Source organism: Eurosta solidaginis, chromosome 4 (genome assembly GCF_040869045.1).
Source record: "Eurosta solidaginis isolate ZX-2024a chromosome 4, ASM4086904v1, whole genome shotgun sequence".
Lineage (NCBI taxonomy): Eukaryota > Metazoa > Arthropoda > Insecta > Diptera > Tephritidae > Eurosta > Eurosta solidaginis.
Window position 1 is genome coordinate 189,493,842 of NC_090322.1, and position 72,089 is coordinate 189,565,930.

A 72,089-nucleotide genomic window follows, 5' to 3' on the forward strand; every position below is an offset into this window, starting at 1 on the left:
GTAGCCCAGGGTTATTTTTTATAAGCGTGGCCGTAGGCCACCTACGCAGAAATGTTTTTTAATACGGAAATACTGGGGATCGCGTAGCCGGAGTTGGATCGGCGAAGGGTTATTTTTATGAAGCATGGCCGTGGGCCACCTCCTCAAAAGGGGGCTCTGCACAGAAATACTGGGGATTGCAAAGCCGGTGTTTCAAAATTTCTTTCTGAACTTGCTGTTTAGGAAATAGAAAGATCATAGTCAACTTTGAACATATGCATGAATGTGTGCATACATATTTAAAAAAAAAATAGTTACATTTGAAGTATTATACGAGTATCATTCGCTTGTGCTTGTGTTAACAATTAGTGCTTGAAAAAACTTTTTAATTAATAAATAAAATGGAAATCAAAATACAAAAGTCCAACAAAGGGAAAGATTTGTTATATGTTGATGAATATACTTTCCATCTCATTCCAGAAATAAAGAGCAATATCGTTGGTCGTGTGCGGAAAGGAAGTCTCTATTGTGTAAAAGTGTGGTAGTGACAACATCATCGAATAATCAAGAGTATGCAATTAAAAAAATCCCCACCGAATACTCTCACGATCCCCGAAGCTTTCATTTGGCCACGACAAATGCCAACGCTAAATTAAAAGAATTGGCCAATTCGTCAGGACTTCAACCTTCCCAAATAATTAGGGAAACTGTAGTAAATTGTGAGCCAGAGTGTAGGGTATACCTTCCTTCAAAACGAGCACAAAAGCTTAAAGTACGAACTATTCGAAAATTACATGACGTATGTAGCGAGCCAATTAGTTTGCAAGACATAAATATACCCGAAAAATTAAGAAATTTAGAAGGTGAACCATTTTTTTTAAGTGAATGCTGTTTCGGTGATGAGAAAAACATAATATTGGGTACAACGTACTCATTAAAAGCTTTGGGTAGTTCGCAGTGCTGAAAGTACTAATTGATGCCAGTAGATGAATGATGTATCACAGATTTTAGCTACATTTGCTTGAAAATCCGCCAGAGTTAGAATGCGTGCCATGAGCAATTGAAAACGTTCACACTGATCTTGTGGCAATGTAGGATTATTGAGATTTGTCGCATTTACCGCTAATTTAGTGATGAGTGTACGTAATTTTGTTGGTGGTACAGTCATACATTTTTCAGCAATACGTAACGCAGCTAGAGCATCAACATTGCGATTATGCATTTTAGCAGCAGCTATGCGTTTCTAAAAAAGAAAAATTTGGTGAATATCAGCAAACAACGTCCTATTACATAAAAGGTTTCAAAGGATCGTAGACATTATAATAAGTTAACTTAATTTCAATGCTAACTACGTATTTTAATTCAAAAGTGCATTTAAAACAATAAAATGAGTGAATAAAAAATGTTTGGGAATGAGCGCGGCACCGCCTCTTTTTAAACGGTTTTATTTAGCTTGACTCTCGTGTAGCGAGCGTTACGAATTTTGTAATTGAAATTTAAGTAACTTCCCGATAAGCTACAAGCTTGAAACTTGACATATAGTTCAGAATCCGGTGACAATGCAATAATAAGAAAAAAATCGCCGCCAGGTGGCGCAAGGATCGAGATAGTCAAAAACCCTTATTTGGGGATCGAATATGGCTCATATTTTGAACACATATATGACATACAGAAATAGAAACCGCTTTAGTAAAAAAAAATTCAAGCTATGTGCCGCAAGAATTTAGATATTCAAAAAACTCGTACTTGTCTGTCCGATTTGGCTCATTGAACACACAGTCCGGTGACATCAAAATACTTTGGAGCACATAAGTTCAAATTTTGTTAGTTAAATTTCAGTAAAAAAATTTGATTTCCCGGTAGAAGTGAGGTCAAAACACTTTGGGGCACATAAATTAAAATGTTGGTAGTGAAATTCAAATAAAACTCCTTTTTGTAAGTGAAAGTCAAGGAGACAACATGGTTCCGAATAATAAGAAAACGCCCTAGATTGATGAGGAGTATGATGACTACCTAATTATTTTCTAGCTTTTAGTATTATTATTATTCATGTAAGTATTGTTTTCAATAAAACCGTTTAACTTAAAAAATTTGTTTATAATTATTTTATTTTCAAGTTTTTAGTCTTTATTTAATTGCGTATTATTTCTCATTCTATTTAGTTCATTTAGTGACTCATTGTTATAAGGGCTCTTTCCTGAGAATTTGCTACAATCTAAGTCCTAATACATAATCCTTCCAAAGGCTTTACTCGACTCTGCGCCACGTATGCTTGTCCCTCCTCGAACTCCAAAATATTTTGATGTCACGTCTACCAGCCTGTATGTAATATTTGTTCCAAATATGAACCAAATCGGACCACAAATACGATTTTTTGAAATATTTCGATCGATACGCCACCTATCGGAGTTTTTTTTTTCTTATTATTGCATTGTCATCGGGTTCTGAACTATATTCGAAGTTTCAAGTTTGTAGCTTATGGGGAAGTTACTTAAATTTCAATTACAAAATTCGTGCCAGCCAGCCAACCAACCAGCCTGTCAAGTCAAGCTAAATACAACCGTTTAAAAAATAATTAGGATGGTCCTAGGTACTAGTCATCACACTCCTCATCAATCTATGGCGTTGATCAGACAAATAAATAAAAGCGTGGGTCGCGTCAAATTTCTATTGATAGTCAACCGCTCCTATCTTTACAAGTCATATTTTCATATATGTATATGTAAGATCAACTGAACCAAAATCAGGTTATTTTGATAAAATTTAGTAGCCTTGAATGTTGCAATAAATTATCGACAGTCGATCATGCATGTCCATATGTTCCTAATGATGACTTCAGATTGAAGTCGAAATATCGACGAAAATTAAAATTTATGAATATAAAACATACCAAAAGGAAGTTTTATTCATTAACCGCGGCCTTTCAGCTCAACTAATCTAATTAATAATCAGGTTATGCTACGCCTCATGTTTTTGAAAATTTCAAGCGTCCAACGCTTTTATTTAATTGTCTGATCAACGCCCTAGATTGATGAAGAGTGTGATGACTAGTACCTTGGACCTACCTAATTTTTATACTCAGTTGAGCAGAGCTCACAGAGTATATTAACTTTGATTGGATAACGGTTGGTTGTACAGGTATAAAGGAATCGAGATAGATATAGACTTCTATATATCAAAATCATCAGTATCGAAAAAAAATTCGATTGATCCATGTTCGTATGTCCGTCCGTCCGTCTGTCCGTTAACACAATAACTTGAGTAAATTTTGAGGTATCTTGATGAAATTAGGTATGTAGGATCGAGCTTTAATGAAATATATATCCCATACAACCGATTGTGCAGATATGAGGTTTAACGTAATTCCTGCTCATTTAAAATGCTACAAGCTTAGGTTTTCAGAAGATGCTTACGCATATGTTTAACGTTATTGTCTGAAAAACCGTCAAGATTGGTCATATATATAAAAGATATCCCATAAAGCCGATTGTTCAGATAAAAGATTTACCTTAATTTCTTCCTCATTTTAACTGCTACAAGCTTGAATTATCTCAGAATGTGTACATTTAAGGCATACCTGTGTTAAAAAATCATTAAGATCAATCGAATATATAATTTATATCCCATATATAGTGTTAACTACTTTGTACTCTTTACATTAATTTTTAAAATAATTTTAATTGAGTTTTCGTGTTAACTTAAAATTTTGAATAACTTCAAAAAAAGAAAATTCTAATTAGTTGGAAAATATCTAAACTCAAAAATAAATAAAAATAAATTTTTATACTTAAAATCAAAATAAAAGATTTTTTAAATATCAACTTGAATGTTGATATATTGGCGATCCTGCCAGGAGACCTAAATGTTTATATAAGTCTATATGTGATACAATCACTGAGTGTGACGCTTTACGTATCACAACCTATTGACCAATAAAATACCGCAAATAAAAGTGCAACTAAGTGACGTGCTACCAAAGAAAATTTGTTTAAAGTTACCTGGACCAATTACAAGCTATCTACCGGTTTCAGCAAATGTGCACACGGTCCTGCTCCGAATCATCACATCCTTGAATGCTGTTTAATATAAATTTTAAAAGTATATTCAGTGCATTTTCATACAACAAGAACAACCATTAAAATTTAAATAAAAAATCAATAACCGAAATTAACAGGATGAAATACGCATCCATCTACCCTCAACATTTGTGCGGTACATCTGTTAACACTAGTGAGAAGAAATCAACAATTAAAACAAATATCGAACAGGATGAGACCGTTATGTGATATAGAAGAAAGAAACAAAAAAAAAAAAAAAGCTAAAACACCAGCCGCTGGAACTAAACAAAAATAACTTTGATAGATATAATAAAATAATTAAAAATGCAACAAAAAATTGTGAAATAATTAAAAAAATTTAATTTTTGAGTGATTTTTCGCAACACATTGCAACATATTTTTAAGTTACGTAATATAAAACGCTTAAAACGAGAAGTGTAAATACGCTAAAACTCATTTTTAAAAATAAATGCCAGATCAAAACAATACTGCCACTGTTTTAAATACAACCACAGCTGTAGAAAATTGATCCAGCATTACTCAGGAAGTTTCATCTACAAAATAGTGCCACTAACCTCTCCCTACATTTCATTCGTATATCCAAGTATTTTAACATTCAACAAGCAACATCGTCATATAGTGTACCGTTTATTGGAACCTTTCATGATCTTTAACGTCCTCTACACAAATAAGAGCATCATTATATTTTAAAGCCATTGCATATTTAAATTTATCAATCAACTCTTCCATAGTAATAAATCGTAAATATAAATTTTAAATAATTTTAACTTTTTCTAAATACAATTTTTATTTTAATATTAAATTAAAATTTCAAATTTATTTTAAGATTATTTTTATATCTTAAAAATTTTAATATAAGTTATTTAAATTTATTTATTTTTTATATAAAATTAAATATTGTATTTAAATTGTTAACTCCCTTTCCAAAAAATTCTTAAATATTTTCTTATTTTCAAATTTTTCATTAAAATTTCTTTTCATTTACGTTCACCAATACGAACTCGTAATTTTACAAATTCAGAAAATCAAAATAACAACTATACAAATAACACAATGACTCACACTACAACTCAAAATTCTAACATTAATACAACACAAAACAACATCTCTAAAACAACACAAAATACTTCAACACAAGATAACTTTACAAATTTTCCTTCTACTAAATCTATTAAATTACCACAATTTTGGCAAGATTGTCCTGATGCCTGGTTTTTGCTTGTTGAAGGACAATTTGAAATTAACAATATCAATGATGATAATTTAAAATTTCAAAATGTTCTAATTACTCTTCAACGAGATACTATATCTAAAATTTTAGATGTTATTAACCCTCCTCCTCTTTTTAATAAATATGATACAATCAAAAAAATTCTATGTGAAAGATTTTCTCTTAACGAAGAAAAACGATTAGAACAATTATTTTCAAAAACTGAACTTGGTGATCGTTCACCATCTGAATTATTCAGATTTATGAAATCACTTATAGGTTCTGACTCCATAGTTAGCCAAGAATTACTCTTTAAATTGTGGATTCGTAAATTACCACAAGAAATACAAATTCATTTGACTTCCAATAATAATCAAAACAGAGATGAAATTATTATTTTAGCTGACAAACTTTTTGATTTAATCAATAAACCTCATTCTTCCAAATCTCCTGTAGTCTCAAGTATAAATAATAATATTTTAGAACAATGCGTTAAAAATTTAACTGAATTAACCACGGCTATTTTTCAAAATTTAAATAAAATTTCTAATGATATTAATCAATTACAAATCCGTTCAAGATCTAAAGATAGAAATAGATCTAAATCTCGAAATTTTTCAGGATCAAGAAATTTTTCAAACAAACGTAAATTTAATTCACAAAAAAATATTTGTTGGTATCACAAAAAATTTAAGAATAACGCTCTTAAATGTATACCCCCATGCAATTTTAATCAAAATCATAATTCAAATTGCGAACAAAATTTAAACTGAAACGATCCATTATGACGGTGACGGATAATGGAACTATTATTAAACCTACTCGTCGCCTATTCATATTTGATAAATTCAATAAACTTAATTTTCTTATCGATACCGGCGCAGTTGTATCAGTTATTCCCTTTTCTAAATTTAAAATTTATAAAAGAAATTCGGATCTTACTTTGACTGCAGCAAACGGTTCTTCAATTGAATCTTTCGGTACAAAACTACCTAAAATTGATTTAGGTTTAAGAAGAGATTTTGAATTTCCATTCATTATTGCGAATATTGATACACCAATTTTAGGAGCAAACTTTTTAGAAAAATTCGGAATTATTGTCAATATTAAAAATAAAGAAATAATGGATTCTACCACAAAAATTAAAGTTGCTGGATCTTCTGGATTTTCTGATATTTTCTCACTCAAAATTCCTATTGTCGAAAATAAGTTTTCAAAATTACTTAATGAATTTCCATCTATTACCTGTGAACCAGATTATACTAAAAAGTTAAACACCATACGGTTCACAGGATAGAAACAAAAGGTATTTTACCATTTTCGAAACCCAGACGTCTTGATCCAATCAAACTTAAAATTGCTAAAACTGAATTTGAATTTTTAGTTAAAACTGGTATATGCAGACCCTCAAATTCTCCTATTGCATCTCCACTTCATCTCGTTCCTAAAAAAGAACCAAATGATTGGAGACCTTGCGGAGACTATCGAAGACTTAATTTTATTACTACACCAGATCGGTATCCTTTACCACATATTCACGATTTAACAATTGATTTAAAAAACAAACAATTTTTTTCCAAAATTGATCTTGTGCGTGCCTACCACCAAATTCCAATGGCAGAAGAAGACATTCATAAAACTGCAATAACTACCCCTTTTGGAATGTTTGAATTTGTAAGAATGCCTTTCGGTTTACGAAACAGTGCTCAAACTTTCCAACGCTTTATTAATGAAGTATTTTCTGATTTCGATTTTGTATTTACATACATTGATGACATTCTTATTGCCAGTGATAATGAAGATCAACATATAAATCATTTAAAATCAGTTTTCAAAAGACTTGAAGAATATAATTTAAATATCAAACCTTCAAAATGTACTCTCGGTGTAAATAAATTAAATTTTTTAAGTTACGAAATTTCAGGCGAAGGTATTAAACCATCTTTAGATAGAATTGAAATCATAACAAATTTTGAAAAACCAATTTCTATAAATAAATTACAAAAATTTTTAGGTATGATAAATTACTATCACAGATATATTAAAATGTTAGCAACAGAACTTAGTCCTCTGCATGAAATGTTAACACATGCAATTAAAAACAAACTCAAACAATTAAATTGGACAAATGAAACCACAACAGCTTTCGAAAATGTTAAAAAACTTTTTGCTAAAAATACTTTACTTACACATTTCGACAAAAATGGTATTTTATCATTAGCAGTAGATGCATCAAATGTTGCTATTGGAGCAGTTGTTCAACAAACTAGCAATAATATACTAGAACCCTTAGCTTATTTTTCAAGAAAATTAACTACAACAGAAACTAAATATTCAACATTTGATCGTGAACTTTTGGCTATTTATAATTCAATTAAACATTTTAAACATTTTCTTGAAGGTAGAACTTTTACTATTTATACTGATCATAAACCTTTAATTCATGTTCTAAATTCTAAAGTAGATAGATCTCCTCGTCAACTACGTCATCTTGAATATATTGCTCAATTTACAAATGGTATTCAATATATACGTGGAAAAGACAACATAGTTGCCGACACACTTTCCCGTATTCCAGAAATAAATGCAATTTCAACTCAAGATATAAATTTAGAAACTTTATATAAAGAACAACAAACTGATACATTTTTACAAAAAACCATTTCTGATCAAAATTCTAAAAATAATTTAAAGGAAATTCATATTCCAGTTATTAATTTAAATATATGGTGTGATGTTTCTCTACAACCTTCTCGACCTTATGTTCCACATTCTATGAGAAGAATTATATTTGACAAAATTCACTCATTATCTCATGCAAGTATAAGAACAACTAGAAAATTAATTCAAAATAAATATTATTGGCCTAACATGCGTAAAGAGATTAACGATTGGACTTCATCTTGCATCAATTGTCAAAAATCCAAAATTTCAAAACATACTAAATCTCCTATCCAAAAAATTCAAATACCATCAGGCCGTTTTGAACATATTCATATGGATATTGTTGGACCTCTTCCAGTTTCAAATGGAAATTGTTCTTTTTTAACAATTATTGACAGATTTTCACGTTGGCCTGAAGCTTATCCACTTAAAGATATTTCAACAAATACTATAGTAAAAACTTTTATTCAAAATTATATACCACGATTTGGTATACCATTAAATATTACAGTAGATCAAGGTTCACAATTCACTTCAAAATTTTTTACGGAATTAACTAAACTTTTAGGTTCTCATAAAATTCATACATCTCCTTACCATCCCCAAGCAAATGGCATGATAGAGAGATTTCATCGAACTTTAAAAGCAGCAATTATAGCATCAAACGACTCGGTTCATTGGTCTGACATTTTACCATTCATTCTACTTGGTTTACGAACTTCTATTAAAGAAGATTTAAAATGTTCATCTGCTGAACTTGTTTATGGCCAAACACTTAGAATACCTGGTGAATTAATTATTTCAGATAGTAATAAAGAACATGATTTTTCTAATGACGCTCTTCATAAAATAAGAGAATATTTTTCGCTTGTTCGTTCTAAAGTTTTTCATCATAACAAAGAAAATTTTTTCGTTCCTAAACAATTAGAAAATTGTAAGTATGCTTTTGTTAAAGTTCTTCGTAAATCTAATTTAGAATCACCTTATGAAGGACCTTTTAAAGTTATCTCTAAGAAACAAAAAACATTTACAATTCAATACAATAATACTATTAAAAATATTTCAATCGATTTACTTAAACCAGCAAACATACTTATTAACACTAATTTAAATACAAATACATTAAACAACAAAAAACAAAAAAAGGTTACATTTAATATTAATTAATAATTTGTTTGTTTCAAATTTTCTTGGAGGGGGAGTAAATATAGTGTTAACTACTTTGTACTCTTTACATTAATTTTTAAAATAATTTTAATTGAGTTTTCGTGTTAACTTAAAATTTTGAATAACTTCAAAAAAAGAAAATTCTAATTAGTTGGAAAATATCTAAACTCAAAAATAAATAAAAATAAATTTTTATACTTAAAATCAAAATAAAAGATTTTTTAAATATCAACTTGAATGTTGATATACCATACAACTGGTTGTTCAGATTTTATGAAATTTTGAAATTTCAACACATTATTGTTCAGCTTCATTCATGAAAGATATGAGATCTTCAACACAGTCCTTTCTTACTTCTTTTTTTTACCTTTATATAGTTACTGTCTTACATTTTTCACTATTAAAGTCCAGATAATCCTCTTATCCTACATTAAACAGTTTCATTTAACCAAAAAAGTATAAATAAATGCAAGACACTATATACTTCCCAAGAGATCAAGACCGAGCTTGTCTTCCAATTTGCGGCGTGCTCCTTTTAAATTTTTTTTTTTCAAATTTGCATGGTGGGACCTGAGTATTTTACGCTGACTGCGAATGGCATCTAAAAGGCAGATGAGTTTTCACTGAGAAGATTTTCATCGCAGAAATACATTCGGAGTATTTGCCAAATCTCTGCCGAGGGCGACACCGCTTAGAAAAACTTGTTTCTTTATGAAAAAACTTGTTTCTAAATTTTTGATTTTGCTTTGCTCTGGAATTTAGCCCATGATCTTCGGTGTATTACGTGAAGCAAACTACCACCACACCACAGCGGACGCAAGAAGGATAATTGATTTGAACAAAACTACAATCACTGAACAACATGCGGAATAATGATTCCAGGCCGCTGCCATGAAACCAAGGAGACACTTAATATTTGGACAGTTCCCCTCTTAATCTGAAAATAATTCCTTTTAGCGCATTACATAGATAAACAAATCGTATAAAATTATAACTTGTAAGCTTTTCTTGAGCACGTTTTCCAAGATTTTCTTTACTTTGCAGCAACCGCATGCACGTGTAAATAGAAATTGGATATTTCTTGCAACCTGCTTGATTTGAAAAATATATTTGACCACAACATACGAAGACATAAATTTTAATTGAAAATTGTCAAAATGCCACAGCTTTTTTGAAAAAATACAATAAAGTTTAAATAAATATTAGACATATGGAAAAAGTTGGGCTGATGTGAAAAGTATTTTATTTAGATACCACAACTAGGCATTTTTCACTGCTACTAAAACTGTACAAAAAGATATGCATTTAAATATACATTTGCGTTAAACAAAATCAAGTTAAATTTGAATTAGATGTCTGAACTTAAGTTTAGCTAAAGTATTGGTACATTCGTATGAGTTAATCGGGGATTACCCGCATTGCTTTAAATGTATGGAAACATTTATTTCAAGCAATTTTTAATTTTATAATTTATTTAATAATTTGGGAAAAATTTACAACAACTAAGGCATGACGTAGCTGAATGCGTTTACAACCATTTCAACTATCGTAGGAGTGCGGGTTCGACTCCCACTCCCGGGAGAAAAAGCTTTGAAGAGATTTACAAGGTATAATCGAAACAGCTGTCGCCTTGTCCGTCCTGATGTCACGTTGTTTAAATTTTTCCCAAATTATTAAATAAATTATAAAATTAAAAATTGCTTGAAATAAATGTCTCCACACATTTAAAGCAATGCGGGCAATCCCCGATTAACTCATACGAACAGACAACATGTGGTTAATTCGTTGTAGTTCTATAAATAGAACAAAAATAGCAACAATACCTAGTTTCTCTGAAACCGCCTTACAAACATGCATAACTTCAACACATAATTTACATACGAAGTATGTGATGTGTAGAAGAATATATGCAAAAGAAGGCAATTAGGAAAAACTTTACAACAACTAAGGCATGACGAAACTGAATGCGTTTATAACCATTTCAACTATCGTAGGAGTGCGGGTTCGACTCCCACGCTCTGGAGAAAAGGCTTTGAAGAGATGTACAAGGTATTGGTACATTGCTGTTGTCTTAACACATTTAACCTGCATTCTTACTTGTAATGCAAACTGCCTCTCTATGGTACAGTCATGATTGCGGTAAAACTTTATGGCTCAATCGTTATACGTTTTATTACCTTTAGGCAAATTGATAGTCATTAAAATTCATTTAGAGCTTGTTTGATTGATGTGTTAAATGCTTAAAATATTTTGATAAGAATACACACATATTCACATTTGTGAGCCATCAGCAAGTGTTAGTATAAATTAAATAAAACCGCAACTTTTTGCACCAAGAGGCTTTAGGCTGTTACAATATTGCCTATCATAGTACAGGATAAATATCTGTACATTTGTACATTTTTTGCATGTTACTAGCAGCTTCGGATTTCTCATGGAATAAACAATTTTTGTTGAAACTTAGCCGCAAAGCGACATGAACCAATAAATAGATCCCGCATTAAAAAATGAGAGAGCAAAAAAAAAATCGTAGTTAGCTGAGAACATTGTGAATTCATACAAGTGAAAATTTTTTCTATTCCTCCATTGCCATACCCATGATGGAATTATAGAAGGTGACGGATGTAAGCAATTTCTCGCTCTAACGCCGCCATCTTGAACGCCCTTAGAAATAAGAATGTTGTCGCCTTATAACACTACATTTTTATTCAGAGGAAAATATATATGTAAAACTATACAAATAGTTTTTTTCTGAATAAAATATGCAACGCCATCACTTTTTTTTTTATACGATTCAAACGTATGACAATTCTCATTTAATAAATTTGTTTATTTTAACAAAATTATTAAAACTCGCATATTTTCTGCATTACATGATGGTAAGATTCGGAATATTAATATAAAATCGATAATAATTGTTTAAAAAATATTTTTACAGCTTTCCTTGCAGGTTTTGTGACGACAGAAGGACGGATATTTCATGTTCAAATGTGATTCCCAATTCATTACGCGAGGCTTCGTTTTACAAGCTGAAAATTGCAACAACGGAGCCAAATGCACCTTATCGTCGCGTTCACGCCAAGGACGACCTACATATATCAAGGCGTGGTCAAAACTTGTGGATTCCAGACGCCCCTGAGCCCTTTCTCTCATCCGTATTTGGTGGTGACGTATCTCATTCACCATATATCTGAGACCAACTCTGCGCTTTTCTTTGCTTCATCTAGCGGGCCTATTGGATGGCTATATTGTCAGCATTTTCCGTGACGAAGACAATAACCAGCCTGGCGGTGGCATCATTTTCGTCAATGAACCGGAACTTTTAAATGCATGACCTCAAATCATAGATATTCAAACATTTTCCGTAGTCAGCACCAAAAGTGGCAATATCCGAGGCTTTTATGGTTGTTTGATATAACCTGTTAGTGTTTAACTCAAAACCATTTGGTTAGGTCAATATACCTCCTGATATCCTTTATTGAGCATTTTGATACCGCCCTTAAATCAGAGAGCACAAAACTGGCTTATGTTCGGGACGTAATGCTCGCTGGGCTAAGCTCTCGCAGGGAATATGGGTGACTGTTTCCTATCAACCGTCCTCACTACAGCTGTTACACATTGCGTTGAAGGGGATTTCCATACTTTCTGTGTATAGGCTAAACACCCTGTGCCCTGTGATTGTGGATGTGATCCTTAATATCTCTTTTCTAGATATAATCAGTAGAAACTGTTATTTTCTGATCGTATTTTAATAGTTGATTGTCGGCTTTATAAGAGTCCGTAGTAACCAATTGCGGGTTTCTTGAAATTGGTAAGTATGTCACATTGATGAATAAAGCTGATGGATCGTCAGCCTCAGAGATGTCTACATATACACCGGTCTTTGAGAGGTGGGCCATTATATTACACTTATGTATAGTAACCCGATTGATCTACAAGTCATCCACCCATGATGGTCATTCCTGGTGAATGGCTATCAGAAGCTTGTGTGGAAAGGATGGTATAACCTAGAAGGCTGAACTTGGTCACATAAATTTGTTTCCGAGATACTCCTGCTATTACCTTAAGGGCACTAGCCGGATCTATATCCGGAAAAGGACTAGCAACACCGATAACGTTACCCAAAACGTTTGGCAAATATCTTTAATGTTGTTTAAAACAACGCTCTTCTTCTGAAGGCTTGGATAGATGTGTAGTCTGGTGACCGATGATCCCTTTGGCTCCGAACCCCTGCGTACAGTTGACCTGAACGTCGAATTGTAATGGTGGGTGACCAACATTGAATCTTCTCATAGCGGAAACTTCTCAGGTTTACAGGATAAAGACTCACATTAAGAACTTCAACTTACCATATCCAACGTAATTTTTATACCTGTGGTCTTGTTCGTTCTACTATTATATATTTTTAAATTTTTCCACCACTCCGCTGGAAGGAACAGGTTGAAAACGATTTAAACTTCCTTGGTGTGACCAGTTGGCAGAGAAAAGAAGCGGCTGGCGCACCTTCTTGGATGGCCATAACCGTTTAAACGGGTAAGCGCCAATAAAGTGAGTTATACTATAGGACAGGGGTAGACTGCTAATACCCGTTCAAAACTGTCAGGACCGTGTTCAAAAGACACGTTGTGGTCTTGGAATTTAAATCCGAACAATGACCCTCAACCGCTCCAAGACGATCTTTTTCATAGCCTTTTGTCGCAGAACCCTTTCAGAATAAATTTGACATTAGTAAAGTCTTTACTTTCAGGTTATTGATATCGAGGTCAAAACACGTCTTTTGAAACCCTTTCCCAACATTTTTGGCAGTGTATAAGCAATCGACATCTGTCCTAGAGTATTACCAGCAAAATCGATAAGCTGTAAACGTTTCTAAGATCAATAAAGCAAACTTAATTTCATAGAATATATATGTAGCTTGGTTTTAATGCAATTTTATGATAAAAACTATCATTATTTAAAAAGTATTAAGTACTATTTGAAAAAGGGTCCTCTTTTATGGCCACATTCTCTTGTGCTTCCAAAATACAACCTGGAGCTAAGGGCGTTCGATATGACAGCTGTCAAACCTTCCGCCACCTTCTATCATTACATTATGGCCATACCTACCTGTCAAATAATAGCAGACAGGGTGAATGGCTGTCGCTAATGGCCAGAGAATGGAAGTAGGTTTGTTTTTTGCTCGCGGTTATTAAATTGAACTGCCACGAATTGCCCATTTGTGTCTCAAATCAGCTTTTCTTTTAAATGTGTATACTGGAAATCAGACTACATATTTCTATTCATTTCTAAAATCTAGTTAACAGATAAAATCTGCGCAGCCAGTTAAGCACACATTTTAAAATGTGTAAATAATGCAATAAACCAGTCGTCTACAAAAATTTTTGAAAAACACGATTGAGCAAATAATTTAAGTAATCGAACAGGAATTGAACAGGTGATCGAGGGCTGTTTACTATTGTGAACGTTTTTGTCAAACATTCGCCACTTGTATGAATTCACAATGGCTGTGAAATAAATTTTATCGGCGTAACGTGACGCTTTTGATAACATCTTTCGTTTGCTCACGTAATGTTCAGACTTTATTTCAATGGGAGTATTTTGCTCAGCTCCTACCTCCTACTACATTTTTTATCTGAAAGGTTTATTTGGGTCGAGTTAAAAACTAAATAGTATTACTACCCACCAATATGTTTTGTTTGAAGTTTTCATTGCATACGTTTGAAAAGCTGTTTGGTTAAATCACGTGAATTCATTGTTCGCGTCTTAAGACATGTTTGTTCACACTTTACTTACAGTTTTTGTACTTTTTTCGTACGGAATGAGAATAGAAGGGGTAACATGTAAGCAAAAAATATGTCCGGACGCGATCTCTTAATCCCGCCTTAATTCAACATAAAGCACTTCTTGAAGTTTTATTTAAAAATGAAGTACGTTGAGTCAGTGAGGTCAGCTAACCCTCTATTGTGAAAACAATCGCCAATTGGGAACACAAAGCGAGGTTAAATCTTCCTCCAAATATCTCTCACAACTCAGTGAAGGTCTTCCCATTCCTCTGCTTACAAACTGCGGTTACTTACTTTCTTGGCCCGAGTGTATTCGTCCATCCGCATAACATGACCTAGCTGGCGAAGCTTTCTGTTTTTATTCGCTGCACAATCGTCATATCTGCGAAAAGTTCATATAGCTAACCATTGTACTTCCTGCGATACTAGCTATAGACTTCTATAAATCTTCCGGAAAATTTTCCTCTCAAGTACTCCAAGAGCCATCTCATCTTCTCTCGGCACCTTCCATTATTCCGAGAACTTTACTTTTCAATTGCCTAAAGAAGCACTTGTTGGCAGGAGTTATTTTCCGTTTGATTTCTAGGCCGACATTGCTTTTGGTTTTAGTGCTGCTTCCCAAATAGGTAAAATCCTTCACAGTCTCGAAATTATATCCGTCAACAGTGACGTGGCTACAAAGGCCACGATGACAGCACGTACTTCGCCTTTTCCTCATTTACCACAAGACCCACTTTTTTTGCTTCTTTATCTTATACCAACTCTTCGCCTCCATGTTTGAACAACCCGGCGGGTATCACGTCATTACTTGGCACCTTGTGGTTTTTTAGCAGGGATATTGCCATTTCACTTCGCTATAGTTGAAGGCCGGAGCGTGTTTTTCATTATCAGCGATCGGGGTATCGGGTTCGTTTTCGTTCCTACAGGAATCCTCCCCGGTCTTGAAATCTTCTGCCATTAAAAGAGCATGAAACATGTATGGTAAACCGGAAATAATAATAATACTATTTCTTCGCGATAAATATCCGGAAAGATAGGGCCCACTTTTTTTCTTTGGAGTGCTTATGGGAACATTAGTTGGTCATCCTGCACCTTTAAGGAGGACTCCATGTGCATCTCATAAGGCAGATAACTTTTTGCTCATGGCAGAAACGCAATCGAATGGTTTGCCAAGCCACCAATTCATTTTGATGTTAGTTGTTCGCCCGCTTTCAGAAAAGGAAGGAAAAATATACTCCGAAAATTTATTTTTTACCGGCGTAGGCCTTTCCTCAGGTAACAGTTTTAAATACCCTGAACACTGGTAGGGAAATATGACAGACATATAATAAATCAAAAACTTTCAAAATCGTTACATCATCAAACTTTTTTTTTCAAATTCGATTACAAATACAACAATTCCGGAATGCGGGATCTTGGCTCATTTGTTTATGGCAAAGTAAAGGCTAAAAAAAAAAAACAATAAAATAATTTACGCTATTAAATAAATAAATAAATGTAAGGCGCGATAACCTCCGAAGAGATCTAAGGCCGAGCTTCGCTTCCAATTTGCGTCGTGCTCCTCTTGATTTTCCCTACAAATTGGCCGGACGGGACCTACATGTTTTATGCCGACTCCGAACGGCATCTGCAAGGCAGACGAGTTTTCACTGAGAGCTTTTCATGGCAGAAATACACCCGTAGCGCTTGCCAAACACTGCCGAGGGGCGACTCCACTTAGAAAAATTGTCTTCTAATTGAAAAATCTTATTTCTAAAATTTTGATGATGCTTTGCCCGGGGTTTGAACCCAGGGCATACGGTTTGGTAGGCGGAGCACGCTACCATCACACCACGGTGGTCGCCATTACAAATGCCAATTTTGGCGTATCGTAGCCCCTTTACAAGTGATCAGATGTGGAAATTTTCATTCTCTCACTGTCCTGATTAGTTTATATTGAGCGTAAATTTGTACGGAATCTCATTTAAAACGAGGGTAAACTGGCATACCTCAATTATTCCTTTCTTCTCCAACCATTTCATTTCCTTTCCTATTTTTTTTTTCTTTATTCTACTTTTCACCCATTCCTTTCCCTCCGTTTACGTTTGTTTTATTTTATTTTACTTTATTCGTAGTGTTGTAATTTTTAAATATTGTGACGGATTTCAGCATCACCAAGCTGTTAGTAAATAAAGGCACAACAACAAAAAGATTAAAGCAAGCTACACTTGTGTACATGAACACATAAATCATCATTTATACACATACATAGAAGGCAACGAAAACATATCTTATACACACACATGTAGTCATCAGTCGAAGTAGTTACTCACACATACACACTCATATAACTAAATTACCAAGCAGGAGATACAACAGTTCTAAAAGGTGAAACGTCTAGACCTTTGGAGAAATATGCGGACGAGGCAACATAGAGTATAAAAGCAGCGCAAGCTGAGTAATAGCGAATCAGTTTTGATTTAAACACGCTATTGGTTGTGAAGTACTACTCCCAAAGTAATCTATATAAAGAGCAATTTTCAATACGGAATATTTGAGTGATTTGTTCAACAGCTTAGCGATTCAAACGTTAGCAAAAGGTGCATAAATATCAGGAATTCCCAGAGCTCGTTACAATGTGATATCAATACATATAGGATTGTTTATGCCTTAGAACTATTGTTTGGTCGTAAAGTGAAGTGATATTTTCAAATTGCCTATTTATATGTATACATATATCATAAATTTCTTCAACTTAATAAGTTTTGTATAACTTCTGTTTGACTCCTAGTACAATAAAAATGCGTTTTTAAAATGTACTATGAAAGGTTGCAACTCACTGAAGATACCATTTTTAAACGAGAGAAAAATCAAGGTCTTATATTTTTATGCCCACCCTGCAAGAAACTGTGGATATAGTAAAATTTTGACTTGAATAATTCTTAAGAATATCTCTGCCAGTTCCCTCTCACAAGAGGTGTTTTTTTTTGGCTCGTTTTTCAAACGTTTACATATGGATGCTCTCCGAGAAAATCTTTGTTCAAAGAAAATGGAAGACTAAGGAGAAAAACGAAAATATTCCCTTTCAATTATGCTAGTTTAGTGCGTATATTAGACTGGGTCGATTTCGCGCCATCAATTTTTCGATAGGATTTGGACTCAGGAAAAAAAGTTCCACTACGCATACCCAAAAAAATTATTTTCGAGCCTGCGAAAAAAAATGGCGATAGGGTCAATTTTTCGACCAAAATACTCCCCAAAACCCAAAAAATATTTTTTTTTTTTTTCAAAAAACTGTTATCGTTCTTACAACAGCTTTATGAAAAAAAAAATATCTTTTGTGTATTGGGGAGTGTTTTGGTCGAAAAATTTACGCCTTCGCCATTTTTTTTTCGCAGGCTCGAAATTTATTTTTTTTTTGGGTATGCGTAGTCAAATTTTTTTTCCTCAGCCCAAATCCTATCAAAAATCGATGGCGCGATATCGGTTAACTTTCATCCATACAAATCGACACAGGTTAGTGTATGTTATCATAAATACACCGCTTTACGAAAGAAAACGTCAATTCGAAGATGATAACAAAATATGTTGCATAATACTTTTTTGCTGCCTAACTTTTCACGTTTTTTGAACAAGAAATTGGTTCAAACACATTCTCGCTGGAACTTTCCTATGAGTATACATTTAAAACGCTACAAAATTGCGTTACAGAAAAACTTAGAAATATCAAAAGGGATTGATTTCAAAAAAAACTTCATTACTTTTATGAAAAGCGATAATCAAATTTTGCGATTTTTATAGATGAACAGACAAATAAATCCAAATATCATAACCAACACAGAGTACATATGATAGTTGTTTCTTAACCAATAGCAACAACAGCTCATCCCCATGCACAGAGCAACACACAGAACCAGAGCCCTAGTATCTAGCAGCAATTTATGGTTGTTATTGTTGGCATAATTTCTTAAAAGCATTTTGTTGTAGCTACTCAGTCGCTGTAGGAATTTGTGCGTTTCACTGGGATACCAAGGCAGTCAATTCATTTTACACATTGGCATGCTTGTTATTGTTGTACTATTTGTGATGATATTTTGTTGCCTGAATTAATAAATTACTGTGTGAACATGGTTTCGTATGAACTAAAAGTGATATGTTGTCGGATTTGGTATACTTTATAAAAAAAGAGCCTGCAAAAGTTCAGTTCGCTATTATTTTTGAGAAAATTCAAGAAGTCATAAAAATTTGAAATAAAAGTTCGGGGATCAATTTTTTTCTAAACAAATAAAATAAATGTAAGGCGCAATAGCCTCCGAAGAGATTTTAGACCGAGCTCCTCTTTCGTTTCGCGTCGTGCTCCTTTTATTTTTTTTTTTTAGTTCAGAAAAAGCTAAGGGCCTTGTTTCGAGAATCGTTTTATCTTCGAATGTGGTCGATATGGTTTGATTTGGTGATATGGCCCAAGTAAATATTAAAACATTTTTATATGTAGCAAAAGAGCCCTTGCTTTAATTAATCAAACATACATAACAATATGCCTATCGTAAGAGACCACTAAAATCTGCATAACTGCAAGCTTTGGATTGGTCATTTTAGATCTTTCCCGAGATAGACTGGCTTTTACCCTAATTATGCTAATTTCCGGACCGTACCGCATCAATATTCGACCCAAAACTTTCGGGGTGTTTCATTATCGCTACAAGAGGAAGAGGAATAAGACAATTGCTCAAGCTCTATTCCATTTGCTTTATTCTTGCCAGCTGACAGAATTGCAATTATCGCATGCTGCGAATATTTTTAAGATTATGCGTCGCCCATTCACTTAAAATAGTTAATAATAGTTCCCATATGAGCGCACATCTTCTTCCTTTGTTGCAGACCATTTTTCGAAGGCTAGCTTGAGTTAAGAAAACTTACTTTGCATCTCACGACATTACTTTTGTAGAGAGTTTTGAAAAAATCCTTAAGAAATTTGTGTCATCTCTGATCTCGGTTATGTAAACACAGGTTACAATGGTTCTGCTCGAAATATTAATTTATCTCGAACGTGGAATTGCATTTCAACTAATGCAACACCATGATCCATAGATTGGAAGAAGTGTTAGATAGGCCTCCACAACATGAATTTGTACCTAAGTAAGTGAGTCTTGCACACGGGCCAAACGTTTCTTTGATCAGTTCGCATTGGCACATAGTAAGACTGGGCCGACGACGGCATGTACTTGGGGATAAGCGCAATTCATAGCTTTCGCAACCCAATTGTCAACCTCACCTACGCGAGGCGAATGCTTTTATAAATATGCATGTATCGTACACATATTTAAAAGGCGAGGCTGTTGCGTCCCCAAATTCCTCATGGAAGTAAGTTATGGGGGGCGTTATGGCCTAGAAAGTTCAATGTGGTCATATTAAATCGTTTCCAAGATGGTCGAGCTAGTATCGCAATGGTGTTTGTTAACGGACTGTACCGAATTTATTTCCTACAATGGACCATTAACATCGACAACACTCCCCAAAGCCATCGAGGGGGGGCTCTCACCTCTACAACAACATCAGCGAAAACGGCATGTGCATACGTCAAATCAATCATTTTCATTCTTAAGGAAGAAACATTGTTTTGAATTGGTTTCATTCCTTTGTTTTTATGAGCCTATTTAAAGTAGATCTTAAAGCCATTGAAACAGCATTTAATTGTTAAAACAAGCCGAACTAGATACACAATAAGTACTTATCGATGTTCGCCACACTTGAGATTTACTAAAGTAACACTTTACGGCCCCTGCTGGAATAAAAGCTATTATTGGCACTTGTACATTTATCGTTGCACTGCATATATTTAGGCGCTTAGCAGCCACAACAGCAAGCATTAAAAGCGTTTTTATAAACAAAACAATTTACTTGAAATAACAATGTTGAATGGAGGAGAAGTAAATATATATTTAACACTCCTCAGTTTGCTGGCGCACAGGCTAAATTTGGCAAAAACAAATATTTATTATTAGGTATAAAAGTAGGCGTGCATGTGTGTGTGTGCGTTAACTACAAATATTTGCATACTTATGTATGTTTGGATTGGCTAAGCACCGCCGCAGCTTGCTACAATTGCTAATTCTATTGAGTGTAAATAAGGATTTTTACAATCTTCAAAATAGCATACAACCAAAGAAAGAAGGAAAGCAATAAAACTCTCCCAATTGGGAGGGGCAGAATATTAAAAAAATAAAAGCGTCGTGGAGGGGTAATGACTCCATTAAATTTTATGTCAAGGAATTCTCTTGATTTTTATACCCAACTTTTCGGTGCAACAAGCCGGCGTGATATTTACTGCCTATCCCGGTTAGACCTATATATAGCAAAAATTATTTATCTGATTCATTTGGACAGATATTTAACTCTTCACCGGTCCAATGACAAATAACTACTGCTTCAGCCGATAATAAATGTATCCTCATCATTCGTATTCGGTTCAATATAACCGTTGATCCGGTTTTGACATACGTCTTAGTTTTTTTTTTCCACTTTCTCGAGTCAATGTTAAAACAGCCTGTCAACGGCGAGAGGGCTGATCTGATCTCCATAGCGCTCTATTTTGCACCTGAATCTGGAACTAAACAGAGCCTTCCCCCCGTCGCGACGCGTCGCCCTTCGAAGTAGCGATAGCTATACCGTTGCTAGGGGCGCTGCTTCCAAGAATTGATTAATAAGCCCAGAATATAAATAGCAAATCAGAGGCGGATCTAGGGAGCCAATTTAGGGAGAACTACATAGAAAAAATATGGAGACCCTACCGATTGGCAATCGAAAATATCGAGCGGGCCAACCGCCAGCCTATCCTTCCGATGAGCATTCTCATATGTTTTTTGCATTAAATATTCTTTAAACAAATCTATTGTTATGAAATTCAATGCACAGCGTCCTTCACGCGGAAATTATACCGGTAAAGAAAGCAGCTGAAATTCTGGAGGAAACGTGCTTAAGCTGCAGTCGCGTCAATATATATATTAAAAGGAGACGGGAGTTGCATATGGTCTATCAAGCAGAAAAGTCGTGGACAAAAGCGCAGGGCTGCAAAATTTCAAAGATCAAATGCAAATATGGATCGGTTGCATGTTAAATTGCAGGAAGATTACATCACAATGCCAACCCCCTAATCCAGGGTGTTATGCGGACCGTGCCTATTGGACGATTTGCAGCCAGGGGATAAATTCAGCTGTATTCGAACGGAGCCTTCCCGATACCAGGCCACCGCGGGAAGTATTAATGGCCTTACCACAGTAAGGGGCGTTGCTGTGGCGGACGGTTCTTTCCCCGTATATAATACTGGACCGCTGAGCCCGCCTTGTCGGGCAGGTGGTCGTACGACCAAGATGAACGACTCGTTACCTGATTGTAATAAGGACGATGTAAAGAGGAGGACTGAGTCACAATCCAAGGACGACAAATAGGAATGAAATGCGTCGGACCCGGGGAGCGAGAGTAGTGCTGATTCAATGAACTTCGTGATGGAGAAGCACACAAATGAAAACGGAGTAGAAGATTAGAAAAGGGTACGGAGCAGATGAATTAAAAGAGCTCTCTCGCAGTACCGTGCAGCACTAAGAATTGTACAACGCTTGGGAGCAGTGGTCGACCCAGCAGAAGTGGAGATCGAGCGCTTGGAATCGGTCCAAGAAGCGGCAGAAGTAGGTCGAAGGCAGTTCAAAAGGTTTGCTGCGAGAAACCCTCGGTTCTGCAACCGGTACGAGGAGGAAGAAGCGTTGAATGGCAGAATGAAGAGGCAACGTTCGGCGGAAGGCGACAAGCCTGCTTTCAAAAGGCAGAAAGGACCCAGTCCTAGAGCCGCGAGGCAGAGCAGTCGCATAGACAAGACAAGTAGGCCCAAAGCTGTAAGACAGATGGGCTCCAATAGCGAGGTAGCAACTACCTCGAAAGCTGCGAGTCAGAGGGAAGTTCCAATTACGAAAGTAGGAGATACGCCAAAAGGAGATAACGCTAAGACTCCGGCTTTCTCGGAGGCGCTAAAGGGAATTAACGCTAAGACTCCGGCTTTCTCGGAGGTGCCAAAGGGAGATAACACTAAGACTCCTGCTTTTCCCGAGAAGATGAGTGATGTGGCAAAGCAGTCACTTACTGTGGCGCTGGTTGATCGTAGCAGTCCTTTCGGACAAATGACTACTGAAAGGTGGAGATCTGTGGAAAGGGAGCTTATTAGCTTAATGCTTAAGATGATGCGGGAACAACCAAGTAAGCCCCTTCCAACCTTTGATTCGGGGGGATAGTATAATGGTGTGAAGATGATAGCGTGCGACAACATCGCGAGCTTGCGGTGGCTGGAGGAAGTGGTTCCAAACCTCCAAAGGCAAGGCACGAACGCACGGTTGGGGGTGGTGGATAAAGCGCAAATCCCCACGGTACAAAGAGTTAAGGTATGGATACCATGCTTGATGAAGTCGGAGGATACACTGCGACTTCTGCAGAATCAGAATCCGAACATACCGACACAAGATTGGAAGGTACTTACTGTATCTCGACCTACCGAGGATGGTCAGTTCTACATCTTCCAAATAAACAAGCAGGCGGAGGATATTTTGTATACGTAGCTTGGTAAAATGTCTTTTGGCACTGGCAAAATTTACATGCGACTCAGGAAAAGAAGTCCCGAGGATAAAAACCCTAACACGTTAGAGGTGGGCGAAGTCGAAAAGGACCTCAAAAGCCTAAGGGAAAAAAGACAGGTGGAGGTCCCCGACGTCACCACGAACGTGCTAGAAGAGGACCAACCGCTAAATGGTGCTGTGACTCGCACAGAGGAACACCCGGCACAACAGTCACGAGAGGCTGAAGTGGGCCTCGAATATTCTAAACCAAAAGGGCAAGAGGTGGACGACGACGTCAAAACGAAGGTACTGGAGGGGGACAAACAGCCCAATGGTGCTGCGAGTCCTACAGATAAACCTCCAACACAGTAAAGTGGCGTCGAGCGAACTCCTCCTAACCCTTGAGGAAGGTTCGTTTAACGTGGCGCTGATCCAGGAGCAGTGGCTCTCATCGGAGGAAAGGTTTCTGGACTTAGTGCGAGCGGGTTTGGCATTTACTCGGCGCAAACGGAAGGACGGGTGCGAGCTGTAGTAATGGTAAGGAAAAAGCTGCATTCATATATGCTGCCTAATTACACCACTGAGGATCTCGTAGCGGTGGCCGTTCAGCAAAAGAATAAGCAGGCATTTATCCTGGTATCCTGCTACATGGCCCATGCTGCGGAGGTTCCACCGATGGAGTACAAAAGGCTAGTACAGGGGGAAGGGCGCAAAGGGCGGTTGGTCATAGGCGCAGATGCAAATGCGCTACACAATGCGTGGGGAGGAGCAGATACGAAGGAGAGAGGCGAATCTCGGTTTTGTTACATCCTGCAAACCAATTTGCAGATAGCCAACATGCCAAATGTCCCTACATACATTGCTTCAACATCCAGCAATGTTCTGGATTTTACATTGAGCTCCGAGCGTGATATATCAAGGTATGATTGGATGGTTCTTGATAGACCATCCTTCTCCGACCATGCGTATATCAGCTTCAGCATCCCCTAAAGAGGGTAGAGAAGGGAGGAACCTTTAGAAACCCTAGGTCGACGAACTGGACTAAATTCCAGAAACATGTAGAAACAAAACTGGGACAACCCATAGAGGTTGCTAATATAGGGGAACTGGAGGAGTCGAATGAATTCCTAACAAGGACGCTTATGACTGCGTATAACAAAGCTTGCACTCTGAGAAGATTCAGAGGAAAAGCAAAGCCGCCATGTTGGAGCAATGAGCTGAGTCTTCTAAGAAGACATGTAAAAGAAATGTTTAAGCTCGCAAAGACCGCGGAAAGCGAAGCGTGTCGGGACGAGTACAGGTATCTACTGAGGATCTACAAGCGTGAAATTACCAGGGCGAAGAGAAACTCATGGAAAAGTTTCTGTACGGACATAGAGTGCTCCAGCGAAACAGCACGGTTGAAAAAAGTCCTAGCAAAGGGAAACATAGTCCAGGGACTAATAAAGAAAGAGAATGGGGAATGGTCAAGTAATAGTGAGGAATCCCTTCGGGTGCTTCTCGATACACATTTTCCATCGGGCGACGGTTTAGAAGAGCCAGCAGATCAAGGAGCTAGTAGTGCCGGGCTTGGTGACCGATACCAAGATCGAGTGGGCAGTGAAGACGGTTTCTAAGTTTAAATCGCCGGGCCCAGATGGTATATTCCCGGCCATGCTACAAGTCTCAAGTAGGGCGGTCGTGGAATGGCTTAAAATAATATTCGATCGGTGCATAATACTGAATCATTTACCGCACTCTTGGAGAACTGCTCGTGTAGCTTTTCTACCTAAAGCGGGGAAGATCGGTCACGTGTCTCCCAAAGGCTATAGACCCATTGGCTTAACATCATTTCTGCTCAACACCTTTGAGAGGCTGATAGATGTGTACATAAAGTCCAGCGTGGATGAAAAGCTGCTCTCCACAACACAGCATGCGTAAACCAAAGGCAAGTCGGTAGACACCGCATTGCATAGGGTGGTAATAAGCATAGAGAAATCCCTGAAATATAAGGAGTATGCTCTAGGAGTCTTCTTAGACATTGCCGGGGCTTTCAATAATGTTGCAAAATGGGCGATTATGGATGGTCTTAATTACATTAAAGTACATCCTACCCTAATCAGATGGATCGGCTGCATGTTAAATTGCAGAAAGATTACATCACAATGGGAATTGTACGAGGCCACGAAACCAGTGGACAGGGGCACGCCGCAGGGAGGGGTGCTATCTCCTCTGCTGTGGACGCTGGTCATCAACCAACTGCTCAGGCAATTCGATGAGGGACCGGTAAAACTTACGGCTTACGCAGATGACGTTGCAATTGTCATAAGTGGAAAGTGCCTTCCAACGATTAGTTATTTGATGGATCGGGCGCTTCGGGATATTCATACATGGGCATCTAATGTCGGGTTGAAAGTCAATGCGGAGAAGACGGATATGGTCTTGTCTACAAAGAGGTACAAGATCCCAAATTGGACCAGGCCTAAGTTAGGAGGGGTGACCTCACAGGAGAAACCTTGCACAAAATATCTAGGAATCTTCCTAGACAATAAGCTGTCATGGAAGCTCAACGTGGAGGAGGGGATCAAGAAGGCCTCAACGGCACTCTATGCATGTGAAAGAATGCTGGGGTGTACGTGGGGCCTATCGCCCTCTCTTTCTCATTGGGTTTTTATAGCGATTGTCCTATTCTATACTATGAAGTTCTTGTTTGGTGGAAAGCCACACAAAAAACAACATACCTCAAAAAATTAGAGGGGGTATGCAGGCTGTCGATGCTTAGCATTACGGGAGCCCTGAAAACAACCCCGACGGCTGCACTGTATGCCATTCTGCACATCCCATCTGTAGATCTGGTAGCAAAGAACAAAGCGTTAACGACCGCAACCAGGCTCGGTGCTTCAGGGCAGCTTGAGCGCCGATCATATGGCCATAGTAGTATAGCGTCATGAATCACAAGACGAACATACTACATGATTCCCTATCTGCGCTTCGAGGGAGATCTTAAGGCCACAATAGAGGTGGACGGTTGGCGCAAGGGTGCGTAAATGGCGGACGAGGCGATACATGTGTACACCGATGGTTCCAAAGTAGTGGAAGGAGTAGGGTCTGCGGTATACTGCGCTGATCTGGAAATAAGCAGATCTTACAGGCTGCCAGATTACTGTAGCGTTTTCCAAGCGGAAATATTAGCCGTAACCAAATCAGTAGAAACCCTGGAAGAGAAAAGCTTAAGCTGCAGCCATGTTAACTTTTATGTTGACAATCAAGCAGCAATTAAGGCAATAATATCGCATAGCACAGCATCTGAATACATGTTAGAGTGTAAACAGTCTCTGGAGAGAATCGGGACAGGGAGGAGCAACATCTTATTGGGTCCCAGGGCATATGTGAATAGATGGGAATGAAAAAGCGGACGAACTAGCTAAAAAGGGCGCATCCCTTGAAGCTTGCTCCGTAGAAGTCCCAATTAGATTGGGCGAGATTAAGCGAAGGCGAGAGGTGCACATGATCGACCAAGCGGGAAAGGCGTGGTTATTCTGACTGGACACAGCCTTCTGGCGTCAAAAGCCTTTAAATTAGGCTTGGTTAGTGATAGCAGATATAGGAAGTGCGGGTTGGAGGAGGAAACGATCGAGCACGTTCTGTGCTCGTGCCGTGCACTTGCCAGGCTAAGACTCCAGCTATTAGGGATGATACAGCTGTCAGATCTAGAAGCAGCAAGTTGCTTAAATCATAGGAAGCTTCTAGTATTTGCCAAGAGGGCGGAGTTATTTTATAACATAGGTCCTAGTTTTTTGATAGGGTTTTTCAGTTTGTTCGTTAAAACCAACTTCTGGTAACACTACGGACTCAATCAGTCTATGTGAGGTCCTCATGGACCGGCCAGTTCAACCTACAAACCTACATCACAATGGGGTTTGTACGACACCACGAAATCAAAGGACAGGGGCACACCGCAGGGAGAGATGCTATAACATCTGCTGTGGACGCTGATCATCAACCAACTTCTGAGCCGATTCGATGTGTGACCTGTAAAACATACGGTTTCCGCAGATGACGTTGCAATTGTCATAAGTGGAAAGTGCCTTCCAGCGATTAGCTATTTGATGGATCGGGCGCTAAGGTATGAACATCCCGGGCATCTAATGTCGGGTTGACAGCCAATGCGGATACAAGGTCCCGTATTGGACCAAGCCTAAGTTAGGAGCGGTGATCCTATAGGAGAACCCTTGCACAAAATATCTTGGAATCATCCTAGACAGTAAGCTCCCATAGAAGCTCAACATGGAGGAAAGGGTGAAGAAGGCCTCAATGGAGCTTTATGCATGTAAAAGAATGCTGATACATTCCAGAAATTCCATACAATATGTAAAGGTACTATATTCCAGTTTTGACATCATTTAATTCAGCACCTTGAACAATCTAGAATTTCCAGAAATTCCATACAATATGTAAAGGTACTATATTCCAGTTTTGACATCATTTAATTTTCACAATATTTCTTCATAAATGTTTCAATACAACGTTATTACGAACTTGGTTATTAAGTTATCAAAGTATTATATAACGGAAAGTCTTTACCATTTCATGTAACCGCGATTCTGGCCTGCACGGTTATACTGTTAAAAGACAGAGATGCGGAATTGAGAATAAAATGAAAATTTGAATTAATTTTGTGTTAAAAAATATTAATATTGGTGAGAAATTCTTGCGTTTTTTTTTTTTTTGTTAGTTCATGGTAGTTCATAAATATTTAGAAAACGCGGGCGATTTTTCGCGCGCAGTCAAAAAGCATTTTCGTAATCGGGTAAGAGAATGTTGTTACCAGCTAAGAATATGGGTGTTATTAATATATAAGAGCTCATGCTGGGTATATAATATTCGGTTCCCGAACTTTGCATTTCTTACTTGTTTTACTTGTTTTTTTTTTACAAAATGTTTCTTTTTATTTCGGACAATTACATATCAGCGCTTCTTACGGCGCCCTGATGTACATAAAAGCACAAGGGTTTTTGCGCCAATCAAATATTCCCAAAGGCAATGTAGTGTGACAGTTGATGGTGTTATTGAAGGCGCCGTTGCTGATAACATCGGACAAGCAACTTAGCCCTACCATAATATTTAAATATCGAAACAAGTTTTTGTAATTAAAATTAAGCTGAGCTGAAAAGAGTAATTTAAACGATGCCAAAACAAATGAACCAGCGCTTAAAATTATTGAAATAAAAATTGTACGCATTTGATGACTATTTTCCATTGCAACATTAATTTCCATGCCCAATTAATTCAATGTTGTTCTAAGTTTTGTCACGCACAATATACCGTATCAATGTTGTTGCTGTTGATTTCTTTCATTATTCACAAGTCTTGAAACTTGACGATGTTTCATTAATTTAATTGTTTCTTTATTTTTATATTAAGGGTCACACTGAAAAGCCATTTGAAAATTTTTTTTTTTTTTTTTTGTTTACTGTACAGCTTGCTAATGGCCTTCCACCGAACCCTGGCTTGTTAAATTTTCAATTGTTTAGATTAAGTTACACTTTACACTTGTTCTTATAACCTGGCTTAAAAAATTTAATAGTTCAGTAATATCTTACTGGTTCAAACATTTTTTTAAGGAAACTTATTTTTATATTTGTGAGCCACTATATTTTGAAAAGGCACCTCTGAGTATCACAACAAAGTAATGCCTGTCATTCTTCTAGTTTAGCAAAGATCTTGTAATAAACAAGTAAGGAAGGCCAAGTTCGGGTGTAACCGAACATTACATACTCAGCTGCCAAATTAAAGCTTGTAACTCTTTTAAATTACCTTCTTTTAAAAGTGGGCGGTGCCACGCCTATTGCCCAAAAATTTACTAATTTTCTATTCTGCGTCATAAGGTCAACCCTCATACCAAGTTTCATCGCTTTATCCGTCTTTTGTAATGAATTATCGCACTTTTTCGGTTTTTCGAAATTTTCGGTATCGAAAAAGTGGGCGTGGTTATATTCCGATTTCGTCCATATTAAACAGCGATCAGAGATGAGTGCCGAGGAATTTACACACCAAATTTAATTAAGACACCTCAAAATTTACTCATGTTATAATGTTTACGGATAGACGGACAGACAGACAGACATGGCTAAATGAATTTCTTTTTTCGCCCAGTTCATTTTGATATATAGAAGTCTATATCTATCTCGATTATCTTATGCCGTTTCGGGGTACCGTTATGCAATTAATATACTCTGTGAGCTCTGCTCAGCTGAGTATAAAAATATTTGCCCAATCTGGAATGCATATATGTAGATTTGGATATGACCGGAAGTGTTGTAAGATTTCCGCTGCATATGCAAAGACCATTTCGAATCTGTCGGTAAAAACAAAAAATGCTTAAAAAACAGACCTTATCTCAAAACCGCTATATGGTATCACCACTAAATAAGTTCATGGAACCACTGTCTAACCTTTTAAACGAGCAGTGTTACTACCTAAACTTCGGTAATATAGATCAGTCCTTTGATTCGACGATGCATCGGCGGTCCACCAACGACTTTAAAAAGGAGTCGATTACTTTTTGTAAACTCCTTTTTATGAAGGGATGCTGTTACCATGCTCGAAAGAGCACTTTCTTACAACGAAATGTATGTCATGTATGAATCCCCTACGAAATGATCTTCCACCATCAATTTCCCAGGGTTCAGACTTTTTGAAATGTCATTTTTACTAAAACTTATTTCAATTTTATCAAATTAAGACTCTGAAGTGGAGTGGTTACAGAACTAATTAAAAAACTCTTCTTTATATTTCCATAAATAAAGCTCATAGATAGTCAATTCAGCTGAGGAATTTCGACTATTCAAATAAGTTACGGTCTAAAGTTTTTGTAAAGAGGCCTGCAATTTGTAAACTGTACTCGATGATGGTGACATTTTTGGCACCCCTTGCTTAAACAGACTTAATATGGCACCTTGCAAAGCGTTGCGTATACATCATCTGTTGTAGTGCCAATTTTAGCTTGCGAATCTCTGCAGTGACTGGGCAGCCATACAACTCGGTAAGTGAAATATCATTGCTACAAAACTAGTTTTCGCTAAGATATTGCTTATTATTCTAGTCTACGACCCTTTTAAACATCCTTTACATATAAAAGTGGGTGTGGTATTCAACCGATTCCGTCTATTTTTACTAAAAATATTTCCTGCTATAAGGAAAATATTATCACCCAATTTTATAACGATCCGTTAATTTTTCTTCGAGTTATGGCACACAAAACATAGAAAATTGCTTGATCAAAAAAGGGCCACGCTCATTTTCAAAAATCTGAATTTTTAGCTTCCTTTGTCATAATTCCACTTGGGAGATGAAACATCATTGATATAAAGCCCTCTTTAGCTTAGTTTATTCATATTCGAATAGTTGAGCTTAGTTTATTCATATTTTTATTCGAAGCAATCCTTATAGTAAAGGCGAAATTTGTTATGATAATTTTAACAGTTTTTTTTTTTATTTATGATTAATAATATTTGTCAAATTGATTTTATCACAAGTTTGCAGTGCTACGCCACTTAATGCAAAACAATATATATTTAATTATTTAATTTTTATACTCAGCTGAGCAGAGCTCACAGAGTATATTAATTTTGTTCGCATAACGGTACCCTGTAACGGCATAAACTAATGGAGATAGATATAGACTTCTATACATCAAAATGATCTGGGCAAAAAAAGAAATTCATTTAGCCATGTCCGTTCGTCCATCCGTCCGATAACTTCAGTAAATTTTGAGGTATCTTGATGAAATCTGGTACGTACGTTCCTGGGCATTCATCTCAGATCTCTATTTAAAATGAACGAAATCGGATTATAACCACGCCCACTTTTTCGATATCGAATATTTCGAAAAACAGAAAAAGAGCGATAATTCATTACCAAAGACAGATAAAGCGATGGAACTTGGTAGGTGGGTTGAACTTATGACGCAGAATAGAAAATTAGTAAAATTTTGGACAATGGGCGTGGCACCGCCCACTTTTAATAGAAGGTAATTTAAAAGTTTTGCAAGCTGTGATTTGGCAGTCATTGAAGATATCATGCTGAAATTTGGCAGGAACGTTACTCCTATTACTATTATATATTCACACCCCGGGCAAAGCAACATCAAAAATTTTAGAAATAAGATTTTTCAATTAGAAGAAAATTTTTCTAAGCGGGGTCGCCCCTCGGCAGTGTTTGGAATGCGCTCCTGGTGTATTTCTGCCATGAAAAGCTCTCAGTGAAAACTCATCTGCCTTGCAGATGCCGTTCGGAGTCGGCATAAAATCATGTAGGTCCCGTCCGGCCAATTTGTAGGGAAAATCAAGAGGAGCACGACGCAAATTGGAAGAAAAGCTCGGCCTTAGATCTCTTCGGAAGTTATCGTGCCTTACATTTATTTTTTTTATCAATAAAAATTTGCAAAATCGGATAACGAACACGCCCACTTTTTAAAAAAAAATAATTTCAAAAGTCAAATTTTAACAAAAAATTTAATTTAATATCTTTTACAGTATATAAGTAAATTATGTTAACATTCAACTCCACTAATGATATGGTACAACAAAATACAAAAATAAAAGAAAATAGCAAAATGGGTGTGGCTCCGCCCTTTTTCATTTTATTTGTCTAGAATACTTTTAATGCCATAAGTCGAACAAAAATTTACCAATCCTTCTGAAATTTGGTAAGGGCATAGCTTCTATGACGATAACTATTTTCTGTGAAAATGGGCGAAATCGGTTGAAGCCACGCCCAGTTTTTATACACAGTCCACCGTCTGTCCTTCGGCTCGGCCGTTAACACGATAACTCGCGCAAAAAACGATTTATCTTTACTAAACTTAGTCCACGTACTTATCTGAACTCACTTTACCTTGGTATTAAAAAAGGGCGAAATCAGACTATGACCACGCCCACTTTTTCGATATCCAAAATTTCGAAAAATGAAAAAAGTGCCAAAATTGTTTACCAAATACGAAAAAAGGGATGAAACATGGTGATTAGATTAGTTTTTTGACGCAAAATATAACTCTAGAAAAAACTTTGTAAAATGGGTGTGACACCTACTATATTAAGTAGAAGAAAATGAAAAAGTTCTGCAGGACGAAATCAAAAGCCCTTGGAATTATGGCAGGAATACTGTTCGTTGAATTACATGTTGGCACCCGACAAATGATGTTCTGGGTCACCATGGTCCACATATATCTCGAAAACTCCTCCACATATATAAATAAGGGCCATTCCCTTTTAAAATACCCATTAACACCTTTCATTTGATACCCATATCGTAGAAACGCATTCTGAAGTCACCCCTGGTCCACCTTTATTACGATATCTCGAAAAGGCGTCCACCTGTAGAACTAAAGCCCACTCCCTTTTAAAATACTCATTAGCACCTTTCATTTGATACCCATATCGTACAAACGCATTCTAGAATTATGGCCCACACCCTTTTCGAATACTCTTTAATACCTTCCATTTGATAATCATGTCATAGAAACACACTCCAGGGTTATCCTAGGTTCATTTTCCACATGTTGATTTTCCCCTATTTTGTCTCCAAAGCTCTCAGCTGAGTATGTAATGTTCGATTACACCCGCACTTAGCCTTCCTTACTTGTTTTCTTTATTTGTATTTTAAAACACTATCAACCCATTCTGTCAGTTAAACCTTTTATTTGTATTTTTAATTCTGCAAAAAAGACAGGTACTGTGTGTCTGTTTATTGTTTTATTAAATACTTTTAAATAAAGTCGTTAAATAACTGTCTCCTTGAATGTGCAGTTGATTCCAAAACTACGCTACTAAATAATGAGTGTTTTAAAATTTGCTCGCAAACTTCCGCTTGCCTTCTCTGCTGCACATATGCATTTTACTGGAACCTTTGCTTTATTTTATCACCAATACCAAGTGTAGTAAAACAGGTATACAATGTGAACGAAAATTTTGCAATCTTAAAAAAAGATTATTTTTGTTAATAAGAAAACATAAGAGTATGTCGCTCCAGTTGCTTACCGATAAGTTGGTTGTCAAATCAATTTTGAACAACTTGAATGCGGTGAAAGTAATTCCTTCCTGAGCACGTTGCATAAAATAAGGAATAAGCTTGCGAGTGTGTTTATCCAAAGCTAACCAGTTGCAGTGAAAAATCGCTATAGGCAATTTTTCACAATCAGCTTCCAACATTGATGCTTGATAACAGGTCGGTACGGTTTGCATCATAACGCATAAGTAATATGTAACGGTAACCAGTTGATAGCCACTATTGGCAAATACCAAAATGTTCAACATGCAAATGCACAAAATAATAGCAGCGACTGTAAATTGTGCGAACATAGTCAACGAAACAATAGCACGTACACGCTGCGCCACACTGGAGTTTTAAATTTGAATCGTGAATAATTGAATTTATATTATAAACTAATAGATCTAATTTACTTACTCTAATAATTCCTTATGAGAAATAACAATATCAAGCAACTCCTTGCGAGTTTCTTCTTCGCTGCTTTCAGGATTCGTTCCTAATCTTAGCACACGATCCGATAATAAATTTATATGTGTGCGTATGGCTCTCATATAAATTGCTGAATATGAATCATTATTAACTTGGTTTTGAGTTAATATCATTGTGTAAAAAATTTGAAAGAGAAAACTTAAAATATATCGTAGATTCGTATATGGTATCAAATCTAAAAATGGCAACCATAGATTTAAAGGCAGCTTATTACTTAAAAGCGCCAAAATATACGTTAAAATGGCATACATCCAATACATGACATAATAAATACTGAAAAAACGTCTGCAAGTCACAACACAGTCTCGTATTTTTGCGTATTCCCCCGGAAGTTGATATCGTTGATCTAAACGCATAAAAATTTCATCGACACTTCTTAAACGCTCTGCATTAATTGCAATAACAAATGCTTTGATCGGCAGAGTTACCGTATTAAACGATGCTTGCAAATTTGAGAGCACTTCCATAAAAGGCAAATACGACAGGCCTTCCAAAGTCCCCACCATAAAAGCAACGGGAGAAATGAGTACACACAGCCGAAATAGGAGCACATGATATATTAATGATAGTCCAGTTTGTTTATCGGATATCGTAGCTATTATTTTCCATGCTTTAAATAAAAGCTTAAATGAATCAGTGGTTGAATAATTGGCTTTATCACGTCCAGCAAAGAAATTTCCAAAATTTTTCATTTTATTTTTTGTTTGTGGAGAAAGCTTGAATTGAAAGGAAGATAAAAATTGTAAACACAATTACTTTTAGATGAAGGGGCAAACTATGTAGAAAAACAACTAAGGCATTCACAATGTCTCTTATTTAGCGAATAAGCTATGTTTTTTTTTTTTTTCAAATTTTATATTGAAAACCATGAATACTGTTTACATGGTTTTCAATATGAACTTTACATAGAATACAACACTCTCAGAAACTGCCTACACATCTTCGCTGCTAATCGTCCACCTTAAGACAAATGGGAAAAAACACAAAACCCCTTTAAGGCAATAATTGATGAGAAGGCATTGATGAGGACTTTTCAGGTTTTATTTATAGGTAGCGCAACTGGTAGATGTCGTCCTGCTCTAAAATTGATTTGCCTACATTTAAAAAAAGATCCTCCCTTCTCCCTACTACTATTTATAAAATCCTTGTCTACTTTTTCTACCCTTGCAGGTTTACACATATTTCCTCCTTCCCTTTCTCTCTTCACTTCTCCCTCAAACTCTCAATGCTATTAAAATTGCAACTCTTGCTCTCACTAGCAATTGCACTACTTCTCCCAAATAAATTTCCGCTTAATGGTATCTTTTTAGCAAATATTGAATATCAGCTTACTTTCTTACTTTATTTAAATTTTTCCATTCCCTTCTCTCCCCAATTTCCACACCCACATTCACTGCTATTAGCACTCGCAATTCCACTCCTACTGCTACTCTTATTCCTACTACTACAGCTACTTCCACTCCCACTACCCCTGCCACTCCCACTCCCACACACAACCATTCCCATTGCCACTCCTACTGCCACTGCCGCTCCCATTTAGATTAACCCCTGCTATGATCCTTGAAACAGCTCCGAAACAGACCAGAAAAAGATCCCGAAACTGTTTCGATGCGATTATGCTAAAAATTGCGGAATGACTTTAATACTAAGCCGAAATCAACCATAGATAATTACGAAATGATCCGATCATAGCCCTAATATCATTCCAATTATATATAATACACAATTTGGAAAATAATTCAAAATTATACCTACAAGGAGTTTCAAAACGATCCGGAGTAACCACGAAATGAACTTAAATTTATACAAAGAAAGTGCCGAAATTATATAGAAATAGCTTTAAAGTTATCCAAAAAATGATCTGGAAATGAGCCGCAACTCAAAATAGTTTGGGCGACAGTCTCTATGAAGTGCAAATTATACATATTCAATGTGAAAGTTTAGATGGACGTTTGTTTTTGTTTGCGGCTCCAATACGCCTAAAAAATTTGATGACGTTATACAAACAGATCAAAGATTTACTGGTTATATTTGCTTTATAAAGAGCGATTGACTCTATGTGAACACTTAATTACAAAATTATTCATAAATATTCCCGAAATAGTCTTGAAATATTCCGAAAAAATTTCTAAGTGGAGAGGCAATCGTTTAGAACAATTTTTGGATCACTTCGAACACAATGCGGAAACGGTCCGAAATATTCTAAGAAATAACCATATGCATAATCTCGAAAACAGATCCAAAATTATCAGACAAAAAACTTCTGAGCACAGTTAATAAACGTTCCTTAAATAATTTTGAAAAAGCCGCAAAAATATCTCTAAACAAAAACCGAAACAAGTTCTTAATCTTAAATCCCATACAAAAACGTGAAATGGTCTAGAAATATTCCTCAAATAATCAAGAAATAGCTTAGTAGTTATCCTTTAAACAATCCCATAGTGGTCGAAATCATCTCAGAATACTCCTGACTATCCAGAAAATAAACGAATCATAAAATAAATAAATTTCAAATAAAATATTACTCAAATAATTTTTAAATCCCCCGCAAGAAATTTTGAATTGGGAGGCAGGTGCCTTGCACACTTTTCTAAAATTTGTTTGACCTCCATACACTAAATGGTCTGGATTAAACAGACTCATGGTTAAAACGTTTCTAGACAAATGGGTTCCCCTGCTCCTTTTTATTAGTCTAAACTGAAAAGACTCAGAGCTATAAAGGTTTTTAAAAACGGTTTTTGGGGGATTACACTTCATCAATCTCTCTGATCCATATTACAAACAACATTGTTGTAGCTGATATACACTCAACAATTTTTTTTCAAAAGTAAGAATAATTTTTCGCATGAAAACAATGCAATTTTTGAAAATACAACGAAACATCACTTAAACTATTAATGGAAAGTTTCTTCGATATAAAAACATTCGTATATTGTGTTGACGAAAATATTTCTATGACGAACAATCAATCTCAATTTCTATGTTCAGATAAAATTATCAGAGATTAACAAAACCTAGAGAATGGGGGCTTAGAAGATAAAGGGTGGGGTATAATATTACTCACTACTCGTCATTTGGTCTGGCTTTAGCCTTAGTGACCTAGAACATACTATGTCAAATAGTCTTAGAGTAAAATATAATTAAAACAATTTCCAAGAGGCACTGCGAACTTTGCTTTAAATCCCAACCGTTTTGACCACAACATACCCAATATCATGATAACTTCAAGAAGATTGAGATTATAACGATTTTTACCTGATCCTTCAAGCGGAGCGGCGGCCGCTTTCTTCCTCTGCTTCCACATGCGTGTTTCGATAAACATACCCTTTTGGCCGAAGCCACATTAGATGACCTAGCCAGCGTAGCTGCTGTGTTTTTTTTCGCTGGATTATGTTAATTTCTACATAAAGATTGTACAGCTAATCAATAAATCCTCCTTGGTACTCGCCGACTCGGACAGAAGAACTTTTTTCTTGACCACTCCCAAAGCTACATCATCTGATGTTGTCATGGTTCATGCTTCTGCACTTCATATCAGGGAGGGTACTATCAGTGACATTTAGAGCATAATTTTTGTTTGTCAAGAGACTACCTTACTGAGTGATGATTCCGCTTTAGTTAGCGCAGTTTGTAGTCCCCTCCCTATGGGCTGGCAAATAACACTTATATTCTCGTCCGAATTTTTTTCGCACAGAAGCTATTGCGTGTGTCTAACTAACTCCTCGCTGCCATATTTGAATAGCTCCGGGGACAATTTATCAGAGCCCGAAGCCTTGTTTTTATCTGTTTTTTTTATTTTATTCTGTATTTTTATCTGGTTATTCTTATTTTGACTTCATCATAATCTGGTGGGAGAACACAGATTCTATCATCATCGGTTGCGGCCACCATATACGAGGGCAGAGAAGTGTTTTCTCCATAGCCTAAATACTCTTTCCACACCAGATTGTCGTTTTCGTTCTTAAACTTATCACCGAGACAAGTGTGATTCTCCAGTGGCGAAATTACTGGATTTATGGTGCGATTCCAGCCCTCGAAGTCTAGCTGTCCTTTTTTTTTTTTTAGTTACTTTTAACTGCGCAGATGAAGGTGCGTATTTTGGCTGCAACCAGCAACTTAGTCATCAGAGTCGATGCTAAGCTCTCGACAGCGTTGTAGCTTGATAAATATTTTTATGTATTACACTCGTGCTTTAATGTTTCGGGCACCGGCGAAGTGGATCAGCCACAGTGTGTTGAGAGAGGCTCAATTTTGGAGACTAAGGTTACCGACTGTGGGGCCGAATTCACCTGCTTTTCTCACTCTAGCGTTAAAGTCGCCAAGAACGACTTTTAAATCATACAGTTCTAAAAGGTCGCAACATACGTCTTTTACCTCATCGTCCTTCTCCACCGTCGAAGACGAGAAGCCAGTAATTTTCACAGAGCTGCAGTCATGGTAAGGAAACACCTATGCTCGCATGTGCTATGCAATTTCAGCACCGAAGGCCTAGCGGTGATCGCAAAAGAGGGGGGAAAACCGTCCCTTATCCCGGCATCCTGCTACATGGCCCATAACTTAAAAGTTCCACCAGAGGAGTTCAAAAGAATCAAGAAGAGCGCAGGAAAGAGCTTTTCATAGGCGTGGATGCGAATACACATCACAGTACGCGGAGAGGGGACAATATTAACGAAGGAAGTGAGTCCTTTTTTGCTATATACTACCGAATATTCCACAGATTTTGGGCCTACGTTAAGCAATGTGCTTGATATCACATTGAACTCTGAACAGGATATCTTGGCGAATGAATGGAGGGGTCTTGACACGCCATCAGAACATGTATATATTAGCTGCATCATCCCCCCAAAAGAGGATAGAGAAGGGGAAAACGTTTAGAAATCCTAGGGCAACGGACTGGTATACATTTCAGAAATGTGAATCAGGAAGACTGGAGCAGCCTAAAGAGGTTACCACCGTAGAGGAGTTGGAGAAGTGTAACCACTTCTTGTCAAAGGCGCTGACTATTGCGTACAATAGAGCTTGTCCCCTGAAAAGATTCAAGGGGTAAGGAAAGCCACCATGGTGTAGTAAGTAGCTGAGTATTCTTAGAAGGAAGGTAAAAGAGAGTTTTTTGTATTATTTACTAGGAAATATAAGGTATCTAATTGGATTTAGCCTAAGCTTTGAAGAGAAGCCCTATAAGAAAAATATTGCACAAATTATCTTGAATTTATAATAAATAGAAAGTGTTCGTGCCAACTCCATGTGGAACAGAAAGCGAAGAAAGCCTCCGCGGCACTGTATGCATGCAAAAGCATTTTAGAATGCACGTGGGGCCTATCACCCAAACTATCTTATTGGGTATTTATTGCAATAGTCAAACCCATATCTTACCATGAAGTTCATTTTTGTGAACAAGCATACAAAAAGTACGTATACGAAAACAGGGTATGCATATTATGAATGATAAGCATAACAAAAGCCCTAAAAACTGCACCGAAAAGAGCATCGCATGCTGTTCTACACATCTCGCCTGCAGACCTTAAGGAAAAAATATCGCATTAGCAACTGCAACAAGACTTAAGGCCTTATATCGAGCAAGCGGAATATATGGTCCCGTAGCTGAGCTTCTAAAGTGATCTTGGTAATACAATTGAGCCGGTGGGTTGGTGCCAAATTAATGGAAGGACTCAGGTCTTTTTTTTACTGTATCGATCCAGAAATAAGGAGATGCTACATTCTGCTAGATTACAGCAGCGTTGTTCAGGCGAAAATTATAGCCGTCAAGAAAGTAGCAGAAATTCTGGAGGAAGCGTGCTTAAGCTGCAGTCGCGTCAAAATGCATGTTGATAGTCAGGGGCCAATTAGGGCAATATTTTCATACAGTTCTTCATCAATAAGTATCCTGGAATGTAAAGAAGCATTGGAAAAACTTATTAAAGAGACAAAAGGTAGCGAAAATGGTAACGAGTTGGCGAAGTAGGGTGCAGCATTCGCTGAATCAACGGTAGACGTTCCAATCCGTTTAGGAGAAATTAAAAGGAGACACTAGTTGCATATGATCCATCAAGCAGGAAAGGCATGGACAAAAGCGTGGTCTGCGGAATTTCTATTTCATGAGCAAATCCTACGATATTACTCTATGCGGAGGATATGTTATTGACCGGCCAGTACAACCTAACCTTATTACTTTTTGAATTATGAGCTTTCAAAGTTGATAGAAATTGTGCCGTGGGTGAGCATGCTACAGCTAGCAACAACAGCATTCGAGTTAGCGGCCTTTTCTGGCGGAGCATCATACATGATTTTGAGCTCAATCAATTGCTTGATCTACCTCGCAGCGTTGACTTTAAGCTGCACCATTAAGATTAAAAGTTTGCACTCAACATTTTTTCATGCATACCGAATTGAGCCTTTAACTTGACATTTTTACATGGAGCTTAATCTCAGCTTTTATACATGAGGTCACTTATTTATTACTAAGCCAGCAGAGAGTAGAAAGCGAGCGCAAAAATATGTGTAGTCTAGTATAAATATGCATTGTATTCACATGTATGTATATACACACATCTATACTTAGCACTTACACATATGCACTTAGCAAAAATTTTAAAATCCACCCACAGCAGCTGCTCGTTGCTCAGTAAAACGACGATATCCTTCTCATGTTGTTTCTAAATGTTCCGAAAAGGATAAACACTCAATGTGTTGCACCAATGCAGCAAATATGTTGTCATCGACCGAAAAACAGGCAGTTAAATATTCGAGCAGTACTGCATATTTGAAATAATAAAAAAACAAAAAGAAAACGAGACATGAATTTATACGCAGCTTGATTGTTGTAAAGCGAAATGGCAAAAGGCGCTCACATATTTACAAATTTACTTATATAAATGATGGTGGGCGGTATGTGAGTAAAAGCGTTGCAGAGATGACTAAGCCCCTCTACAGATGCATATTACACAGCGCAGAGCGTTTCAAGCTGTCAGCCAACAGACAAACGTAATATTTAAGCGTTTAATCCGGGAATACAGTGCGCTGTTGAATGAAAATCTGCTAAAGCTACTGAGCTATATGAATATGTGTGTATGTATGTGCGAGATGAGAGAGGCTCAAGGACATGTGAATCGTGAACATTATACACATACAAACATATATATTTATTATATTCATGTAATATTAAGTGCTACAGTGTCATTGCATTAGTGGGTATTGCATTTAACATGATGCCAGTTGGCAGTTGAGTGGTCGCTAAAAACTTGGAAGGATATAAAATGAATTATGTACATATATGAGTATGTACTTACAAACATGTTTGTTCTATGTATTTATGTAGATGTTTACATTACGCATTTAATATTTAGCACATCCTCCTTTAGTTCGCTACGGTTTATCCTAATTTAAAATTAGTTCCCAAGTAATCTAAGACATTGCATATTATTTTTCCCATCATTATCATTGATTGGCGCTTAGCCACCTAAGCGGTTTTGGGCGTTTCGTAACAAGCCACGTCAGCTATCCCTGTTTCGCGATAACTCACACCAATTGGGAGCATGAAGTGAGGTCAAGTTTTCCTCCACCTACCTCTGCCAGCTCAGTGGAGGTTTAATTCCCCCTCTGTTTCAAAACTGCGGTGTCGACTGAAATACTTTCTTGACCTGAGCGTCTTCGACCTTTTACATAATATAACCAAGGCAGCAAATCCTTTGGGTTATTATTTGCTGCACTATCGCCATGTCTGGTTGAAGCTCATACAATTCATTATTATAAATCTTTCGATACTCGCCGTCGATATCAAGCAATACATCAGGAAGATAATGATGTTCGACTTGTATAGCGTGAATTTTGTTCGTCGAGAGAGCACTTTTACTTTTCAATTGGCTGCTCAGTCCAAAGTAGCACTTGTTGTTAATGCTGGTTTCCAAATAGGCAAAAATGTTCAGGGTCTCGAATTTATATCCGTCAACAGTGACGTGGCTTCCAAGATGCGAATGCGCCGATTCTTTCTTGCATGTCAGCAACTACTTCGTCGTGTCCTTATTTACCGTAAGACCCACTTTTTTTGTTTCCCAATCTAGTCCAGGGAAGTCAGAACTTATATCGAATTTTCTTACTTACTTAATTGGCGCTTAACCGTCTAAACGGTTATGGCCGTCCAACAAGACGCGCCAGTCCCTCCTTCGCTCCGCCAACCGGCGCCAATTGGTCTCACCAAGGGAGTTTAAATCGTTTTCCACCTGGTCCTTCCAACGGAGTGGGGGCCGCCCTCTACCTCTGCTTCCATAGGCGGGTTCCGATAGAAACACTTTCTTGGCCGGAGCATCATCTTTCATTCGCATAACATGGCCTAGCCAGCGTAGCCGCTGCGTTTTAATTCGCTGGACTATGTTGATGTCTGCGTATAGCTCGTACAGCTCATCATTAAATCTTCTTCGGTACTCGCCATCGTCAACGCGTAGAGGTCCATAAATCTTTCAAAGAACTTTTCTGTCGAACACTCCCAAAGCCGCTTCATCTGCTGTTGTCATCTGCCCCATATTGTTCAGCCTCATTCATGAAAGGTATGAAGTCCCGTCCTTACTTGTTTTTGTTTTTCACATTAACCAGTACGTGAATATTGATGGAATTTTAACACTCACAGTTTAAGTTTTTTATTTTTATTTGATGTCAAAAGTAATATATATTGTGCGAGCACAGGTCCTGTGTATCCCCTTTTGCATTGGCGTTAGGTGGCACTGATATACTGAAAAACCCAGTTTCTCTAATGGCCTTCGTGGCAATTTTTTTCTTCTATTTTTCAAAGAGGAGCATAGGAAGAAGACGGCGGAATAACACAAATCTGCCGGAGTTGCCTGCTTTCATTCTGCAAAGCAATTTTCTGACGGCCACGTCGAGTTGAGTTCGCCTTTCGCCATATGCCAAAACCTAATTAAGCCTTCTTAAAAAATCCTTGCGCAATTTCTGGATGGCTGCATCAAATATACAAAGAGCTCTTCCGTTGCTTATGATATAGTTTTCGACTTAAAGAATATTGTGGTTGTTGTTGTATTAACAGTGAGAATATTGTGGTAGAATGTAAATACATATTTTAAATAAAAGAACTAATTTCCTTTAATTATTTTGATGCATTCTCTTTAATTTAACTAGTGAAAAAACTCTTATGAAATGGCAAAGAAATCTCCCTCTCCCTCACATTCATAATACTTACTTTTCTCCCGTAACCGGTTTCCGCTTTTTCGAACATTTTTCAGAATAGGAGGAAAGGGAGAAGGGAATTTTTATTTAGGATGCGAGGAATGGGAGAAGGGAAAAAACTCGAACGGAATTTTCGTTTAGAAATGGGCTGTTTGCATTCATAAGTATCAGTGAGCTGCAATTATTCATCTTTTAAGGTTATTAGTGGACTAACCAAAAAATGAGTATTAGTGCGTATGCAAACAAAGAACATCAAGCACTTATATCCACTAACACACATTTACATAGGCATGCTTCGTAAAGTGAATAACCGCTCATAAGCCACGAAGCCGTTCAGTACTCAATTGTCTTATTGAGCAAGAAAGTCAACTGTGTTATAGGGAAACACTAATTGGAATAAGTAAGACTAATAGTGCAATAAAATGAATATAGCCATATCAGTCTTCTGACGCTAGCAACATAACGATGTGCACGAAACTAAACTGAATATAGCGCCAAAGTAAAACCGATGATAAATGAAGTATACAGTGTATTACACACGAAATCAAAGTGCTACTGAGTTAAAGCGACTATGACATCATTTATACTCAACAATGTCATATATGTATGAGACATATGCGTTACGGGGCACTCGTATGTATTTTCTATTTTATGTGTTAATCACTCATAGTATTTGTCTGTACTTGACTAAGTACACATTTAGACACAATTTTTTGGCTCATGACTAAGTGCACTAATTTTATTGGTACTCAAAGCAGATCTCTGATAAGTAAGTACATACATACATCCGTATTGTACGACCAAACACTGTACCAAGAGTGCGTGTGATACGCGCTTACAATACAAGCGCTGAAATCAAGCTATATAAATATTAGGTTTTTCATTCGTGCTCGCCACGTGTTCGTGTATACTAACACATTCTCAATTTGGTAATCGTGTATATGTAGTGCTGCCCACCGCTGATCATGAGTCACATACACGGTTGCCACACAATATTTTCATTTGGGACCAAAATTCTTCGAAAAAAGAGGACCAGATCTCAAAAAAAAAGGACCAAATTTTAGTTTTTTTTTATTGGTATACAAACAATACGGCAAATTACTAGAGTGTCGTATTCGTTGTAAAAGGGAAACATTTTAGGATGTTTCCGTAGTTTCCTATATAAAATTTTAATAAAGGAGACTTGGCTTTATTTCAAACTGCGCAAACAAAAATAAAGTGTACGTTTAGGTGTTACATTTTCATATTTCTTGGATAAGTATATGTCTTTCACCAACCAAACGTTGTGAACCTAGTTTTGCTTGATTGCAATGAAATAAAATGTATAGCGCATGTTACGGTCTGATGTTATGGTCTACGGTTACGATCCACTTGGAAGCGTTTTCGTGCGAACACACCTAGTGACTGGTGATGGGACCAAAAAGTTGCGATGCAAAAGTATCGAAAGAAACAAAGAAAAGATCGACGATCACTAGCGAGAAAAAAACCACGAGTTTCCCGGTAGAAAAAATCGAGAAGGACAGTACAACTCATTGAGGATAGTTTCTTTGCATTTTTGTATTGCGGCCATAATTTTATAGCCCCGAATTCGGCTCGAGTGTGTTATTCACTGGCAAGGGAGTGGATCCCACATAAAATCCTTAATCGTCCAGACTGCGCACGCAACCAGGCTTATTTACATATTTTGGTTTGTTACGCAAGGACAAATTGGTGATTTGTATGAGCGTTTCTTATATATGTAAAAAGAGGAGGCCGGGGCAAATAAGAAGCGCACTGTAATTGAATGGAAGGTGGATATAAAAAATTCTACGCAGTCCCGCCACATAAAACGATTTGACATTTTACAAGCAACGCACAAGTGTGGCAGCTTTTCCCAGTATAGCAACCAAACGCGCTACCAACCGCTATAGCGCCAACGAAACACCAGTCGGGCCCACCTTGCGTGCAAAACCGCGCGCAACAATTAGCGTGGCGCCAACAACCCCACGAGGGCAACCACCACCCACTGCGCCAACCACCCTTGTCAGTGCCCGCCACCACCATCGGCGCGCCTCCGCGCGCACGCTACCATACTCGACGGCGCATCTTCTAGCGCGACAACCATCAGCGCACGCTACCCTACTCGACGGCGCCATCTTCGAGCGCAACAACCACCAGCGTGCTATCATCATCGACGGAGTCATCCAACAGCGCCAACAACCCCCAACCACTGGCAAAGACAACAACAGCAGGGCCACATCCATAGGCCTGCTGCAACGAACCCATATAGGCCTGCTGTAGCATCGACCGTGGCAACAGCAACCATCAGACCAGCCGTGACATCAAGACCAATATAATATAATATAATAAGATTTATTTCTTTACTCAATGTTGTATTGTAGTTACAATTACTCAAATCCACTTCCACACCAACGAAAAATACGCAAATCAATAAAGGTTTGAGTTTGCGCTGTTATCTTTGTTTAAAAGCTGTTGAATACTAAATAATTATTGTTTGAGAAAATTTTGTAAAAACTTCCTATTAAGGTTATCGTCTCAAGGGGTATATTCACGATACATACATACGTACATACATATAAAGTGTTCAATAAAAAGGTGTAATAATTGAATTTTTATAAAATGCGCCTTTCCCAGATTTTGTCCTACTGGTATATGCATATATACGTACATAAAATACTTATAAATTTAACTTGTAATTACATGCTATGTATAACTTACTTACGAACATCTGCAAAATGATAATAGTAATAAAGAATTAATTTGGTAAAACTTAAATAGAAAAAAATTAGAATTAGAAATTAAGATTTAAAATAGATTTTAACTGGTAAAATAAATTAACTTGTTTGAATAGAAACAGGAAAGGAATATTTAAAGTTAGAAACAAGAATTTTAAATGGATTTGAGATAGGAACATAATTAAACTTAATTAAATACGATTTAATATGGATTTTAAATGAGAAAATAATTCAATCTTAATTAAATAAACAATGAAGAAAAATTTAGAGATAGAAATATAAGATTTAAAATGGGAAGAAAATTAAATTGAATAGAGCAAACGATACTTAATAGAACTTGAAGGGTAAAGTTTAAAAAAATTAAAAGCAAGGCGGACCTGAAATGAATTTGTAACCAAAAGAAGGAAAAGACAACAATTTAAGTTTTCGTCGGAAATATAGATGTACATAGATATATAGACACCGCAATAAAGATAGGTAAAACAAAATACAATAAACTTACACTAGAATTATCAAAAATAAAATAAATCTTAATAAGGTAAAATACAGTAAAATAAAATTTAATGAAATAATTATTATAAATAGTAATAGTACGAACACAATAAAATAAAATAAAACACATCAAATTTTAATTTAATAAATCAGAAACGAGATAACTTAGAATTAAATAAAATTTGATAAAATAATAAAGAATATAAATATTAATAATGAAAATACAAAATGAAATAAACTAAAATAAAATTAGATCAAATCAATTACAATAAAAATTAAACTAAAGGTACCAAAAAAATAAATGAACTATAATAAAATGAGGTTTAAGAAATAGTAGAGATTATAAATTAATAGACGTAAAAGAAAAGTAGAGTTAAAATTAATCTAAATCCGATTGAAATAAAATAAGATTAAATTAAATAATAAGGTATATAATTTCAGTCTGATAACAGATAAAAATTTACGTCCTACTTTACTTTGACAACAATAGCACCTGGTAGAAAAAACAAAGCAAAATCAGTAAATTCCTACGGCACTGACTGTAGAAGTAAAGGTATGGCGTAAAATTTCATCTGACATTGCCCTTATATCGTATATTAGTTTGATACAGTGATACACTTTTGGAAAACTTTTGAATTACCTTGTTGAAAGAAATTATCAAAGGCGGATTTTTTTCAAAAATTTTTTTTATATATCTTTTCATGAATTTGATAGTTGTAAGCTAGGAAATTGGAAAGTAATTGTAACCCCCTTTCCAATTTATCTAACTTAGTGAATAGGAGCAAAAAGGCAAACGTGTTAAAATTATGGAACTAGCAACCTTTCCTTCAAAAGGGAATATTTTTTCCCCCTAATAAGTACTGTCTTTACTTTTAAGTTGGTAGCTTTAGATAACAATTGCACTTAGTTATAAGGCCCTTGTTCAAGTACATTCTATGAACTTGTGCTCTAATAAAAGCTCCATTTAAGATTTTTTTCTTTGTGATTGCTAAAAATAGTAAAACCTTGCCAAAATTATGAAGAAAAGGTTTGCCAAAAAAATTGAACAGATTAAAATAAACCGGGAACCGTGGGTTTTAAGGTCAAGGCCAGATTATATTTGAAAAGTGGTTCGCCAGGCTCATAATCAACCACCACTTTATAAAATTTCCCTAAATTAATCGCAATTTCGAAATTTAGAAAATTTTGGCTCTAGCCGAAACCTGCATTTCTTTTCTTTTTCTTCTGCGCAACTTGCAGTATTCGTAGTTGTAAATTCTTTAAACTCCTAACTTTTCGAATTCGTCCGAGACGCGTTCCATTGCCAGCACTTGCTTGTAGTATTTTACTTCGGTGGACTAGGAAGCCATTTATGAACGGCGCATATAAGCAGTTTGGCTTTGCCCTTATAGCCCATGCCGAGCACTTTTTCTCTTAGTAACCTTTGTTCATCTTAGTTTTACTTACGTAATGAATACTAAATAAAATTTGTAAATAAAATGGGAATGCGGTGTTCTTGTTCATTTAGAAGGCACGTAGGGTTTACAGGTAAGGGGCCACCGAAATATGGGTGCGTCGGTGGCCATGGTTTTTGAGGATGGGTATATGCACCGCGCGTCGCAACAACACCCGCGGCGCCCCCAAGATATATTCGGCCCTTTTGTTTTTATTTTAATTTTCAGCATTTTTTTTATTTTCAGAGTTAGTAACCGGTCGTTTCCGGTTCGGTTAGTTTTTTTTTTTTGAACATTTTTTTTTTTAATTTTCGGTGTTTTTTTGAATTTTAAATTTTGAATGTTAACGGTCTGTCCGTGACATCCGGTTCGGCCGGATGTTGTTTTATTTTGTATTGATAAGCGTTTTGAGTCGGTCTCTGCGCTTCTGTCAGGTTTTTTTGATTTTGACAGTTGATTTTGAATAGGCATGATAGGAACTTTTTCTGTTTATGGCGCAGGAACAGTAAGGTTGGCAAGGACCCGCCCCAGCCGACAATGACTAGCCAATGTGCACCACCACATCATGCCGACCGCCTTCCTTACTGCTTCCATTGTAAATGCGATTCCATAACACGCAGTTAGGTTTTAGTAAGGAACGGTTAAAAAGTTTGCGTTGTGGCAAACTCAGTAAATCGTAAATGAAAGTAAGCAATTATGCTAATGCTATTTTTGTATATGCTTACTTTTTCCCTAACAGTTTAAACTTCATACCAGAGCCTAGATTCAGTAAGTGTGAGTTTTGAATTCAGGCTAAAAATCAAGCGTCTTAAAAGTTTCAACTGTGTAATAACTGAACCGGATTTATCGGATTTTGCAAGCACCTACGGGAATAATTTCACACAAAAAACTTCTTCCGAAATGAAATCTTTTTTGCATTAGCTTCAAAAGCTGAATATAAAAATATATTTTTTAATCGCAATTCGTTCCACATTTATAAAGCTATCATTTTCAAAAGGTATTTCTGCCTTACTTCCGGTTAAATTATTTCTTGGCACAAGTACTAAGCTTCCAAGTATCTTAAGTGGCTTTACACTACAATAGTCCTGGAAGGGTGAGAAAGACTTAAATATCGACGTTTCAAACGAAAAGTAGCGATTTCAAAATGTTTGTATAGAATTTTTTTGTAAAAAATTTTAAAGGTATTACTGTTTTTATTGCTACATACATATAGGTATTTCTCTTTGTTTGGAACAAATTGGTCACAAAAATATATCACGAAAAGAACTTGATAACCGAGCGAAATATCTATCCACTAAAACACGTATTTTTCTGATAAGTCCGCTGTTTCCTCAAAAATTAATGACAATGTATTTGCCGGAAAATTTAACACTTCTCTTTTTAACGCCTCGCCTAAATTATCTTCAATGTGAAAAGTCATTGCTTTGCTACATTTTATGGACAGAGCGATTTTCGTGGTAAGAATTCCATTGAAGTAAATTGAAAACTATATGTGGGTTAATCATATATGTAATACTCCTATATTGCTAATAGAAAATGCTCGTAATGTGTTTTGAATTCGAAATCAAAACAAGACAGCCTATAAAATGTTTGTGATAGGGCTGTGAATTGTATTCGGATTTTTCAACTATTCGGATATACCGGATATACGAATAACCGGATAGCTAAGCAAAAAATCCGGATATCCGGATATCCGCATTCATAAATGGTAAAACCGGATATCCGCAGTACGGCTATACGGATACGTAAACGGAAAATCCGGATATTCGTATGTCCGTATACTGGAATATAATAGTTGAATATCTGCATATCAGAATTGAAGGAAGCAAACATCGAAAAATTATTCACAAAATATGTTTGTAGATTATTAAACTAACGTCAAAAATTAAAAAGCTACAATTTTAAAAACAAGTGAAAATAAGGACAGTGCCATTTGTTTATATTGTGAAAAAACGTACATCAATGGTACAACAATTTTTTGCTTGCACTGGATATCCAAAAATACGGCTATTAACCGGATCTTCATAAATCCGGATATCCGGATAGTTTCACATACGAATATTAACCGGATATCCATGCCGTACGGATTTTATCCGTGTCAACCGATATCCGTATGGAAATCCCGATATTCGAATATACGGATAGTCCCAGCCCTAGTTTGTGATTGTAGCATCATAAGTGTGACAAAAAAATTTTAATTTAGGTACATTCGATTATTGAATACGAAAACAAAAACGTTTGGGAATATACCTAGCCTTTTGTAGCAATATAGGAGTATTACATATATGGGGTTAATAAATTTGTGGCAAATTTTATGAGCATTATATTTAATTTTTGTTTCAGTGAAAAAGAAATAAAAGTACCAATACCTAACCGAAAAAGGACCAAAATTTCGAAAAAGGGACCAGCGGACCAAGTGGGGTTGGAAGGGACCATTTTTGGTCCAAATGAACAATTAGTGGCAACCGTGGTCACATGTATGTTTATTATTTCCGATGATTTTATTTTGGAAAAAATTCAATGCCAATTCGTTTCATGGCGGAACGATACAAGGTGGCAGCATGGGTCAGCTGATTATAAACTTTTTTTATTTGATTTGAGACATCAACTTCCGGCGCAGTACGATTTTGACATTTGTCCATCGAATTTACAAAAACAAAATACATGGAATTTTTATTTATGTTTGTAGGTATGTCACCATGCTGCCACCTTGTATCGTTCCGTCATGATTTGTTTAAATGCTATTTTAATGAGCGATACTTTATTTAAGTCAACAAAAATGCTTATAGGCTAACAAAGTAAATAACTTCTTCCATTGAAATTTTACAAGCACATTTAAAGTAAACACTTTGAAAACGTCTTGGTTGCTCCTAGGACTGATAAGTACCAATAAATGTGCCGCACATTGGGCAAAAATGATTGGCATTGCGACAGGTATCCATACAATATGGAAGGCAACAACAACAACTGCGTAAACAAAAATATTATACAAATAACTCTTGTTTATATGTAAGTAATAAGAGACACTTCCTCATGTAAATTTAACGATTTATCCGCCAGATAAAACATTTTTCGTTAAATTTCACATGAGGGAACGGGCCTCAGGGTGTTAAATTTTCAGGCGATTACTTCATGTGTCCTATCTTAAAGGCGGCTTTTCTGTGGAAAACTATGAAATTATGCCGTTTAAAAAATCTTACTTAGGCACATACATATATTCATCTGTAAATTGAATTTCACTTAGAAATGTTAACACCCTCATTTACGACACAATTAAACTTACCCAGTCCACGTTAACAACAAGCATGCCAAATGTGTTTTTGTCGTTGAACGGTGTCTAACCGTCGTCTTAACCACACATTTGCACTGTGGACAACGCAATTGCGTTGATTGTGGGCCCACTGGTGGATTCGGATTGGTATAAATGGATGTATACTGCGGTATTGGTGATTGACCGGCCAATGGCACACCACTGGGTCCAGGTTGTTCGGTGATCGAATTATTAGTTTCCTTATAAGCCGGCGGCGGAGCTGTTGGTGTATTCAGTTCAGATGGCAAATCATTACGAATTTCATCATAAAGATGCTTATTGTATGCCATTTTTTAAACCGAATTGGGTTTTTTATTTCGCGCCTTAAACGAAAGTTTTTAGTACAGTGGGTAAATTTTTAAGCGTCAAATCACCAAATTGTGTGAACGTTTGATAAATACTGATGCACAGCTTAAAATTGTATTAGCATATTGCTGTTGTTTTTGAGTCAGGAAGTAGTTTCAAACTACATACGCGATGCACAGTGGGCGAAATAACACAGTTTTTTCGAAAAATTATAGTTCTTTGTTTCGTGTAATAAGTTATATTCTACTAAAGGAGAAATCGCAAGGGGCTCTTAGTAGTTATACTCAGCTGAGCAGAGTACCCTGTAACGGCATAAACTAATCGAGATAGATATAGACTTCTATATATCAAAATAATCTGGGCGAAAAAATAAATTCATTAAGTCATGTCCGTTCGTCCGTCCGTCCGTCCGTAAAGACGATAACTTGAGTAAATTTTGATGAAATTTGGTATGTACGTTCTGGGCACTCATCTCAGAAAACCGAAAAAGTGCGATAATTCATTACCAAGGACAAATTAAGCGATGAAGCTTGGTAAGTGGGTTGACCCTATGACGCAGAATAGAAAATTAGTAAAATTTTTGGACAATGGGCGTGGCACCGACCACTTTTTAAAGAAGGTAATTTAAAAGTTTTGCTAGCTGTAATTTGGCAGTCGTTGGAGATATCATGATGGAATTTGGCAGGAACGTTACTCCTGTTTCTATATGTGTGCTAACTAAAAATTAGCAAAATCGAAAAAAAAATTATTTTCAAAGTCAAATTTTAATAAAAAATTTAATATCTTCACAGTATATATGTAAGTAAATTATGTCAACATTCAACGCCAGTAAAGATATGATGCAACAAAATACAAAAATAAAAGAAAATTTCAAAATAGGCGTGGCTCCGCCCTTTTTCGTTTAATTTGTCTAGAATACTTTTAATGCCATAAGTCGAACAAAATAGTAAGTCTCTTAAAAATTGATCGTACATTTCTTCCCTTCAGTAAGACGGTTCTGCCCGCCCCATAGCGAAACTTTTTGAGATAGGTATTTCACTCCCTCTTGCGTCTGAAATACATTTAGAAAAAATTCAATCATATAACTTCCAGGAATTTATTGAAAAACTGATCCAAAGATTCCTAAGTTTAAGGAAGGATTCATATTACTAGTTAAATCTGAAATAACGGAAAAGTTGATCGCAACATTCCACATGCCCAGAAGTGTGCTTCCCGAAATCTGTGAATATTCCGAACGCTGGCACATCTATTACTTCTGTTTTTACTAAGTATATATTTAGCTTTGATCAAAATTTTAACTCTTTAAATCGCCGAGAATTCCTCATTTCGTAAGAATTTTTCAATGTGCCAACTTTTGGATATTTTTGAAATTTTTGTATTGTTTTGGTGCCTTATTAGGGTTTCTAGTGTCGACTCTATGAAAACTAACTTAAAATTTGATCGCATGATGACACATACTCAGTACAGATTTTCAAAAGATCTATAAATATTTCGATCCCTGTTCCATCTATTGGAGTTTTCTCTTGGTATTACATTTTTATAGAACTCTGAGCTTTGTTCAATGTTTCAGGTCTTTATATCACTGGCAAATTACTTAGAAAGGCATCTCAAGACTCCTAAACTTGTATCAATTCATTATCTTGATCCGTGTGCCACCTACCGCTTTTTTAAGCTATTGCATAGATTTTATCGGGGGCTTGGCGACTGAATCAAAAAAAAACCGTAACTGATATATGTACATAAAATCATGGAACAACATCTGTTAATAACAGCAAAAGTTTCGGTGTTAGCAACGGCCGATTACATAAAATTGGATCTATTTATGCGAATATTGGTTGTTGTCTTTGGTATACATTTATCTTCACTACTGCGCTGTAGATGGCACCCATTGAATTACGAGCAGCAAATATTTCATTAACATCGGATAGAAAATGTATAGCCAAACGCAAACATTTTCCATTAGCTTCAGCTCTTGCTCTAACTATACATAAGCCGCAAGGTGGAACTTTTGACGAAATAGTATATGAGTATAGTAAAGCTCATTCTCAGGAACTCGTTTATGTTGCGCTCTCTCGGGTGACAAATATTGGAAAATTGTATATCACGACAAAAAACGATAATGCCGCATTTAAGTTTTATCGTAATCGAAAGCAAGCTGCATCGACTGCATCTTTGTTGCAAGAATTCAAAAGACTGTCTTTAAATAGTGTTCAGACGATAGCTCAAAGTGTCTTAGATTTCATTAGTAATAGAAATGGCATTTCAATAATTACTCTCAATTGCCAAAGTCTAAATAGTCACAAATACGATTTACAAGATTCAGTTACGAGACAAATAATTGACTTACTTCTTACCGAAACTTACATGACGCGTGATAATCCGATTGAAATACCTAATTTCAAATGTATTGTTCAATTCAAACGAGATACTGCTCCAAAGGGTGGTGTAGCTATTTACCAAAATAACAATAACGTTACTAATATTATGACACCGAATATTGAAATAAATATTGCACAAGTTAGCGATGTTAATTTTAGGTGCTCATTTGTTGGATATATTTATGCGTACTTATGCAAACTTAGAAATGGTCTACACATTGTCATGGTAGCAATTTATATTTCTCCGAATCCAAAATTAGACGAGGTAGAGCATTTTATTCATCGCACTCTACTCGAGTACTCTGAAGAAGGGGCAAAAATACTTGGTACAAATGCTAATAAATTTCCACTTATCTTGGTCGGCGATTTCAACATCAATTTCGCTGATAGAAAATCAGAGCGGTTGACAAGTTTTCTTTTTGAAAAATTCAATCTGAAAATAAATAATGATCCAAAACGATCCACAACAAAATATGGGACCACCATTGACGCGGTATTTTCAAGATATTTAGAGGATATCAAGTCTCAAACGTATGTTTCCTATTTCAGTTACCATAAACCTATAATTTCCATTATAAATATTACTGAATAACCTATATATGTACATATCTTGTAAGATAATAATAAAAATTTTTTAACCAATATTAACTTCTCATTTATTCAATAAAAGTAAAAAATTTGTTTTCTTATTGGTCACCCCGCTTAAAAATTTTGACTTGAATTAATATCAAAGACAAAACTTGAATTAATATCAAAGAAAACAAAATGTTGCATAAATATTATAATTGCATAAGTTGATAATATGCAATAGCTTTACCGCGGCAGTCCCCGAGTGCCATACGTCCTTTTTTTTTTGTGCATTGTCACGGTGCGGAAATCTAAGCGTAAGGTTTAAAGTTTCTAGCGAAATGAAAAGTTGCTTAAATATCTTTAGCTAATTTCAACATGCTCAGATTGGCTTTTCCACAGATCTCTAAATATTTTGATGGCAGCCTCACCTATATTTTTGTCCTTAGTGCGCAAAATTTCCAACTTCTGAAAAATAGTTAAAATCCCTGTGCCATCTAGTGACGGTTTTGTCTTTTTTTGAAGACTCTAGCTCTACGAGAAATTACTCAAAAATCTATTTTAAGATTCGCCAATTTTTTATCATTTCTTATTTTCAAGAAATTTGATCGGTTTATTCCCATAGTACGCCGGCTCATAAATTTTCTAAGAACTATAAGTGTTTCAATTGTACAGCTTTAATGCTGATAACAGCGAGACTCATTTTTGGGCAATTTGTTGCTTAGTGACCTATAAATCGGGTATAAGGAACGTTGCTTTCCCATCTACTGCCATGCAGTCAAACCAACTAGTTTAGTTCTATACTAAAAGAATACTAGTTTGCCCAAAATTCCAACTAGTATGAGTTCTGTAATTTTTCCATATTAGCAACTGGCATTTTTAACACCTCTCTGAAGTTGGCATGACAACTTTTACGTGGAAAAAATTACCTATTGGGAAAAATGCAGTGAATTTGCCGTAATTTATCCGTGAAACAAAAAAAATTTGCCGTGGCCATGTTTTAGAGAATACAAGGTGGCACGCCAACTTCACGTGAAGTTAGTGTTCCACCCTCAGAAAACCACCTTAGAGGCCAGCTAGGAAAATAATTCTTGCACACGAATTTGCCGTAAATTTGCCGTAGATAAGTGGCATATTTTATAAATTCGAAAAAAGTAACTAACAAATTATTAAAATGTCCTCATTTGTGACTTTGCGGCTAATGTTTCTTGCATGGTCTCGACGATGTGCTCTAAAATCTTTATTTCTGGATTCAGCGGCTTCTTCGGCCAACTTTCCGATAGGAATGGAACCAAAATGCTCTAGTATTGAAGTTCCTTGTACTAAAATTTTATGTACACTTGAAGGCATGTAATACCATTCATATAGTTCGACGTAAACTCGAATGGTTTCTCTGGCGTACATGTTGAACTTTTGTACATTTATTGGAGACCCACATGAAAGTGACCCTAATATTATCGAGAATCTTTGAATGAAATTTTCATTAACACCAGTTATAGAGGCGGTAGTTTCAATGTCAACGAAAAATACTAGCGGTATTTCCATCATTCGTTGTACCGTGCCTTGCTTTACCACGTCTACCAGTAAACCTGTCTGAATAGTAAACATTATTTTAGTGAAGCCAAAATTGTTGGAAATTGGAAAAAATACCTAGATATACACATATGCATGGACCATGACAACAGCAGATGAAGCGGCTTTGGGAGTGTTCGAGAGAAAGGTTCTTCGAAAGATTTATGGACCTCTACGCGTTGGCGAAGGCGAGTACCGAAGAAGATTTAATGATGAGCTCTACGAGCTATACGCAGACATCAATATAGTCCAGCGAATTAAAACGCAGCGGCTGCGCTTGCTAGGCCATGTTATGCGAATGAAAGATGATGCTCCGGCCAAGAAAGTGTTTCTATCGGAACCCGCCTATGGAAGCAGAGGTAGAGGGCGGCCCGCACTCCGTTGGAAGGACCAGGTGGAAAACGATTTAAACTCCCTTGGTGTGACCAATTGGCGCCGGTTGGCGGAGCGAAGGAGCGACTGACGCGCCTTGTTGGACGGCCATAACCGTTTAGACGGTTAAGCGCCAATTAAGTAAGTACACATATATGCTCGTTAGGGTATGTCGATATAAAACCCGGTTACTAAAAGTGTCATTACTTTTTTAAATTAGGTTCTACGAAAAAATGTTATATAAAAATAAATTATGGAAAAAGATCACAGAATACGAAAATGTACATTTAAAGCCCTAAGTCCCAAATTTTCAATTTCGCTCCACTGTGCGGCGTCGGCGTCTGTTTTTATGGCCTTATTACTTGCACCAAAGGCTGTTCAGCTCTTGTCAACTGCGTGGGAATTACCACACATTCCAAGGACTCTGTACATATGTATTTATCTTAGCGTATGGGTGTTTCCCGCGTTACGGATGCTCCATCGTGACACACTCTTTTGAGCATAGAAACCATAGCAGGCATAATGCAGAAAATTTGCATAGCTTTCTACCTAACTCAAATACAAAAATCTTTCGTAAGTGATGCACATGTCATCATAAAGTTGTTGCTAAGACGTACATATGTAACTCATATTTTAAGCGGCATTATTGGAATGGTATATGAAGGAACATGCAAAGACTATGGCGCATAGTCAATGTCAAAATAAAATAGATTTTATATTTAGCTGCAGATTTTTTGACAGATAGCTCATAGAAAATTATATCAAAAAGCAGTAACTAAATTTAAAACCTATTTTATTTTGACTATGCGCCTATATATTTTTATAAAATAAGCCACTTACCATACGGTGCACCAAGGCGAATTCAGTAAGGTGGTGTTATCCGAACAGCTGATTTCTTCTTCTTGATAATTTTCCATACAACGCCTTGTACTGCAACATGTCAGTTAATCGAAATCAATGAACATTTTATTTTGACTTGACATTCTTCTGCACGGCGATTTGGTTGAATTCGCTTTGCCACCACCTTGTATGGATTCGCCTTGGATGCACCATAAAAAAATTTGAATTTTCTTTTTCGAATTTATAAAATATGCCACTTATCTACAGCAAATTTACGGCAAATTCGTGTGCAATAATTATTTTCCTAGCTGGTCTCTAAGGTGGTTTTTTTTTTAAATATATATAATAATAACGTAAAAAAGCAATGAAAATTAAAAATGAGTAAAAATCCGTGGTATGATAACAAAATACTCCCCTAAAAGTCCCCCCCCCCCCCCCCTGGAACCACACATGTTACACATTGATATTAAAGATTCTAGCTACATATATAATTAAATATTTTTACAATACTTCTTTGAATACAATATTAAACGTGAAAATAAAATAATTTTTTTTTTAATTTTTCTTGCACTGAAAGGGTAATATCCTCAAATCGTCTTATACCGTTTTCACACAGAAACTTAACCGAATCAGATTTCTATTTAATGAAATAATTAAAATTACCTTTTCATACAGGGCCTTTTGCTTCATTAAGCGCACATCTGTCAGCAGCCCCAAAAGATATTTCGTTTTTACAAAAAGTGCATGCGCAACTACCCATAGATGTTGCACGTAACCAAATATATGCCAATTTTCGAAAAAGCCATATTATCTTTTACAGCAAATGCAGCGAATATTAAGTTTTGAAAAGTTTCGTGTTTTTCTCTTTTTTGTAAATTATTGAAAATAATTCATTTTTGATTGTCATTGGCTGCATTGACAATGAAATTCGAAGCACCAAGCAAAACCGACTGGATTTTTCACTCGATTAGGCATTCAATTAAGCAATAATGAGATAATTAAAAATTTGTATTTTTTATAGAAGATTGAGTTAAATTAGGCCTTTAATGTAGAAAACTTGACTAATTAAGCCTCTCTGTGAAATTGGCATTACTCTAGAAAAAGCTACATATAATTGCCCGTGCGAAAATACAGGGCTAGGCAAATATAAGCCAGCTTTGTCAAAGGTTTGACCTTGTGCTTCATTAATTGTCATAGCGAAAGCTACTTTTAACGGAAACTATTTTCTTGTCATCTGGAAAGGTACAGTTGGATCGGACATGGTAAGTTTAATTCGAGCTATAATTGCTATCTTTCCCGAGTCGATTAATTTGACCGTGATTGTGTTCTCGCCTAAATGAATGACGACTAACCTTGCACCATTTATAAGTCCTGCTTTGGCATTAAGGTTACGAAGCAGCATTACGATTGCATTTTTCTTCAGAAGAAGTTTATGGGGAGGCAAGCCGGAAGGATTTAGGGGATTAAAAAACGCAGTTGGATAACATTGAACATTATGAGTTTCATCTTTCTCAACTATATCGCCACTTAGATACACTCTACTCTTACCTGACAATAAATTACATACAATAAACTCATTAAAAGTGGAGCAATTGTCATTTTTTGGACATAAAATAGCTGTTGAATGAAAATTAGATATGCTTCTGTCATTTATTTCATTTGTTCCAAAGACTTTAGCAGTGAGGTTATTATGATCAATGTAGCATTTTCGAGGTATCTTAATCGTATCTTCGGATATATTTGATTGAATTTCTAAGTCACCATTTCCTAGTTTGAGCAACCAGTTTTTAAACTCATGGTCGAATTTTTACTTTTGCCCACAACGGTGGGCGTTTTATACAATTTTCAATAATTGAAGTTCTGATCGCATGTCAACCAACGGGAAGAACTTGTCTAAAATCACCTCCAAATACAAATATTTTTCCTCCAAATGGCAAATTAACATTCATGATGTCTTTTAAAAGTTTGTCAAGAATAGTAATTGCATCTTTAGGAACCATAGATACTTCGTCCCAAATAAATAAATCGGTTTCACGCAAAATACAAATTTATCAACTTAGCATGTTGGTATTTAACTTATACTTCAATCAAAAATCAACAGAAATCAGCTGTTCTTATTTGCTTATATGCGTCTACGATGCTACCATCAAAATTATGAAAGTTTTATGTACGAATGTTTTATGAACGTTGTATGTATGTATGTATATAAAAGTCTCTTGTCAAATATCAACAGAAATCAGCTGTAAACCAATTAAAACGTACAGCTTGCACTGTCATCTAGTGTTCCGCAGTGCAAATGTGTGCCCACAATCGTTTATTTTTAACAAATTATTTTAATAAAATATAGCTACGCTTTTATTTAATTGTCTGATCAACGCCCTAGATTGATGAGGAGTGTGATGACTAGTACCTATGACCTACCTAATTATTTTTTACCTTTAAGTATTATTACTACTTAATGTAAGTATTGCTTTCAGTAAAACCGTTTAACTTAAATTATTTTTTTTTATTTATTTTATTATACTGAAATTTCACTAGCAAAATTTTAATTTATGTGCTCCGAAGTATTCTGACTTTACTTGTACCGGCAAATGAATTTTTGTAATAAAATTTTACTAACAAAATTTGAACTTATGTGCTCCAAAGTATTTTGATGTCAGTTCTACTGGACTGTGTATAATATTTGTTCAAAGAGCCAAATCGGACAGACAAGTACTAGGTTTTTGAATATCTCAATTTTTGCGACACCTAGCGTGAATTTTTTTTACTAAAGCGGTTACTATTTCTGTATGTATAATATGATTTCAAAATATGAACCAAATCGGACCACAAATACGATTTTTGTGAATATCTTGATCCTTGCTCCACCTAGCGGCTATTTTTTCATAGGTCGCTTTCTATTCATGTATGTATTATGTGTTCCAAATATGAGCCAAATCGGAACAAAAATACGATTTTTGTGAATATCTCGATCCATGCACCACCTAGCGGCGATTTTTTGTCATAGGTCGCTTTCTATTCTTGTATGTATTATGTGTTCCAAATATGAGCCTAATCGGACCACAAATACGATTTTTGTGAATATCTTGATCCTTGCTCCACCTAGCGGCGATTTTTTTCATAGGTCGGTTTCTATTCTTGTATGTATTATGTGTTTCAAATATGAGCCTAATCGGACCACAAATACGATTTTTGTGAATATATCGATCCATGCGACACCTAGCGGCGATTATTTTGTTTTCTTATTATTGAATTGTCATCGGGTTCTGAACTATATTCCAAATTTCAAGCTTGTAGCTTATCGGGAAGTTACTTAAATTTTAATTACAAAATTCGCGCTGGCCGGCCAGCCGTGCAGCCTGTCAAATCAACATAAATAAAACCGTTTAAAAAGGGCAGATCCACGGCCATTTTGAAATTTTCTTTTATTTTTGTATTTTGTTGCACCATATTATTACTGGAGTTGAATTTTGACATAATTTACTTATGTACTGTAAAGATATTCAATTTTTTGTTAAAATTTTACTTTAAAAATTGTTTTTTAAGTGGGCGTGTTCGTCATCTGATTTTGCTGATTTTTACTCAGCACACATATAGTAATAGGAGTAACGTTCCTGCCAAATTTCATCATGATATCTTGAACGACTGCCAAATTACAGCTCAAGAAGCAGAACGGTGGTAGTGATATGCACTTTACGGAAGTCATGCTGATGGCTGGATAACCGAAGAATTTCATTTAATTGAGGGAATCATAATGACTTTAAACGTTTTAGTTACTGACCAAAGTCATAAAATCGGTAGGTACTGGCTGGGATTCCGGTCTTTGGTAGTGGTTTTATGTTTACCATTATCCGTTACTCTGGTATTGCAAAGGCTTTTAATGACAAGTAGAAAAAATGTCCTAGGCAACTCACGCCCTCATGACCAAGGTGTTTTGGCATCGGCATAGGTTTTCCAACTGGGAATATTCCTAAATGTATTATACAGTTTTTAGATTTGCCAACATTCAGAAATTTCCTTAAAAAAAGAAGAATTTGTATTTTCGTATTTCGACTATTTTCAATAATAATATACGGATCTCATAGGAAATTGTATGCATGTATCCGTACTCATATATGGGGCTTACCACGTCAAATGTTACCATTCAAAAAACAAAGAACCGCCCCAAAGTTGGCAAAAATATTGCAATTGTAGGGTACATTACCATTGGCAAAAGGAGTGACCGAAATATGAACGGATTGCGATTACGCAATGTCGAAATGTTTGCTTGCGATTTTTTTCAATAAATATTTAGACTACCAAATTTCACTGTACAAAAAAGAGTTTTGATGATCCTTGCAGCATTTTTACCGAGCTGTTCAAAAAAAAAAAAAAAAATAGCTGCCCTGATAAGCAAGCTCACGTGGACAACATGAAGGCCAGTTGTGATACCACGTACAATAAAAAACGGTGACGTAGATATAGCTACTTAGAGAATCGTTGGGTAGCAACGATAAAGTTCCGAAAGCAGCAACAAGACAGAGTTTCCAGTATATTGACACATACCGCATGGATACCCATGGGGCAGTGCCCTATGAAAACGCTAATGACCATTGATAAGTGAGCCTTAGTGAACCCAAGTACTTCGGCATACCTCCTGCCATCCACTTTCGGGTAGAAAGATCTTGCTATCCTGCAAGAGGTGGTATCCGCCCAACGTTTGCTGAGCTGACCCGAGGCCCAGCTATGGAGGAGCAAACCACAGGTGGGCAGCGGAAACCAGAGATCTCTACTGCCGTCTTCATCCGTTTCAGTTGTACCGATGCGGGCTAACAAATTGTTGTATAGAGAGCAGTTATCGGCATACAATAGTCCGTCCTGTCCGTGACACAGTCGATAATAGTAAGAAAGCTAGAGTGTCCGAAGTCAGAAAGCCCATAGCCTATATCACGAAGCCTTTCCAACGACCGAGCCGCGGCTGCCTTTCCCGCAATATCTACTGGATGAACATATGTTCAGCATGACATGCAGTGCCAAGGTAGGTGTTGTTCTAAGGGTTCCACTGATACCGATCAGCGCCGTCCGTTGCACTGACACTAAAATTTGGAGGTGGTCGCCGTGTCCAGTGTTTTCCACCAGACCAGCGCCCCATAGAGTAGAATCATTTCGACACCATCTCATAAAGCCAGTGTGCTACTCCTGGCGTGAGTCCCCATCTCTTTCCGATATCCCCCCTGCAGCAGTATAAGGCAACCACGGCCTTCCTACCCCTATCTTACACATTGGGTATCCAGGACAGTTTCTAGTCCAAAATAATCCCCAAATATTTAACCCTATCAGAAAGTACCAACGGTAACCCTCCAGTCGAGGAAGTTCCGTAATCGGACATCTTATATCTCCTTGTAAAAAGAACCAATTCCGTTTTTCCCGGGTTGACCGCCAATCCACAATCGACTCCTAAACCCACCAGAGCTCTTTCGATTGCCCCCGGTTAGACATTTTTAAAAGCCCCCTCGATGTCTAGAAAGGCACACAGAGCAAACTCTTTGTGTTCTAGGGACCCCTCTATTTGCTTTACAATCGAACGGAAAGCCGTTTCCGCCGACCTGCCCTTGCAGTAGGCATGCTGTGAAGCCAATAGTAACCCCCGAGGAATCCTTTCCCGTAGGTACAGGTCAATCAACCGCTCAAACGTCTTAAGAAGAAACGGCGAGAGACCGATAGGCCTGAAATCCTTAGGTGATACATGCGAGCTTCTGCCGGCCTTCGGAATGAAGATGACCGTGTGCCAAGACTTCAGGATATAATTAAGCCTGAGGCAGTTAACGTAGATGATGGCCAACCATCGGCAGGAAATCCCTAAAGAATTTTGAAGTTGCGCAGGATTGATGCCATCCGGGCCCGTAGAGTTATAGGGCTTGAACGAGCCTATAGGCCAGGTTATTTGACATACCCGTAGTGGAATGGCAGGCATTTCTGCATGGCCAACGACCGCCGACCATGCAAGCGAAGATTCCTGCGCAATTGGGACATCGGGAAAATGATTGTCCAGTAAAAGCTTTAGGAACTCCTCGCTACTCATCATTCAGTCCCCACCCTCATCTCTCAAATACCCCAGAGGGGCGGAATTCCTAGAGAGTATTTTTCAAAGCCTCCCGGATTCATTGCAGCCTTCGACGTTTTCATAGAAGCTTCGCCATGAATCTAGCTTGGCTATCCTTATTTCATTTTTATGAATCCCCAGGCTCACCTTATAGAACTCCAAGTCCGGTGGTAGGGAAGTTTACTCCTCCTGGCTCTGTTAAAAAGCCGCCTACAGGACGCTCTTAGGTCGTCAAGAGAATCAGACCACCAGGGCGTCTTGCCCTTCCTCCTGTATGTTTTCAACGGGCAGAAGAGTTGAAAGGCGCTATTGCTTGCCGAGGTCAAGTTTTCCACCAGAACGTCTATCTCAGATTCGGATAGGTCCGAACTAATGGTAGGCGCCGCAGGCAATAGCTCTCCCAGCTTCCTACAATACAAGTCTCAGTTAGTACTTTTAGCGTTCCTAAAAGATATTTGATCAGGACGTTCTTCGTTCACTGACACCTGAATATATCGGTGATTAGAGAAGAAGTGTGTTGAGAACCCTCCACCTCGATATCCGATCTTTAGTTTTCTACTAACCTTCTACTACAGGACCTCCTCCCTTACCGCAGTAACAATATATATAAATATATCAGTGTACACCTGACTTAATAATAGAACTCTACAACGTATGGGTTGATGAAACTTTTAACGTAAAACTGTACATATGGGCAAAAAGTCGACTGCGGTATGATTTATGAGGAACGAATTAGAAAACATAGTAATTTTGTATATTAATAATTTTAATGAAAATAATTTTGAACGACAGATTTAAGCCAAGCGTCTTTCTACAAATACTTATGTTATTTCGACTCTGAACGATATTTGCAAGGCAGGTAAGACTTTTCTGAAGTACTCATGGTAGAGATACTCAATTTTTGAAAAGTGCTAGATCCGTTGAGAAAAAAGTTTGCCTAAGTACACGGTACTTGAACTTAAAAGCAATGTTATGGTAGCAAAATACATCAACTCTATACCATGGCATTTTCTCTACTGAAAAATGTAGGCCACAATTTTTCTTTCTTTCTTAAGTTGATTTCAGCAACATATACTGACCCTGAGTCAGAGTTCTAGTTCACGGATATATCGAAATTTAATAATGAAAAAACCCGAAATGGGATCTATAGCCAAAATTTAAGAAATTGGTACCAATTGGATGCAACCCCTCTATTTTTCAGAGAGAAATCAAGGAAAAAAAGTTTGCTGTAGAAGACCCTTATTTTCCATAAGTATCCTCATCATGTCGGACAGCCAGATATCTTTGGCTGGCTTGAAATTTTGCACAACTGCTTCTAAGCTAGTGGATGAATGCGTTCAAGTCCTAAATGATCGGAAGCAAAATTAAAGGTTTGTTAGGTTAGGTTCACGGGCATTAGGGATATGAAGATAATGAATATTCGTTGAATGGCTCAGAGACTTTCTATGGACTCACAAAGGATCAAACTAGGAAAACCAAAAACAACCCGGAAAGAAAAGAGTTATCGTTCTTCTATATGTTGCGTAAACATGGATCATAGCGATATTGCGCTTGCGATGGCGAGAATTGAAGATGATTTAACGATAATCTTTACGAGCTTTACGCAGACATCAATATAATCAAACGAATTAAAATGCAAGGGCTACGCTGACTAGACCATGTTATGCGAATTAAAGGTGATGCTTCGACTAAGAAAGTATTTTTTTTTTTTTTACCCGCCTATAGAACAGAGGAAGAGGGCGGCTCCTACTCCATTGGAGGAACCAAGTAGAAAACAATATGAACTTACTTGGTGTGACCAATTGGCGCCAGTTGACTCAGCTTATGGAGCGACTTGCACGCCTGGTTGGAGGGCTATAACCGTTAAAACGTTTAAGCGCCAATTAAGTAGGCAATTGAAAAGTAAAATCAAAATCATGCTCTGCAAGTCCCTTACCGTACCCGCCATGCTACATTGAGCAGAAGCATGGACCATGAGAACATCAGATGAAACGGCTTTGCAAGTGTTTGAGTGAAAAGTTTTTCGAATGATTAACAGACGATCGAGGCGGCGGAAGATTTAATGATGAGCTGTAGGAGCTTTATGCAAATACCATCGTAGTCCAGCGAATTAAACCACAGCGGCTACGCTGGCCAGGTCATGTTATGCGAGTAAAAGTTGATGCTCCGGCTAAGAAAATATATTTTATCGGAACCCACTAATGGGACGGAGGAAGAGGGCATTCGCTACTCCGCTGCAGGGACCAGGTGGAAAATTATTCAAATTATATTTGTTTGACCAATTGGCGCAGCGTTGAAATGACTGGCGCACCTTGTTGGAGGGTCATAACCGTTTGAACGGTGATACATTCTCTAGTGTTCCGATCTGATATATTTCGACTTATCATATTTCCCTGCTCAAAAGTGTTAATTCATTGATGAAGCCCATTGATTAGATGATAGTCCTGGGTGACTTTAATCTCCCGCATGTATTATGGACCATATCTGATCAGAATATTGTACCTATTTCTTCTAGCCTGTCCAACAACGAATTTTTAGCTGAAATAACTGAACTTTGCCTTAAACAGATAAATATAATTCCTAACATGTTCGGGAGGACCCTTGATTTGGTATTTGTCGATGATACATCAAAATGTACTCTAAGCCGGGGTAAACCTCTTACTGTACCTGAAGACCCTTACCATCCTTCCCTGGAAATAGCATACGAATTCGAAAGAAATTCTCCGAGTAGCATTGCTACTAAATACGACTCTAGTTTCAGATTTCAATTCGCGAAGGCTAATTTTAGTAAATTTAATCAAACTTTATCTACAGTGGCTTGGCTCAAATATGGTGTAGATATTGACAAAAATGTTTCTGAGTTTTATACCACCATTTACGGTATTTTGGAAAAACACGTACCTAAGCGAAAACGTGTGTCTACCGAATCAGTCCAAATATGATTCACTAAAGAGCTGAAGTCCTTAAAAAACAGAAAATCTCGTTTCTACAAATTATACAAAAGGTCGGGCTCTCACTCCGATTACTTGCATTACTCTATTTTGCGTCATATGTAAATATTTTGAATTAAACAAAAAGTGCTATAATACGTACATCTGTAAGATGAAAAGGAAAATAACTTGCAATCCGAAAGCTTTCTATAATTTCGTGAACTCTAAACGTAGGGTTAAAGGGTTTCCCTCTGCTTTAAAATACCAGGGTGATTTGTCTAGCGACGATCAAGATATTGCTAACTTCTTTGCACAATTTTTCAAGTCCAACTATTCCAGTGAATTTAATACTTTTTCAAATGAATATCCATTTCAGCTTAACTCACTTAACACCAGGCATGCTTAACGAACGAAACGATATCATTTCGTTAACGTTTAACGTTAACGTTAATTAACGTTAATTTGACGATCTTAACGTTAATAAACGAAACGAAGTGACTTCGTTTCGTTTATTAGCGTTGATTATCGTAACGAAATGATATCGTTTCGTTCGTTAAGCATGCCTGCTTAACACCATTAATATTCCAGAAATATATCCGGATGAAGTTTTTTTCATATTTAACGTCTTTGAAAGAATCTTACAAGTACGGTCCTGATTTAATTCCCACTTGTTTTCTTAAAAAATGCGCTGAACACATTTATCAGCCTCTAACTGATTTATGCAATATGCCCCTAAAAAGTGGAGTGTTTCCTTCTGCTTGGAAGGAATCTTTTCTCATACCCCTTCACAAAAGTGGTAGTAGGTCGTGTGTAGAGAACTATCGAGGAATAGCAAAGTTGTCGGCCATCCCAAAGTTGTTTGAAGCTATCGTTACCAATCAGCTAACATTTTCCATTTCTACTTTGATTGCAGAACCGCAACACGGATTCTGTAAAGGCAAATCTACCATTACTAATCTACTTGAATTCACAACTCATGTTTCTAAGGGATTTAGAGAAAATCTTCACACAGATGTTATTTATACTGATTTCAGTAAAGCATTTGACAAAGTATCCCACTCCTTACTTATCTACAAGCTGGATCGGTTTGGCTTCCAACCTGGTCTCACCCAGTGGATCTCGTCGTATCTCTGCGGTCGAACGCAAAAAGTTATTTTTAAAAATACTTTTTCAAATGTCATCGATGTTCCCTCTGGCGTCCCACAAGGCAGCCACCTTGGTCCAATTCTGTTCTTGCTATTTATTAATGATATCTGTACCACTATAAAATATTCCAAAATCTTAATGTATGCTGATGATGTAAAACTTTTTAGGTCTTATGCGTTTATCGAAGAACGTCCCTTGCTTCAAGCGGATTTAAACTGCCTAGTTACTTGGTGCAACGTAAATGCAATGCCGCTGAACCTCAATAAATGCAAATTCATGTGCCTATCTCGAAGATCTTTGCCAGCAGCCTCTTACGTAATTAATAATTTTTGTCTTCTATCAGTAAACTATTTTGAGGACTTGGGAGTCACGATAGATGCTAAACTTAGTTTCAACCTTCATATTAATGCTACTGTCAATAAGGCTAGAGGTGTTCTTTCATACGTGAAACGGTGGTCCAAAGAATTTAGTGACCCTTATGTAACTAAAGCCCTTTCCATCACCTTAGTTAGACCGATACTAGAATACGGATCAATAGTCTGGAATCCACAATATCGAGTTCATGCAGATAGACTTAAATCAATACAAAAGCAATTTCTACTTTTCTCTTTAAGGAATTTTCAGTGGGACTCTGCGTATAATCTTCCACTTTATACTAGTCGGTTAAAGCTTATCAATCTTCCAACTCTTGCAAGTCGTAGAGAAATGCTAGGCGTTATATTTATGGCTAAACTCCTGAATGGACTGATTTCTAGTCCAATTCTTTTAAACGAAGTAAACTTCAACGTCCCATCACGGGTGTCAAGATATTACAAACCTCTTCTTTTGAGGCAGTGTAGAACTAATTTCGAATTAAATGAATCTTTTCGGTGTTTGTGTCATGATTTTACACTCATTCTAATTCATTTGATATAACGGATTCACTTTTTACCATAAAGAAAACTGTCTTATCCTATCTTAACTCTTAACAAAAAAAAAAAAATCAAATAAATTAAAAATGTTCACTTATTTAACAATGTAGTATATATATGTATAATTTCTATGTAATTTCTAACTGTTATGTATAGTACTCAGGTGATGATTTTTATTCTGTAGCTGAGCAGTTTTAGATCTCGACGCTTAACAAACCTCCGCCTATCAACAACTCGGCAATAACAAATCCGTGCGTCATGCGGATGCGCCCCTCGCGCCGGTCGGGCGGGCTTTGGAGGGTTTAATCCGTTGGGTATTAAAAAAAAAAAAAAAAAAAAAAAATGTCTCATGGAACTTAAAAATATATCAGCTTACCAAATTTCATCAAGATATTTCAAAAAGTTAGCGACTATGTTGCGGTCAAACAGGCGGACAAATGAGCATTACTAAATCAATTCAGCTCGTCATCCTTTGACGATGTGGAATATTAAGATACTCAGTTCGCTTCCCAAGGCAGTCGGTTCTATGCACCGGAGCGACTCGGGATTTTTCCCGACCAAGGACTGTCATTTCAGTGTGACCCCATTTAATTTGTTTCGTCCCTCCCACAAATTGTCATCCTCCCAGCAGCTCCTTGCAGCAGGACTGCTCCATAGTCTCTTACTCCGGGAAGGCATCGAAACCAACCCGGGTCCGTCTCCTGACTCCGGTCCTGAGAAATGGTTTTGCTGCATCTGCCGGAAAAGAATCTTTTTAGGACGGTCTTACTCTGTTCAGTGTGTCTCGTGCAAGGGATGGTTGCATCGGACAGGTTGTTCTGGGCTTGATCCCAAAACCCGACGTCAACGTAACTTTTATAAATCTTTTGTAGCTCCTTGCTGTTCACGCCCAAGGGCGTCCCGTAGTCTACGCCTAAGCGCCCCCCCCCCCCCCCCCCCCACTACCTTCCAGCAGCCCCGCTGCTCAGCAAGCCACAACAAGTACCTGCTGCTGCTCGCGCCCCACGGCGCCAACAACTCACACAACTGATACCACTCATAACTACTACCTTCGTAGTAGAGTTGGTAGCAATGCTGATAATCACCCCCTGCCCCCGTCTTCTCCCCCCTCTTTTCCGGCAGCAATCGTGCAGGTCAGGGAAACAGACTCTTAGTCCCTACCTCCGTTTGCACCGTCTGCCAGCACAGAGTATATAGGTTCGCGACATCCGTCCAATGCAGCTCCTGCCTAGGGTGGTGCCACTTTCCTAGATGTTCTGGTCTCCGCGACGGCAAACCCCCGACGGGTTTCATCGCCCATGTTGCCAGGTCGCAAACAGAAATCATCCGGGTACCCCAATGCTTGCCCAAGGACGCCCAGTCCCAGGGCCACAACAACAATTGCGCCCTGGCCTTCCACAACCCAGGCGTAGTCACCCGTCACTTACCCCCAGAGTGACGGCGTCTCCCCTTATGCATTTCAGAATTCTGCAATTAAATTGTAATGGACTAACTGGGAAGACTACGGAGATAGTCGATTTCATGAAGCAGCACAACATCCGCATTGCTGTGATTCAAGAGACTAAACTCAGCAAGATCTGCGTTGCAGACATGCTCTGGGTATAATGTCCACAGGAAAAACCGCGAGAGCGGAAATGGAGGCGGTCTCTCGTTTATCATACACCACTCTGTGCAATATTATATATTTGATCCTGGCATCGACCGCAGGGACAATGTCCTAGAACGTCAACGCCTATCGGTCCGGTCAGGCGATGCAAACCTAGAAATCATCAACATCTACATCCCTCCTGCCACCTGTTGCCCCAGTGGATACCGCCCTAATATCAGGGCCTTGCTAACTGGCAACAATCGCATTATCTTAGGCGATTTCAATGCCCATCATGATCTACGGCATTCAAACTTGCGGGCGGACAGTAGGGGTGAGATGTTGGCGGATCAAATAAAAGAAACGACGTTCTGCACAATAAACGGAGACGCCCCCACACGTATGGTAGGAAGCTGTCACAGCTCGCCAGATATCTCAATCGTGAGCGCAGAACTCGTAAACTGCGTCATCTGGCAGCCGATGGTAACATTGGCATCCGACCACCTGCCCATACTTATTTCGCTTGAGCGTACCGCCGACTTCATCGTCGCTGAAAAACGCACTTTCATAAACTTCAATAAAGGAAAGTGGGAAGAATATAAATCCTTTACAGACAACCGCTTTGCTGCCCTCCCTATCCCGACTGATGCCCACCAAGGGGAGCGTGCCTTCCGTAAGGTCATTGAATCCGCCTCGGCACATTTCATTCCCGCCGGGAGAATTCCCGAAATCCGGCCCCACTTCCCGGTGGAGGCCGCAAACTTAGCGAGAGAACGTGACCTTATAAGACAGCTTGATTCAGGCGACCCCCAACTAATGGATATAAACCAACGCATCAGATTGCTTGTGGATGAACACAAGCGGGCGAAATGGGAGGAGCACCTAAGAGGTTGTAACCTTTCTACCGGGGTGGGTAAACTTTGGTCCACCGTAAATTCCATATCGAATCCGACTGAACAAAGACAAAGTTTACATCGCCTTTGGCGACAAAGTGCTGTCGGACGCGAAAAAATGCGCGAGCGCTTTCTGCCGACAATATATAATGCATCCTACGGTCGACAAAGATAGACGGAGAGCCAATAGACACGGACATAAACACAAATTCAGCACGTCACCAATCACCATCACCGCTAAAGAGGTTGAGGACGCCATTGGTCGTGCTAAACCATCCAAAGCAGTGGGCCCAGACGGCATAGCCATGCCGATGCTTAACAGCCTAGGGAAAGAGGGTTTCAAATATTTAGCGCATGTTTTCAACCTGTCTCTTTCCACCTCTGTCATACCTGAGAAATGGAAAATGGCCAAGGTGGTCCCGCTACTAAAGCCTGGGAAACCAGCTAACATAGGTGAGTCGTATCGTCCGATATCTCTCCTATCGCCAGTGGCAAAGACGCTTGAAGCCATTTTGCTCCCTTATTTCCAAGCAAATTTGCAGCTAGCCCCTCATCAGCTTGGCTTCAGAAAACTCCATAGCACTACCACCGCGCTAAATGCCATTAGCACCCAGATAAATTGCACCATAGAACAGTACTCGTAGCGCTAGACCTATCAAAAGCTTTTGATACCGTCAACCATGGCTCGTTACTGCAAGACCTGGAAGGGTCTACCCTTTCCCCATGTCTTAAAAGGTGGACCGCAAATTATCTGGGTGGTCGGCAGGCATTGGTGCAATTTAGAAACGAAACATCAAAACCAAGGAGAATTAAACAAGGGGTGCCACAGGGTTGTGTCCTATCCCCACTTTTGTTTAATTTCTACATATCTAAGCTACCTTCACCACCGGAGGGAGTCACAATCGTTTCCTACACCGATGACTGCACAATAATGGCCACAGGCCCAGGCCCAAAGATCGATGCGCTATGCAATAAAATAAACGGCTACCTCCCTGATCTCTCCAGTTTTTTCGCCTCGCGAAACCTGGCATTATCACCGACTAAATCTTCCGCGACCTTATTTACCACATGGACGTCCCAAATGTCGACCATTTTGAACATCCACGTCGATGGCACTACGCTACCGACTGTCCTACACCCCAAAATCTTGGGTGCGACGTTTGATCAGGATCTACATTTTAGTGAGCACGCAGCCGCAATTGTTCCGAGAATTCAGAGCCGTAACAAAATCCTCAAATCCCTCGCTGGCAGTACTTGGGGAAAAGATAAAGAAACGCTCATGACTACATACAAAGCAATTAGCCAGCCGATTACGTGCTACGCGTCACCCATATGATCGCCAAGCCTAAAAATCACCCACTGGAAGAAACTACAGGCCTGCCTAAAT

At 37.3% G+C, this 72,089-nt stretch overlaps 2 protein-coding genes across 2 annotated transcripts; both read right to left on the minus strand.

Moving 5' to 3' along the window:
- Positions 1 to 33,239: 33,239 nt before the first annotated feature.
- LOC137248747 (odorant receptor 43b-like) lies at positions 33,240 to 45,285 on the minus strand. The gene is made up of 4 exons (XM_067779654.1): positions 45,088 to 45,285; positions 33,905 to 34,692; positions 33,478 to 33,835; positions 33,240 to 33,415 (listed from the first exon to the last, which is right to left on the minus strand). The coding sequence occupies exons 1-4, from the start codon at positions 45,283 to 45,285 to the stop codon at positions 33,335 to 33,337; spliced, it is 1,425 nt and encodes a 474-aa protein (XP_067635755.1). The 3' UTR covers positions 33,240 to 33,334.
- A 5,285-nt stretch (positions 45,286 to 50,570) lies between these two features.
- Positions 50,571 to 51,507, minus strand: LOC137248707 (lipopolysaccharide-induced tumor necrosis factor-alpha factor homolog). Its single transcript, XM_067779619.1, has 2 exons — positions 51,094 to 51,507; positions 50,571 to 50,777 (listed from the first exon to the last, which is right to left on the minus strand). Exons 1-2 carry the CDS (start codon positions 51,408 to 51,410, stop codon positions 50,681 to 50,683), a joined length of 414 nt encoding a protein of 137 aa, XP_067635720.1. The 5' UTR covers positions 51,411 to 51,507; the 3' UTR covers positions 50,571 to 50,680.
- Positions 51,508 to 72,089: the final 20,582 nt, after the last annotated feature.

Coding starts and splice junctions, on each gene's coding strand:
- LOC137248747 (XM_067779654.1), bottom strand. CDS start 45,285: ATGGCGCCGTCGAGTAGGGTAGCGTGCGCTGATGGTTGTCGCGCTAGA. Junction 34,693..45,087: donor CGCGCGGTTTTGCACGCAAG/GTGGGCCCGACT, acceptor TTTCAATTCAAG/CTTTCTCCACAAACAAAAAA. Junction 33,836..33,904: donor TCTCATAAGGAATTATTAGA/GTAAGTAAATTA, acceptor TTAAAACTCCAG/TGTGGCGCAGCGTGTACGTG.
- LOC137248707 (XM_067779619.1), bottom strand. CDS start 51,410: ATGGCATACAATAAGCATCTTTATGATGAAATTCGTAATGATTTGCCA. Junction 50,778..51,093: donor TTGTTGTTAACGTGGACTGG/GTAAGTTTAATT, acceptor TTGTTTACGCAG/TTGTTGTTGTTGCCTTCCAT.